General features: G+C 38.3%; 1 protein-coding gene across 1 annotated transcript; it reads right to left on the bottom strand.

Annotated features, from left to right (window-relative positions):
* Positions 1–14,668: 14,668 nt before the first annotated feature.
* TLX1 (T cell leukemia homeobox 1) lies at positions 14,669–44,707 on the bottom strand. Its single transcript, XM_063434048.1, has 3 exons — positions 44,117–44,707; positions 36,243–36,480; positions 14,669–14,905 (listed from the first exon to the last, which is right to left on the bottom strand). Exons 1-3 carry the CDS (start codon positions 44,589–44,591, stop codon positions 14,683–14,685), a joined length of 936 nt encoding a protein of 311 aa, XP_063290118.1. The 5' UTR covers positions 44,592–44,707; the 3' UTR covers positions 14,669–14,682.
* Positions 44,708–72,089: the final 27,382 nt, after the last annotated feature.

The following is a 72,089-nucleotide window of genomic DNA, read 5'->3' as shown; positions in this document are numbered from 1 at the left end:
GGTCAAAATTCTCAGATTTTACTATTAACATGACGTAAAGTCATGATTTCATTAAAGACACGGAGGCGAGTATTATGCATATCTCTTTCTTTATTACTCTCAGCAGCAAAGATAGAGAAATATAAATATATCAAAATGAAAGAAAAAACTGCATAGGCACACAGGCAACCAATCACAAAACAGAGGAAGGGACTATAAAAGGCCTGTGTCACCCACAATCCCCCTCTTTATTGCGAACCGAAGACCAGGAAACATGAACCAACATTACACACCGGTAAGAACAGGAACGGCAACAAACCGAACTCCAAGCTACAAAAGAGAGAAAAATATGGTAAAATCTAAACTCCAAACTGAAACTCACCAAATAAATTCGTCAGGAGCAATCTAGGTAACCAAACCTATAATAAAGAAAATTACCATTAGAACCAAACCATGGAAAATTGAAACTTCTTCAGTAAATATACACAATAAACACATACAACAAACAGACTGGATTGCCACATACCTGTAAGTCCAACAGCATCTCATCCCAAACACAACACCGGGAGGGTGGGAGGGAATAATACTCGCCTCCGTGTCTTTAATAAAATCATGACTTTACATCATGTTAATAGTAAAATCTGAGAATTTTATTAAAGACACAGAGGCTCCTATTATGCAAGTTCAAAGCTGAGCCACCATATGAGATGCAATGTGATCAATCGGTCTGGAATATAGAGTCACGAAACTCAACACTCGCCACTGGACAACAGCCTGTAGAGTATCCTCCAAACGACAACCGCCCTCCAAGGCCCTGGATGTCATACTCCCGTGTACCAAGTGGGATGCAACAAACGACATGTCGATACCAGCCAACATAGTAGTCAGGAAACCCATCTCGTCAATGTAAGAGTGGACACCAGTAGGTGGGGAACGTTGAAAGGAAAGAACAAAGTGCATGATCCGGAAAACGTGGCTGTGTAACCTCCAGGTAAGTTCCCAGACACCCCACCGGCCATATCGTCAAAAACGTCCTGAACGTATGGTAAAAATTTAAGCTCCAGGTGACTTAGTAAGGTGAATCCTCTACATAGATGATCTACGAAGGTTGTTGACCGACTAGGAAAAATCCCAAATCCAGGGTTATATATGGAAAAAACAGTGGTAGTCCCACGCATCAACCGGACCACACTTGTCATGTCGACCTAAGGCCGGTCGATTACCCGGCATCCATGTTTTACAGAGGAGACGGGGAGTTGATCGCAGAACGGCCAAGATAATCCAAACGTCCCAAAGGGAGTCACGTCATCCGATGTAGAAGGTCTTGATCCACGAAGTGTAGTCCCATTCGGTCTAGAAGGGTTCTGAACGCTTGGAATCAAACCTGGCAAATCATCGCCATTCTCAGTAATCGAGGGAACCATGGATGTGACCTTCACAGAGCAGCAATCAATACCAATGCCACCTAGTGCTAGGCCAAGTGCAAGAGCCCGCGAGCAGCCAAATCGAATGGAGGGAATGCATACATCCAAATATCCGGTCAATCCAGAACGAACACGCCAATCGCTACAGTTGCTGGGTATCGCCTTCCAGTCGTAAAAAACATCGGTAACGAGGTGTAAAGGCAAGATGCCAATAGATCCACCTCGAACCGCTTCCACAACCGTTACAAACCGAGAAAAAACGCTGAAGCGTGTACGCGCCAGTCCCCATAAACTCTTGAATAAACGTGAAGTCCAAGCGGCCCTAGAAGTGTCCAGGTGGAACGTGTTCTGCTGTCACCGAGACTCTGAAGACAAAAATCACCAGAATCTGTATGCTACGATTAGCCACGTGTGCTCTATGTGCCCCTTAGCTGGTTGATGGAACCCATCGCCGACATATAGCCCACTCAGAGCATAATGTAGTCGTATGCGCGACCGGGGCAATACCACGAAAACAAAATGTTCCCGCCAAGATTTACAATAGTCAATGTGCAACATCTTCTCGATTTCGGACCACTTGTCTCTGGAAGAAAAGATTCACGGCTCACAGAGGGTCCCGCTGATCCAGGTCTACCTATGAGCCAAGCCTTGAATCAGATAGATCCTGGACCCGTCGTCCAACTCCTGCCTTGCCTCATAAGAGTGACCCGGACAGAGATAGGAATCCTACTGACTTGAAGGGGTAGAAAGTGAGGTGGTCCTGGAGACGTAACCTGAATGGAAGCCATTGGCAGGTCTGGCACCCTCACTAAATGCCTGATCACCAGGACCACTGTTCTAAAAGTCTACATGACAAACTTCATAATGGTTTAGATCTTGGAGCCAGGAAGGAACGGGAACAGTCTGATAGAGTTCCACCGTGAAACCTAAGAAAAAACTCCTTGAGGTAAGAGTGCCCCCGGGGGTCTCCTGGCACCATATCAACTTCATTTAGATGAAGTTGCTATGGTGCCTAAGCTATCTCTTTAAATTTGAAATTCACTTAGAATTCTCACTTAAGTAAATAACTCTGCAATTGTTTATTCTGTAAAGAAAAAAGTTAACATGAATCACAGGTGATTTTTAATGAAATGATGATTCTCCTTAAAGGTTAGGGTGTAGGGCTGAGCCTCTCAAATCTCTGAGTATAATCTAGAGATCACCCGGCCTGCACACATTATAATAACCAGCACTATTGTATTTAACATTGTCCTCCCATTCACTCCTCGCACTTAAATCTCTCATTGCAAGATGCATTTTTCGTACAGATAGAAGCTTTTCAAGTAGCAGATGACAGCTATGGTCTACGATGACAGGATTTTAACAGTAAATGGAAGACAGGTTATCTTAAGTCACAGCTTCATGCCTTGGGCAATAGACAGAGGTCTGGATCCATTAACCATTTAACCAATGAGAGTTACATATGTCAGAACGGGTGACTTCAACCATTTCTCTCCTCAAGCTTGTTAGAATGGAGCCAGGTGATGGGTAGAGCTTTATGTAACAAATCCTCTTAAGGAAAATAAAGAATAGAACTGATCATGGACTGTATGTTTTCTGGAAGTGTTTTGAAATCATTACATTTTAAATGTTAACTAATTATATATTTTTCATTGGAGTCTAGCCACGTAAATGCAACATTTCAATCATCTTTTGAAGGAGGGTTAGTTGACAAAAGCTAACTTTATGTTGATTTAAGCTGCCCTGTGATTGCACCATTCAGCAGTATTCCAGGAAGGCAAAGGATTTACCAGCAAACTCTGATTTACACCATTGGGGATCATTGCTCACAGACCTGTAGATTACTTTCTAGTTATCAATGAGTGTCATAGCATTGAGCTTTAATCCTTCTAAAATCAATCTAAAAAGAGATCTATGGCAATATACCTCAATACAGAAAACACCTGGAATAATGGCTTACTGTGTTTCCTACCTGTTGTGTGTTAAATTTATATATGTATATTGTATTTTTATTTTAATTCTAATATTATACAGTTCCCCAGTGCTGCTCTAGGCATGACGAAACTTGGGCAACCACCTAATCCAAATTTGCCCCACCCCTTCCTGTTTAGGACCAACACGCACTTTGACTGACAGACACAAATTGATGCAACCACTCAGTGACAGGCACACACTCTTAGAACTGCACACTGACATACATACACACTCACTGATTTGACACACATGTCCTCACTTATTTAACACACTGAAAAACACACACTAATCACTAATATACACACTAACAAACACACGCACTCTGCGACAGACACACGCACATTTACTGACTGACACAAATACACACTAACAGACACACTCACAGACATACACTGACAGACACACACATACACACACTAACAGACAAACTCACACACATATATAACACACATTTTATGGAAGACACACATACTCACAGATTTTCACTGACAGAAACACATATTCACTAACAGACATACACTGACAGACAAGCACACTCACTGACTGACACACACACATCACTGACAGACACACAAAGACACAGACATACACTGACAGACACATAAGCACTCACTGACAGACACACACAATCACTAACAGAGACACCAACGCATTCACAGACAGACACACACACTCACTAACACCCACACACTCACAATTGTTAATTATTATTAATTTTTTAATTCTAATTAAAATCCACCCACCCTCCCTACCTTTGGGAGAGCTGGAGCTGATTCTTTACCTGGGGATCCAGTGGGGCTGATGTCACTGGGGTCCAGTGTAAGTGCTGAGCTGGTTTGGCGGTTGTGCAGGCTCCTGTGCTCCTCAGTGGGTGGGCGGGCGGACGGTCAATATTGGTGGTGAGGGAGCTGTAATCTTCCTGCTCAGCTTCCTTGCGTGCCGCTTAGTGATGCTAGGAGCCGGAGTTAAGTCATATTCCGGCTCCAGCATCACCGCTGGAGCCGTAATATAGGGACCTTAGCAGGAAGAGCTCAGAGGACAACGTTTCTTCTCTGCCCGCCAGCAATATCAGTAGACACTTTCCTCTGGTGGAGGCCTGGGGTGGCCAGTCACCCAGCTTTAGGGCATCCATGAAAGAAGCTGACAAGGCATCTGCCAGGCGCTTGGGAGGCGGCATTTTTTTGCCGCCCCTTTGAAATTGCCACCCAAGGCAAATGCTTTGTCAGCCGCGCAGAAGATACAGCTCTGCAGTACCCTATTGTAACCAGGGCAATCTTTAATACTAATTGGACCCTGGGAAGACATTTGCTTGGATCTCCTGAACCTATCCCTCCCACTTCCTAGCATGCAATCACACACTTCACACATCCAGATATGCAGATGTACAGATACACTCACTGACAAACATACAGATAAACAGAAATCAACCACCCTGTGAGTTGGAGTAAGCCCTGGTCTATCAATCCATGTGAGCTCCCATCCAGATCCAGGAGTAGGTCCAGCCTCATTGTTACTAGTCGTGGGAAATCTAACGACATCTCCAGAAGTTGAGGGAACCAAGGTTGAGCTTGCTACAGTTGAACCACTATCACCAGTGAGCAGTCTTGCCTACACAGGTACAATAACGTCTGAGAAATCAGGTTGAACGGAGGAAAGGGATAGTGATGAGCAGGTGGCCATGTCTGTAGGAAGGCATCCACTCCCAGTGCCGCTGGGTCTGGTCACCAACTGAAGTATCGGGGCAGTTGGGAGTTCAGTCTGGACGTGAAAAGATCCAGATCCCCTGTTCCCCACAATTGATCCATCTGCTGGAAGGTCCACCTGAGCAGGCGCCAGTCCCCCGAATCCCGCAGGTATGTGGAATTTTAATCAGCCCACGTGTTGTCCAATAACGGGATGTGCTCAGCCGTCACCGACACCTCATTGTGGAGGCAGAATTGCCAGAAGTCTTTCGTCAGGATCGACAACTGTTTGGACTTCGCGCCTCCCAGGTGATTGATATACTGGACCGCAGACACATTGTCCATGCGGAGTAGTATACAACAATTTCCTATAGTCGGTGATAGACTGTGAATGGCAAAGGATCCCACCAGCAGTTCCAGGCAATTAATGTAAAGCCCAGATTCGTCCTTGGACCATCTGCCACCTGTGGAGACATTCCTGCAACATACACCCCAGCCAGGCAAGCTGGCATCTGATTTGATTATTATATCCGGAGCGGTGCCGAATATTGCTCAACCGTTCCACGCTTCCATGTGTTCCAGCCACCATTCCAGTTCCTCTCGTGATTCCACGTCCAGACTCAGCTCAGATTCCTACGAACGACCCGACCTGAGGTGAGAACCCTTCAGTCGTTGTAGAACACGGTAGTGCAAGGGTCCTGGGAAGATAGCCTCGATTGATGAGAGGGAAGAAACTCGGAGCATGAGTCTGATCTCCTTCTTGATGGCCTTCAACTTTGCCTCCGGGAGGAACAGAAACTGGGAGACTGAGTCGACCTTGAATCACAGAAATTCTATCTTCTGCATGGGGTTCCCCATGGATTTCTCCCAATTTATGAGGAACCTCAAATCCTTGAGCAAACGTACCGTCCACTGTAAATGACACAGGAGTTGATGGATGAAGAGGACATGATCAGGATGTCGTCCAGGTAGATTATTATCCGAACGCCTCAAGCCCTGAGGAACGCTACCACCGGCTTAATGATTTTTTTGAAGCACCAGGGGGCCGAGGACAGTACGAAGGGTAGACAGGTAAACCTCCATCGTCACATACGCCACGTTTAATGCAACAAGTCCCAGTGTTCCTCTATCATGGGCACAGTCAGGTAAGCGTCCTTGAGGTCCAATTTGACCATCCAATATCCTGGACGTAGAAGGTCCCTGAGGCAGTGAATCCCTTCAATTTTGAAATGCTGACAGTGGAGGTTTATAACTAGCCAAACCCCTCTGCCTTTTTGGCCACTAGGAACAAATTGCTTGTGAATCCCAGGGTGTCATAAGGGCCTTCCTGGATAGCCTGTTTTGAGCAAAGTTCCAAAATCTCTGCAGAGATAAGGTTGGCTTGGTCGTCTGGCAAGGCCAGTTCTCGGGGGCTTTGGGCTTGTAAAGGGGGAGATATCAGATCGAGGTGAAAACCCCTGACAGTACATAACACCCACGCATCTGTGGTGATCATGCCCCATGTAGTTACAAAGAAAGCTAGTCTGCCCCCCATGCTTAATAGGGAAAAACAGGGAATTAGAGTACTCACCGTAAGGACATCTGTGGGAGGGTTGTCCTTGACCTCCACAGCGTTCTGCAGGCATAGCCATGTTGGCGTTGCTTATGAGGCATATCATACGTTGTACCCAGCCTATGGCTTAATCAAAGTCAATGGGGGCCTCCCCCGCCTTAGTGGCTTCTAGCAGGTCATATAATTTTGCAGCAGCACCCAGTGTGTTTAGGACTTTATCCTGGCAATTATGCATGGAAAACTTCCTGGGTTTTTACCCTGTCTTGAGCAGGAATTGTGAGATCTGGGGATCCACCTCTGGCGTCTTACACGCCGCGTGGGGTATGGATGGGCCTGGGCATTAGGCCCTCAATTTGCTGCGACCCTCTTTGGAGAGCAGGATGCGCATGAGTAGGGCAAAGTACTGAGCAATATGCTCAAGTGGGTCCCACTCAGGGCCGAGCGAGGGTGCCGTAGGTCATCCAGGTCAAACAGGGGGTAACCCTGGGGGTCCCGGTTACCCTACCCCCCCCCCCCCGGTAGATATACAGTGGGTTCGGAACCCACCTCAGAATCAGAGTCCCCCTCATCATAGGAGGCATAATCGGTGTCGTCCAACCCTGTCTGCCCACTCTGGTCAGAATCTGACCCATCATTATTTCGGGTGCACACCTGTTTCCATTTTCCGTGTGATTTTGCCCGGCCAGGGGCTATTTTGCACGGTAACGCGCCATCTTAGACCGCCATAGGCGAGTCATTCAGGGCAGGTACAACCTGCGTCAGTGGAAGAGGGGGCGTATGTTTAGACTTTACACATGCCTTATAGGCCACAGGAGCCGTCAAATCAGCTTGGGCAGGTATCAAAGGCGGTGAGCCTTGGTGCTGCATAAACGCTTGCGCTAATGATTGGGAGAGGGAAGAGGACACAGTCCCCATCGCTAAGGTGGGTCCATCCTCTGAATGGACGCAGCCATAATAGAGTCAAGGAGGGCCTGGAACTCCTAAAAGGCATGAGGCCTGCATCCCCGGTAGCAGGAGGTAAGAGGGAGTGAAGGTTGGAGTAATTAGGGCTCTTAGCCCCCTCACCACGTGCCTGCATAATACTGGTAAGAAAAAACTCATGGAAGAGTGCAGTGAAACAACCAGGCCCCAAGTAAGTAGGCCTAAGCCTAAGATACACAGTCTAAAGGGGGGGTGGGTTGTGCACAACTCAAATACCAGATAAAATAGGGAAAAATGTGACAGGGAGAGCAACAACCTAACAGCACCTCACTACAGGGGTTGAGTAACCCCAGCAACACTACCTAAAATAAAAACAGACGGACACAGAAGGGGATTAGGAGCCGTGCCGACGGAGATCCTGTAGCCAAAGCGCGCCGAAGGAGAGCCGGCTCCACCCCCGCAATGGCCGGCGAGCACGGGTAGTGCATGTGGCCCAAACTCTCGTACCGCCGGATTGAGACAACCGGGAACACTGTGCGGTTACGAGGGGTAGGCACCTGCGGCTGTAAAATTAGACATGCCAAAGTGCCGGTACGGCTGGCACTACCGCGGCCGCCACACACGCTGTCGCAGAGGGAAGGGAGAAGGGGAAAAACAAAACTGCCTATAGCTGGTATTACCAGCCCATGCTACAAAATCCGTACTGGCTGGGAACACGGCCAACGCAGGACAGGGCAGAAGCCGAGACTTCTGCCCACGACAGTGCACACAACACAATCAGTTATAGCAAATACTGAAATCCATAAACATGAATATATATGGAGAATAGGAAAAATATACTTAGCTGGTCTGAGGATCAGCAAAGAAAGAGGAAGCTGGAGGCTAGTTCAAAGCACTTTATAGACTGTTCCTGTATCCTGATTGGCTGCCCTGTTACTAGGCAGAGTTGGTTTGTTTGATATTTTTATTCATATTCTCTATCAAGTTACTTTCTTTTTTTTGCTGCTGAGGAATATATTAAAGAAAGAGAAAGCATAATACTCGCCTCCGTGTCATTAATAAAATTAAATTTAAAAAAAAAAATCAATGTTCAATCTGCTATAATGTTGTGTTTAGTAAACAATGTATGGTAACTATAAATATTTTTTTAATTTTAAATCCTAGATGCCTATTAATAGCACGAGCAACTGGACAGTGTGCTCACTACACCATGCTGCAATTGGTGTACTCACTGTATACTTATAATGCTGCAATCAGTGTACTCACTGTATATCTATCATACTGCAATCAGTGTACTCACTGTATATCTATTATACTGCAATCAGTGTACTCACTGTATATCTATAATACTGCAATCAGTGTACTCAATGTGTATCTATAATCCTGCAATCAGTGTACTCACTGTATACTTATAATACTGCAATCAGTGTACTCACTGTATACCTATAATACTGAAATCAGTGTTCTCACTGTATATCTAAAATACTGTAATCAGTGTACTCACTGTATATCTGTAATACTACAATCCGTGTACTCACTGTATATCTATAATACTACAATCAGGGTACTCAATATGTATCTATAATCCTGCAATCAGTGTACTCACTGAATACCTATACTACTGCAATTAGTGTACTCACTGTATACCTGTAATACTGCAATTAGTGTACTCACTGTATACCTATAATACTGCGATCAGTATAGTCACTGTATACCTATTATACTTCAATCAGTGTACTCAATGTGTATCTATAATCCTGCAATCAGTGTACTCACTGTATATCTATAATACTGCAATCCTTGTACTCAATGTGTGGCTATAATACTGCAATCGGTGTACTCAATGTATCTATAATCCTGCAATCAGTGTACTCACTGTATACCTATTATACTGCAATCAGTGTACTCAATGTGTATCTATAATCCTGCAATCAGTGTACTCACTGTATATCTATAATACTGCAATCAGTGTACTCAATGTGTATCTATAATCCTACAATCAGTGTACTCACTGTATACCTATAATACTGCAATCAGTGTACTCACTGTATACCTAAAATACTGCAATCAGTGTACTCACTATATATCTATAATACTGCAATCAGTATACTCACTGTATACCTTTGATACTGCAATCAGTGTACTCAATGTGTATCTATAATCCTGCAATCAGTGTACTCACTGTATACCTATAATACTGCAATCAGTGTACTCAATGTGTATCTATAATCCTGCAATCAGTGTACTCACTGTATATCTATAATACTGCAATCAGTGTACTCAATGTGTATCTATAATCCTGCAATCAGTGTACTCACTGTATACCTATAATACTGCAATCAGTGTACTCAATGTGTATCTATAATCCTGCAATCAGTGTACTCACTGTATACCTATAATACTGCAATCAGTGTACTCACTGTATACCTATAATCCTGCAATCAGTATACTCACTGTATATCTAAAATACTGCAATCAGTGTACTCACTGTATACCTATAATACTGCAATCAGTGTACTCACTGTATACCTATAATCCTGCAATCAGTATACTCACTGTATATCTATAATCCTGCAATCAGTATACTCACTGTATATCTATAATACTGCAATCAGTGTACTCAATGTGTATCTATAATCCTGCAATCAGTGTACTCACTGTATACCTATAATACTGCAATCAGTGTACTCACTGTATACCTATAATCCTGCAATCAGTATACTCACTGTATATCTATAATACTGCAATCAGTGTACTCAATGTGTATCTATAATCCTGCAAATAGTGTTCTCACTGTATATCTATAATACTGCAATCCTTGTACTCAATGTGTGGCTATAATACTGCAATCGGTGTACTCAATGTGTATCTATAATCCTGCAATCAGTGTACTCACTGTATACCTATTATACTGCAATCAGTGTACTCAATGTGTATCTATAATCCTGCAATCAGTGTACTCACTGTATATCTATAATACTGCAATCAGTGTACTCAATGTGTATCTATAATCCTACAATCAGTGTACTCACTGTATACCTATAATACTGCAATCAGTGTACTCACTGTATACCTAAAATACTGCAATCAGTGTACTCACTATATATCTATAATACTGCAATCAGTATACTCACTGTATACCTTTGATACTGCAATCAGTGTACTCAATGTGTATCTATAATCCTGCAATCAGTGTACTCACTGTATACCTATAATACTGCAATCAGTGTACTCAATGTGTATCTATAATCCTGCAATCAGTGTACTCACTGTATATCTATAATACTGCAATCAGTGTACTCAATGTGTATCTATAATCCTGCAATCAGTGTACTCACTGTATACCTATAATACTGCAATCAGTGTACTCAATGTGTATCTATAATCCTGCAATCAGTGTACTCACTGTATACCTATAATACTGCAATCAGTGTACTCACTGTATACCTATAATCCTGCAATCAGTATACTCACTGTATATCTAAAATACTGCAATCAGTGTACTCACTGTATACCTATAATACTGCAATCAGTGTACTCACTGTATACCTATAATCCTGCAATCAGTATACTCACTGTATATCTATAATCCTGCAATCAGTATACTCACTGTATATCTATAATACTGCAATCAGTGTACTCAATGTGTATCTATAATCCTGCAATCAGTGTACTCACTGTATACCTATAATACTGCAATCAGTGTACTCACTGTATACCTATAATCCTGCAATCAGTATACTCACTGTATATCTATAATACTGCAATCAGTGTACTCAATGTGTATCTATAATCCTGCAAATAGTGTTCTCACTGTATATCTATAATACTGCAATCAGTGTACTCAATGTGTATCTATAATCCTGCAATCAGTGTACTCACTGTATACCTATAATACTGCAATCAGTGTACTCACTGTATACCTATAATCCTGCAATCAGTATACTCACTGTATATCTATAATACTGCAATCAGTGTACTCAATGTGTATCTATAATCCTGCAAATAGTGTTCTCACTGTATATCTATAATACTGCAATCCTTGTACTCAATGTGTGGCTATAATACTGCAATCGGTGTACTCAATGTGTATCTATAATCCTGCAAATAGTGTTCTCACTGTATATCTATAATACTGCAATCCTTGTACTCAATGTGTGGCTATAATACTGCAATCGGTGTACTCAATGTGTATCTATAATCCTGCAAATAGTGTTCTCACTGTATATCTATAATACTGCAATCCTTGTACTCAATGTGTGGCTATAATACTGCAATCAGTGTACTCAATGTGTATCTATAATCCTGCAAATAGTGTTCTCACTGTATATCTATAATCCTGCAATCAGTGTACTCACTGTATACCTATAATACTGCAATCAGTGTACTCACTGTATACCTATAATCCTGCAATCAGTATACTCACTGTATATCTATAATACTGCAATCAGTATACTCACTGTATACCTATTATACTGCAATCAGTGTACTCACTGTATACCTATAATACTGCAATCAGTGTACTCAATGTGTATATATAATCCTGCAATCAGTGTACTCACTGGATATCTGTTATGCAGCAATCAGTGTACTCAATGTGTATCTGTATATTATCAGCCTTTTTTCTTTAAAGCGATAATGTAGATTATGGACCTTTAAAATGATGATGCTAATTGCTGATAACTTTCTAGTTTTTATTTATATAAATCTGCTTATGTTTACTATTATTTAATGCTACATCAGTTCTTGCTATTATTATTTCTTGAGATTTGGCTTTTCTTTGTTAGTTTGTGTTTTCCATTTAACCCTTTAAGATCATGATTGCCAAGATAGCAAGGGTTTTCAGTAAATCTAATCCCGAAGGGGTTAAAAATCACAAGCTCACCAGTTATAGTCAATACACAATGAAAGAAAACTGACATTCCTTTACATTCAGACAAAACGTTGCATGTTACTTTGTTACTGTGCTTTGTGTTTTAGCTGTGAATCACAGCCCAATCAGACACTTTTCATTCTGGAAGATTAACAGTTAGAGAAAGCAGATTGCTGATTGAAATAAATTGTGCTCTGTTATGCTGCCTGCTTCAGGAATCTGATAAATAATGGCAGGCATATTAAAAGTCACAATGAATCAATCTACTTGGAATCACAACTAATGTGTGGAAGTGTCTGTGTGGACAGACAGCTTATAAAAATGAAATTGATAAATGATATGGGCCTGAAATTGGGACAGAGAGGATTTCCCTAATAGAAAAGATTGCAAAAGGAAGAGGGGAGAAGGGGAGGGGAAAAGAGAGGTTAGGAAGGGAAAGAGGAGGAGATAATGATCGTAAAAGACAGGAAGAAGAAGAGGAGAGGGAAACAAAAAAGGGGGTAGAAGAGAGGTGCAAAGGGAGACTGAGAGGTAGCAGGAGAACTATTGACATTATTAAATAAAATATCTCTAATATTTTACTGGGCATTCTGTAGTAACAACAGGAATCCCAAACAGTATTCTATAGCACGACATTGGTAAATACTAAGTGAAATATTTTAAATGGGAAATAAATATTTAATACAATTTGATTTGTATCTCAGCAATGAATCCACAGAGGGGGCGGGGGGGGGGGGGGGGGGGGTAACAAAGACAAATAAATAAAAATGTAAAATTGCAAAAGAAATCGTTAATTTTATTTACAGGGTTTTGAACAACAAATCCTTCCAATTATTTCTACTGGTTTGTATAGTGAGAAGAAATGAACATTATGCAGTGGCCTGATCTGGTCAAATAAAGTTAGAAATAAATAAAAGATGCGATATTTAGCTGGGTTTAACCCCCACATGTATTCTCACTGTAGTCTTTTCGGGAACCTTGAAATATTCACCTGTTTGCTGCCACTTAAAAAAAAAAAAAATACCAATCTAAATATGAAGAGAAACTTTGATCCGGGATCTAAAGGGATAATGTGTCGTCTATCGCTTTGCAGAGAAAGTTCTGTGTGTTTTCCTACACTTTGTGAATTAATACACGAGCACCGACTAAGTGCATCATTTAAAGTATAAATAAAATAGTCAGTAAAACGATAAAGTATGAATTTCTCTAATTAATTACAATGAATTGATATAGTAAGGGAACAAAAAATAAATTTATAAGGAAATGAAAGTATAGAGTTGAGAAGTGCTAAAGAAATGTCTCCAGATATTGTGAGCGGCTTTACACGCTGACACATTGTATAAGAAAATAGACTTTGTTACACATTGTAACCGCTGTCACAAATTGGAACCAACTCAAAGGATTGTTGAAACATTGAACAGTCTTAGAAATGTTTGCATTTTTTTTCTGACATTAACAAAAAGTCAATATTTTTCCCCAATTGCTGGAGTCCAGAATAATATTATTGTGTTTTAAAGAATTAAAAACAAAAACATTTTCTATCTGAATAAAAAGCTGTTCGTTTTATGACACGCAGCAATGTAATTAAATATATTTCGTTGTGTTGCTTTTTAAATCACATTTAAATAACATTTTACTTTGTCGCAGATGGTCATATCATAACGTGTTTTAAGAAATAACCACCAGTTTTGTTTGTTTATTATTATTAATATTATTATTATTTGTTTTTCCTTTTTAGATACTGAGCGTTCTCTTTCATTGCGTCATGTTTTAACCCCATCAGGTGCGCTGTGTAATAAAACATATGTAGAGAGAAATAATACAGCAAAAGATGTCATTAACCTGTGTATCAGTTCAGGCTGTTAACCCCTTCGTTGCCGATTGACGTAAGCTCTTGGTAAATATAGAAAAACAAAGATTTCTTGATTTCCATGAATGTGCTTTTTGTTAAAGTTCTGCCACAATTCTTGTTCTGCCTTTTCCATCCAGGTCCATTGTGTGCTCTGTAGTATCACCCCAGAGAGGGAGGGGAAGGGTTTATAGGTCCAGATTGAAACTTGTGACGTTTAGGATTTGGATGAAGCTCTGACAAGCCTGATCTTGTGATTTTATTTTTCCATTTCTACCTCTGAAAAGTCATTTTATTTATTTTATTTATTTTTTTTACAAAAATGGAAATTGCACGTCGAGCAGTCTTTGAGTTATTTTGTTGTTTGCTTTTTTGTTGTTTTTTTTTTGTATAATTTTCCTTTTGACCCCATTTTGTAATAATTGTGGTTATTCACATGCAGAGGCTACAGATGTGACGCTGGTGATTTTGGAAGTGTCATCTGACCAAGGCTGGAGGTTCTGCAGGGCAAACAGAGAGGAGTTGTGGATACAGATGGGGTCTGGCTGCAGGGGCTGGTTTATAGATTTCTGGAAGGCTTCCTGCTGAAGTTGCATTAGGATTCTGTTTGCTTGCTGTCTCTCTGCCTCTCTCTCCTCCGCTGTCTGTCTTCTGGCAATACAATCAGGAGAAACAAGAGAGAGAAAAAACATATAATTCACACTGTAACTGTACCATGAATATAAACATTAACACACTGTGCCAACTACAAGAAAGCATTCTGCTCCACCAATTCCAATAGAACTGCATAAATCTAGGTCTAAGGCTGGACCTATCGTAGAACAAATAAGGACAGGTAGCCCCCAGCCAGGGCAGGACTACAACTCCCATAATGCTTGGCTCAAGGCTGGAAAAGCATGATGGGGATTGTAGTTTCACAACAGCAGGTGAGGATACATTTGGAAACAGATTCGTGGCTTATTATAAGAGGACTGTTGATCACAGCCTTTTCCCCATAAAGTTAGCGAAAATGATTATTTCTGGTGTAGTTTATTTATTTTTACTTAAACAATTATATTCCTGTATAAACCGAAAGTTCCCAGACATGTTTAATAATGCCCCTTTTACAAGGTTTATTTTGCTAAAGTGAATCTTAAATTGAAGGTCAAAGTAGGGGAAGCATAGCTAAGTGTGAGAATTGTTCTAGTTCGGATACTTTGGCCTTAAATTTGAAATTCGCTTTGAGTTCATGCTGAATTACCAGCAATTCTCACCTTAGTAAATACCCCTGTTAGTCTGTAGGAGTTTCTAGCTAATTAATGAGCTGTGATCGAATTAATAGGGTTATTTACTAAAGTCACAATTCAAATTTACTAAAGTGATTTTTTTTTTCAAATGTAAGTCGAGAGTAGCCGAAGTGAGAGCATCGCTGACCCAGAGAATGTTTTCGTTTGAGCTTTTGTGACTTTAAATGTGAAATTCTCCGATTCGAAAATAACCTTTAAAAGTAAAAAAATAATAATAATAATTAAAAAAAAATAATAATAAAATAAAATAAATAAATAAAATAAAGCCGAACTGGGAAAAATTTGGAATTTGGTAGAAAATCAGATTTTGGGGTCTGTTTTCCAAACACCAAATTCTGATGATTTGAAGTCTGAATGGTAACATTTAATCTGACACAGCCCACGTGTGACTATTGGAAAATCATTTTAAATCAGGTTCGGTAGAATTCGCTCAATATATATCACTAATCCCAGTATCGACGTTTATGTTTTTTCTCCCAAATGAATCATTTCTGCAGTTCTATCACACTGAACTTCTGGATTTCAAATTAACCCTAAATCGCATATAAAATAATATATTCACTTTGTATATGTTACTGTTTGCTTTATTTTTAAAATATTATTATTTATTTATTTTTGTCTTTGCCAAATGGTATACATGCAATAATAAAACATTAATAAATAAATAAAATGTTATATAAACTTTGTTACATGAAGAGAGTACAAGTGGCAGATGTTGGTTTTACCTGTTTGTTTACACACACAAACTCTGCTTTGATACATTAACTAATAATCGGAATAAGAAGGGGACAGATTTAAAGCTACAATGCACCCTTTGTGTCATTAGTTAATTACACACTTTCTGGTATTTATTTTGTGTGGTTTAAGTTCTTTAGATAAAATAGTACATGAATTGATTGCTCATCTTGGCCATTGAAACGATTGTGAACTCCCATGATCCTCCGCTGTAGCTAAAGGCTGCCTGAGCCTCATAGATATTATAGTCTTGGAGATCAGTCACTGATTTGGGGATTTATAGAGATTGGCTGAGTTTAGGTGTATGGCAATTTTGGCAACCATTGCTGCTTGATTTTCACATCTAATAAGCTGACTGAGAGTGACAGAGTTGGAGTCTGCATCATTCCCCTAGCTAAGATGTAAATAGTCTTATTGATAGCAAGGGCCTGTGGATAATGAGCAATGCAGTACCATACCCAATCTGCGCAGCAGGTGTGAGATGGGATTGTTATCTCCTGAACTGTTATTACCATTTAGATAGCGCCAACATTGATCGCCAGAGCTTAACAATATTATAAAATAACAAGCAATACAGCAAATCTATATTGAGCAATAAATACACTAACTATAAACACCAGGCAGGCACGGTCTTAGAGAGGGTACTGAACTCACCTCATAATACATAGGAGAGGCTAGGATACAGACAGGCTATTACTCATATATGAACTGTGTGACTCACATGTAGTAGAGCAGTCTGTGTGACACACATGTAGTAGAGCAGTCTGTGTGATTCACATGTAGTAGAGCAGTCTGTGTGACACACATGCTGTGGAGCAGTCTGTGTGACTCACATATAGCAGTCTGTGTGACAGCATGCCTTATCCAAGGAGGTTTCCTGACATTTGTACATACAGAGGGCTCCGAACAATGAGAGGCAGTGAGGGGAGCAGCTCCTGCAGAGGCTATTGAGTCTGCTTTTATCAACATTTTCTGACTGAGGCAGATTTAGTTTTTTTTTCACTAAAGGTGGAATTGTGGGTTATTGAGAAGGGAATTACAACATGTAAGTCAAAATAATAAAACCTCTGAGCTCTGTATGTTGGTCCTGTATGTTGGTCTAAAAGGCAATGTGATTTTTTTTTTCTAAATAGTACCCAAATTGGAAATAAACACTGTAAGGAGTAATCTCAGCTTCCAAACATGTTGCACTGTAAGGTATAAGTTGATGAATAATTTAGTCTTTTAATGATCCCTGATCTATTTAATATCTGTCAATTTATCTCCAACCCCTGTCCTAGAATTATGGGATGTGTATTACAGATTAAAAATTATCTATGTTTTTTTTTATGACTGACCAATTAGAAATATATTCCTGTATATTAATAAACACTGACATTGTCTGTTTGTAAAATCCATAAGGGATGTGTAGAAGGGACAAATACTGGATCAACCCTCTAGAAGCTCACTCAGTAGTTACATCCAACTGGTGACATTGGTTTCCACGGAAACTGCCCCACATTTAGAACATTGCCCTAGAAACTGTTATTGAAAAATAATCTTTAACTGTAGTAAGACTGGAGATTATCTTAGATGTGGGTATAACTGCCTCAATACATATTCCAATTATAAGAAGTAAGATGAAACCTGATAAATTATTCTTCATTTATTGCTATATTTCTGTTCTCCAGATAATTGTAATATATCATCATACCCCAGTTTGTGTTGTTTTTCTTTTCTGTATGTTTCATTTTTTTATATGTTCCATTTTTTAATTGAACATTGTATTAGTAAATATGTTATAATAAAAAATATTTGAAGAAGATATAACCTGTCTCTACAAATAGGTACAAAATATTAGAGAAACACTAATTACTGTGCTTATGCATTGTCACTGTAGCCACAGGGTTTCCAGGAGGAATCTATCCACTAAACAATGGGATTTAGATTCTAAGGTTCATTGATGATGTTTAGTTAAAGATGGCCACATGTGGGTTGCTCATATTTGTTGTTTTTTACAGTAATACCAGTTTATAGGAACTTTTATGGCAAAAAAAATCAATAAAGCCATTGTGAACAGACACCAGAAAACTTTGAATGCGGAATGGCTGTTTAGCAATGTAACGCTGGGGTGGTTCTATAAAAAGTCAGCTGTTAAGAGTCAGCCAATTAGAAGGCAGATATTTGCTGCATCCCCAACCCACTCCAGGAAAGGATGGAGGGATATCCAAATAGCACTCAATAACCAGGAGACCCTTCTGGTTTCCTCACCCAATGAGTAGTGATATGTGGGTTATTTATAATAATTAAAGTCCAGGTTTAAGATAACATGTATTAATCCTCTCTAAACAGTCTATCGGCAAGAATGGAGCGTTAAGGTCCTCTCACTAGTGTGTGTAGTAGTATATACTGTTTCCTCGCCCCTGCTGCCACAGTGGCAGATTGATGTCAATCGATATGGAAGAAATAAAGAAATAACTCCGAATCCCCTGCTCCCATATATGTGAGTGCATTGACAGCTGGGCATTCTGCCACTTTTCTCAGAAATCTTAATATATTATTATTTCACCCAGGGTTTCATTCATACAGATATGTGAATATAGGCAACATTTAAATATAAAAATAAAATAAAAATAAACCACTATAGAACATGTAGCTCTAACCAGACAGAGCTCTGTGCTACAATGGATTATTTGTGAAATTATTGTCATGCTGATTATAATCCATTGCCATCATTGAAGGGTTAATGCTATTGGACTGGCTTTCTCCATTCATTTTACATTGAATTAAACAATCCCAGTGAAAACCGAAAAAAATGACAAATTTCCCTTCTAAAACAGACAGAGACAGAAAGATGTGCATGAATATAAAATTGGTGATGATGAACATCTTCACTGTATATAAATGAAAATAAACAGTAATTCCTATCTTATCCATCTGACATGTCTACTACATCCCCAAGTTGAGTTGTATCTACCAAAACATATTAGTACTGTGGCAGTTGGCTCAATCATGAATGCACATTGTATAAGGAGCTGTCTCAGAATGAAGAAGTCAATGTAGCTGAAGTCTGACACTTACAGTCACCATTCTACTTCCTGTCCTGGGATTTGGGGATTTCATTTTTCTCGTTTTGAAAAGTAGTGAATTGAAAACTGAATCGCAAAGCTTAGGCTAAACAGTCAAACTGAAACGTCTTCCATACTGCTTTAATCACTGTTGTGCTTTTGTAGCTGACATTTTACAAATCACTGTCCAGGTCAGAGCAAGTCAGTGTTTAGTATGTAAGCCCCTAAAGCATGCCATGTGGTTTCTCTCCCAGCTCTATGGACATTATAGAGTAAATGATGTGTATCTGTGATTGCTGATATTAACTGAGTTAATGAATTTGTATTTTTCAATAAGCTAACAAGAGCTTCGTGCTGTAAGACACACAGAGAGGCAGAACTTGTTTAATGGTGACTGTATGATGAATATCACTGAAGGCCATAAGTTGTGTTTAACAATGGAAAAGTTTTTATATACTGTCCTGAATGAAGTAATGAGGTTTATTCTTCAAACGCTGAATTGTGGGGAATTGCTAAATTATGTATACAATTAAGACAAAAAAATTGATTTGGGAAAATTCTCCAATTTAGCATTTTAGCTTTTTAAATCTGTTTTGAATTCCCTACAATTTGTTGTTTAGTGAGTTAGCCCATTGTGTCATTTAATTATAAAAAAAAATACACTTTTAAAATGGACAGAATTTAAATGTACTTTTTGCCAAAACAAATAAATTGGGAACATTGTTCAAGCCATTGTTCAGTTTGGTTAATACCCCTTAAATTCTAAAATTAACATTGAACTCAGGTTGTATTCAGACCATTCATACTTGGGTGAGTAAACATTTTACGGTCATTCTCTAACATGAAAATTCAAAGTGAATTCACATTGAACAATGCTCTCAAACAGCCATGCTCTAAGTTTGGCTACCCTGAATTCTCTCAATCAGCCATGCTCTCAGTTTGGCCACCCTGAATTCTCTCAATCAGCCATGCTCTAAGTTTGGCCCTAAATTCTCTCAATCAGCCATGCTCTCAGTTTGGCCACCCTGAATTCTCTCAATCAGCCATGCTCTCAGTTTGGCCACCCTGAATTCTCTCAATCAGCCATGCTCTCAGTTTGGCCGCCCTGAATTCTCTCAATCAGCCATGCTCTAAGTTTGGCCACCCTGAATTCTCTCAATCAGCCATGCTCTAAGTTTGGCCCTAAATTCTCTCAATCAGCCATGCTCTCAGTTTGGCCCTGAATTCTCTAATCAGCCATGCTCTCAGTTTGGCCCTGAATTCTCTCAATCAGCCATGCTCTAAGTTTGGCCCTAAATTCTCTCAATCAGCCATGCTCTCAGTTTGGCCACCCTGAATTCTCTCAATCAGCCATGCTCTCAGTTTGGCCACCCTGAATTCTCTCAATCAGCCATGCTCTCAGTTTGGCCGCCCTGAATTCTCTCAATCAGCCATGCTCTAAGTTTGGCCACCCTGAATTCTCTCAATCAGCCATGCTCTAAGTTTGGCCCTAAATTCTCTCAATCAGCCATGCTCTCAGTTTGGCCCTGAATTCTCTAATCAGCCATGCTCTCAGTTTGGCCCTGAATTCTCTCAATCAGCCATGCTCTAAGTTTGGCCACCCTGAATTCTCTCAATCAGCCATGCTCTCAGTTTGGCCACCCTGAATTCTCTCAATCAGCCATGCTCTCAGTTTGGCCACCCTGAATTCTCTCAGTCAGCCATGCTCTCAGTTTGGCCACCCTGAATTCTCTCAATCAGCCATGCTCTCAGTTTGGCTGCCCTGAATTCTCTCAATCAGCCATGCTCTTAGTTTGGCCCTGAATTCTCTCAATCAGCCATGCTCTCAGTTTGGCCACCCTGAATTCTCTCAATCAGCCATGCTCTCAGTTTGGCCACCCTGAATTCTCTCAATCAGCCATGCTCTCAGTTTGGCCACCCTGAATTCTCTCAATCAGCCATGCTCTAAGTTTGGCCCTAAATTCTCTCAATCAGCCATGCTCTAAGTTTGGCCCTAAATTCTCTCAATCAGCCGTGCTCTCAGTTTGGCCACCCCGAATTCTCTAATCAGCCATGCTCTCAGTTTGGCCACCCTGAATTCTCTCAATCAGCCATGCTCTCAGTTTGGCCCTGAATTCTCTCAATCAGCCATGCTCTAAGTTTGGCCCTGAATTCTCTAATCAGCCATGCTCTCAGTTTGGCCACCCTGAATTCTCTCAGTCAGCCATGCTCTCAGTTTGGCCACCCTGAATTCTCTCAATCAGCCATGCTCTCAGTTTGGCCACCCTGAATTCTCTCAATCAGCCATGCTCTCAGTTTGGCTGCCCTGAATTCTCTCAATCAGCCATGCTCTCAGTTTGGCTACCCTGTATTCTCTAATCAGCCATGCTCTCAGTTTGGCTGCCCTAAATTCTCTCAATCAGCCGTGCTCTCAGTTTGGCCACCCTGAATTCTCTAATCAGCCATGCTCTCAGTTTGGCCACCCTGAATTCTCTCAATCAGCCATGCTCTCAGTTTGGCCCTGAATTCTCTCAATCAGCCATGCTCTAAGTTTGGCCCTGAATTCTCTAATCAGCCATGCTCTCAGTTTGGCCACCCTGAATTCTCTCAGTCAGCCATGCTCTCAGTTTGGCCACCCTGAATTCTCTCAATCAGCCATGCTCTCAGTTTGGCCACCCTGAATTCTCTCAATCAGCCATGCTCTCAGTTTGGCTGCCCTGTATTCTCTCAATCAGCCATGCTCTCAGTTTGGCTGCCCTGAATTCTGTCAATCAGCCATGCTCTAAGTTTGGCTGCCCTGAATTCTCTCAATGAGCCATGCTCTCAGTTTGGCCACCCTGAATTCTCTCAATCAGCCATGCTGTCAGTTTGGCTGCCCTGAATTCTCTCAATCAGCCGTGCTCTCAGTTTGGCCGCCCTGAATTCTCTCAATCAGCCATGCTCTCAGTTTGGCCGCCCTGAATTCTCTCAATCAGCCATGCTCTAAGTTTGGCCACCCTGAATTCTCTCAATCAGCCATGCTCTTAGTTTGGCTACCCTGAATTCTCTCAATCAGCCATGCTCTAAGTTTGGCCCTGAATTCTCTAATCAGCCATGCTCTCAGTTTGGCCACCCTGAATTCTCTCAGTCAGCCATGCTCTCAGTTTGGCCACCCTGAATTCTCTCAATCAGCCATGCTCTCAGTTTGGCCACCCTGAATTCTCTCAATCAGCCATGCTCTCAGTTTGGCTGCCCTGTATTCTCTCAATCAGCCATGCTCTCAGTTTGGCTGCCCTGAATTCTCTCAATGAGCCATGCTCTCAGTTTGGCCACCCTGAATTCTCTCAATCAGCCATGCTGTCAGTTTGGCTGCCCTGAATTCTCTCAATCAGCCGTGCTCTCAGTTTGGCCGCCCTGAATTCTCTCAATCAGCCATGCTCTCAGTTTGGCCGCCCTGAATTCTCTCAATCAGCCATGCTCTCAGTTTGGCCACCCTGAATTCTCTCAATCAGCCATGCTCTCAGTTTGGCCACCCTGAATTCTCTCAGTCAGCCATGCTCTCAGTTTGGCCACCCTGAATTCTCTCAATCAGCCATGCTCTCAGTTTGGCCACCCTGTATTCTCTCAATCAGCCATGCTCTCAGTTTGGCTGCCCTGAATTCTGTCAATCAGCCATGCTCTAAGTTTGGCTGCCCTGAATTCTCTCAATGAGCCATGCTCTCAGTTTGGCCACCCTGAATTCTCTCAATCAGCCATGCTGTCAGTTTGGCTGCCCTGAATTCTCTCAATCAGCCGTGCTCTCAGTTTGGCCGCCCTGAATTCTCTCAATCAGCCATGCTCTCAGTTTGGCCGCCCTGAATTCTCTCAATCAGCCATGCTCTAAGTTTGGCCACCCTGAATTCTCTCAATCAGCCATGCTCTTAGTTTGGCTACCCTGAATTCTCTCAATCAGCCATGCTCTAAGTTTGGCCCTGAATTCTCTAATCAGCCATGCTCTAAGTTTGGCCCTGAATTCTCTAATCAGCCATGCTCTCAGTTTGGCCACCCTGAATTCTCTCAATCAGCCATGCTCTCAGTTTGGCCACCCTGAATTCTCTCAATCAGCCATGCTCTCAGTTTGGCTGCCCTGTATTCTCTCAATCAGCCATGCTCTCAGTTTGGCTGCCCTGAATTCTCTCAATGAGCCATGCTCTCAGTTTGGCCACCCTGAATTCTCTCAATCAGCCATGCTGTCAGTTTGGCTGCCCTGAATTCTCTCAATCAGCCGTGCTCTCAGTTTGGCCGCCCTGAATTCTCTCAATCAGCCATGCTCTCAGTTTGGCCGCCCTGAATTCTCTCAATCAGCCATGCTCTAAGTTTGGCCACCCTGAATTCTCTCAATCAGCCATGCTCTAAGTTTGGCCACCCTGAATTCTCTCAATCAGCCATGCTCTAAGTTTGGCCCTAAATTCTCTCAATCAGCCATGCTCTCAGTTTGGCCCTGAATTCTCTCAATCAGCCATGATCTAAGTTTGGCCACCCTGTATTCTCTAATCAGCCATGCTCTCAGTTTGGGTACCCTGAATTCTCTCAATCAGCCATGCTCTCAGTTTGGCCCTAAATTCTCTCAATCAGCCATGCTCTCAGTTTGGCCCTGAATTCTCTCAATCAGCCATGCTCTCAGTTTGGCCACCCTGAATTCTCTCAATCAGCCATGCTCTTAGTTTGGCTACCCTGAATTCTCTCAATCAGCCATGCTCTAAGTTTGGCCCTAAATTCTCTCAATCAGCCATGCTCTCAGTTTGGCCCTGAATTCTCTAATCAGCCATGCTCTCAGTTTGGCCCTGAATTCTCTCAATCAGCCATGCTCTAAGTTTGGCCACCCTGAATTCTCTCAATCAGCCATGCTCTCAGTTTGGCCACCCTGAATTCTCTCAATCAGCCATGCTCTCAGTTTGGCCACCCTGAATTCTCTCAATCAGCCATGCTCTTAGTTTGGCTACCCTGAATTCTCTCAATCAGCCATGCTCTAAGTTTGGCCCTAAATTCTCTCAATCAGCCATGCTCTAAGTTTGGCCCTAAATTCTCTCAATCAGCCATGCTCTAAGTTTGGCCCTAAATTCTCTCAATCAGCCGTGCTCTCAGTTTGGCCACCCTGAATTCTCTAATCAGCCATGCTCTCAGTTTGGCCACCCTGAATTCTCTCAATCAGCCATGCTCTCAGTTTGGCTACCCTGAATTCTCTCAATCAGCCATGCTCTCAGTTTGGCCACCCTGAATTCTCTCAATCAGCCATGCTCTCAGTTTGGCTGCCCTGAATTCTCTCAATCAGCCATGCTCTCAGTTTGGCTACCCTGTATTCTCTAATCAGCCATGCTCTCAGTTTGGCTGCCCTGTATTCTCTCAATCAGCCATGCTCTCAGTTTGGCCACCCTGGATTCTCTCAATCAGCCATGCTCTCAGTTTGGCCACCCTGAATTCTCTCAATCAGCCACGCTCTCAGTTTGGCCACCCTGAATTCTCTCAATCAGCCATGCTCTCAGTTTGGCCACCCTGAATTCTCTCAGTCAGCCATGCTCTCAGTTTGGCCACCCTGAATTCTCTCAATCAGCCATGCTCTCAGTTTGGCCCTGAATTCTCTCAATCAGCCATGCTCTTAGTTTGGCCCTGAATTCTCTAATCAGCCATGCTCTCAGTTTGGCCACCCTGAATTCTCTCAATCAGCCATGCTCTCAGTTTGGCCACCCTGAATTCTCTCAATCAGCCATGCTCTCAGTTTGGCTGCCCTGTATTCTCTCAATCAGCCATGCTCTAAGTTTGGCCCTGAATTCTCTAATCAGCCATGCTCTCAGTTTGGCCACCCTGAATTCTCTCAGTCAGCCATGCTCTCAGTTTGGCCACCCTGAATTCTCTCAATCAGCCATGCTCTCAGTTTGGCCACCCTGAATTCTCTCAATCAGCCATGCTCTCAGTTTGGCTGCCCTGAATTCTCTCAATCAGCCATGCTCTCAGTTTGGCTACCCTGTATTCTCTAATCAGCCATGCTCTCAGTTTGGCTGCCCTGTATTCTCTCAATCAGCCATGCTCTCAGTTTGGCCACCCTGAATTCTCTCAATCAGCCATGCTCTCAGTTTGGCCACCCTGAATTCTCTCAATCAGCCACGCTCTCAGTTTGGCCACCCTGAATTCTCTCAATCAGCCATGCTCTCAGTTTGGCCACCCTGAATTCTCTCAGTCAGCCATGCTCTCAGTTTGGCTGCCCTGAATTCTCTCAATCAGCCACGCTCTCAGTTTGGCCCTGAATTCTCTCAATCAGCCATGCTCTTAGTTTGGCCCTGAATTCTCTAATCAGCCATGCTCTCAGTTTGGCCACCCTGAATTCTCTCAATCAGCCATGCTCTCAGTTTGGCCGCCCTGAATTCTCTCAATCAGCCATGCTCTCAGTTTGGCCACCCTGAATTCTCTCAATCATCCATGCTCTTAGTTTGGCCCTGAATTCTCTCAATCAGCCATGCTGTCAGTTTGGCTGCGCTGAATTCTCTCAATCAGCCGTGCTCTCAGTTTGGCCACCCTGAATTCTCTCAATCAGCCATGCTCTCAGTTTGGCCACCCTGAATTCTCTCAATCAGCCATGCTCTCAGTTTGGCCACCCTGAATTCTCTCAATCAGCCATGCTCTCAGTTTGGCCACCCTGAATTCTCTCAATCAGCCATGCTCTCAGTTTGGCTGCCCTGAATTCTCTCAATCAGCCATGCTCTCAGTTTGGCCACCCTGAATTCTCTCAATCAGCCATGCTCTCAGTTTGGCTTCCCAATCTTTAAATGTGAAATTAACTTTGAATTCCCTTGAAATTCTCACTTAGTAAACCAGTCTTTCAGTCAACCTGTTGCAATATTCATTTTCTAAACAGGAAGGCAAACAGCCACCAGTAGTTTGTAAAAAATAAATAAAAAAAAGTCCCCAGTTTGTATCCCTTACAGGTGGCTGCTGGTACATTATGTTCTCTGTATTACACCCCTTAACACACCAAACATTGCAGCACATAATAGATGCAGAATATCACTGTAACATGTATTAACCTATGAAGTCAGTATACTAAAATGCAATGATAAAAGCACAGTTGAGATAAGCTCAGCTAAGAGCATTGGAAGAGAAAGGGGATAGTATGGACCAGTAGGTTTCCTGGTGGGCAGGGATAATGTTTCAGGATTATAGATTGGAAGTCCCAAAAAGGGCTGGTGGGATCAATTAGGCTATGGAAGGGGAGACCTTGCAATGCCTGTCCACATAAAGATTATTGGGACATCTAATTCATGGCAGATGTCCCCACACACTCTGTGCCTGAATTACAGACCCTGCACACCCAGGACCTGTTTGGGATAAAGATTCCCCTCTGGGGATATTATATAAAAAGCAAGACCCCCATCAGTCTTCACAGGGACTGAAGTATGTTTCCCATTTTGTCAGGACACATCTAGAAAATGAACTCCTCATTAGGGAAGTAAAACATGTTATGAAAGTCTAAAATAAACAGCTGTGCTCTCCTGAACATAGGATTGTATTAATATTGCGAACAGTGAGTTTATTATAAATAATATTGACTTCATGCAAACTGGCTGCTGGAATACAAGTGTGCAAACTACATCTCCTATAATGCCCAGGCAGCCATGCCTGCCCTACTGCAAGCCACAGGATATTGATTTCCCTGGAGGAATGGGAGCTGCACGGGTTATTAAGTAGTTGGACAAACCCATGTAGAGCATCTTGCAAATGTCATTTAGTTCAGAAAATGGAGTTATTAAGATCTGTCATAAGTGACAAGGCCAATATTGTTACATCTGATTCTGTAATAATATCTCTGACAGGGCTGGCTTCGGTTACAGGGCTGACAAATAAACTCCAATAGTGTAGGGTTCTGGAATATGTGCCTCTCCTGCATCTAATTAAATAGCAGTTGTATTTTCAAAGCTGAAAATGGCATTTCATAAGGAATAATGCTTTTATTTACTTTCTTTTTATTGATTTGTTGTCTCTTGCTGTTTAGTTTTGAATAAACATGTTAGATCAGCCCTAGAATGGATGCGAGTGATTACAGTGGCAGTCCATAACAGTCAGGTTATATGTTTCCACCCCCTGAAATATAGATCAAGATTTCTGATAAGGGCAGGAAAACTATGGCTCAGCTGTCTGTGTGTTGTTGGTCTAAATTTAAAGACAGGGAAGTTTATTGACTAAACAAGTATTTGTTCAGTAGAATGTTCTATGTTAGTGTAAATATTGCTATTTTTCAGTAGAATGTTATATGTTGGTCTATATATTGGTATTTTCAGTAGAATGTTCTATGTTACTGTATATATTGGTATTTTCAGTAGAATGTTCTATGTTACTGTATATATTGGTATTGTCAGTAGAATGTTCTATGTTACTGTATATATTGGTATTTTCAGTAGAATGTTCTATGTTACTGTAAATATTGGTATTTTCAGTAGAATGTTCTATGTTACTGTATATATTGGTATTTTCAGTAGAATGTTCTATGTTACTGTATATATTGGTATTTTCAGTAGAATGTTCTATGTTACTGTATATATTGGTATTTTCAGTAGAATATTCTATGTTACTGTATATATTGGTATTTTCAGTAGAATGTTCTATGTTACTGTATATATTGGTATTTTCGGTAGAATGTTCTATGTTACTGTATATATTGGTATTTTCAGTAGAATGTTCTATGTTACTGTAAATATTGGTATTTTCAGTAGAATGTTCTATGTTACTGTATATATTGGTATTTTCAGTAGAATGTTCTATGTTACTGTATATATTGGTATTTTCAGTAGAATGTTCTATGTTACTGTATATATTGGTATTTTCAGTAGAATATTCTATGTTACTGTATATATTGGTATTTTCAGTAGAATGTTCTATGTTACTGTATATATTGGTATTTTCAGTAGAATGTTCTATGTTACTGTATATATTGGTATTGTCAGTAGAATGTTCTATGTTACTGTATATATTGGTATTGTCAGTAGAATGTTCTATGTTACTGTATATATTGGTATTTTCAGTAGAATGTTCTATGTTACTGTAAATATTGGTATTTTCAGTAGAATGTTCTATGTTACTGTATATATTGGTATTTTCAGTAGAATGTTCTATGTTACTGTATATATTGGTATTTTCAGTAGAATGTTCTATGTTACTGTATATATTGTTATTGTCAGTAGAATGTTCTATGTTAGTGTAAATATTGCTATTTTTCAGTAGAATGTTCTATATTAGTGTAAATATTGCTATTTTTCAATAGAATGTTCTATGTTACTGTATATATTGGTATTTTCAGTAGAATGTTCTATGTTACTGTATATATTGGTATTTTCAGTAGAATATTCTATGTTACTGTATATATTGGTATTTTCAGTAGAATGTTCTATGTTACTGTATATATTGGTATTTTCGGTAGAATGTTCTATGTTACTGTATATATTGGTATTTTCAGTAGAATGTTCTATGTTACTGTATATATTGGTATTTTCAGTAGAATATTCTATGTTACTGTATATATTGGTATTTTCAGTAGAATGTTCTATGTTACTGTATATATTGGTATTTTCGGTAGAATGTTCTATGTTACTGTATATATTGGTATTGTCAGTAGAATGTTCTATGTTACTGTATATATTGGTATTTTCAGTAGAATATTCTATGTTACTGTATATATTGGTATTTTCAGTAGAATGTTCTATGTTACTGTATATATTGGTATTTTCAGTAGAATGTTCTATGTTACTGTATATATTGGTATTGTCAGTAGAATGTTCTATGTTATTGTATATATTGTTATTGTCAGTAGAATGTTCTATGTTAGTGTAAATATTGCTATTTTTCAGTAGAATGTTCTATATTAGTGTAAATATTGCTATTTTTCAATAGAATGTTCTTGTTGAAATGTCACATATGTTTCACTCTGTGTTATTAAGCTTGTTGATGCTGTCGTGGCATTACATGCACGTATGTTAATTCTTGCACAATAAAATAGAATTTTATTTTTTTTTAAAGAATGTTCTTGTTGATTGTCAGCTCCAGGGGTTCAGTGGTTAATAGTGCATAGTAAGACAGAGTGCTCCAATACAGGCATTTTGTAAGCTAGAGACCTCATTTATGCATTTTTAATGGGGTATTGTACAGGCCAGGCGTCTCCCATAATTCCTGCCATATATTATTCACAGAAGATGAAGAGGCTTTTTATACATTTCTCCAAACCTGACTGAGCCCAAGCTATAAGGCACACTACCATGCATCAAGATCTATTACTAGACACCATAAGGACTGCAGAGTGAGAGAGAGACAGAGAGAGAGAGAGAGAGAGAGAGAGAGAGAGAGAGAGAGAGAGAGAGAGAGACAGAGAGAGAGAGACAGAGAGAGGCAGGTAGGCAGATAGAGAGGCAGAAAGAGAGATTAACCTTTTGCTGTCTGTGCACGAAACAGCTCGGCTAGCAGCTGGTATGAGAAATTTACCATAAAAAGTCCTTTATAAATTGAGTTTTAAGCCATGCTCCTACACCTGATGGGAGTTGCAGTGCAGAACTTATTTCTCTTAGATGCTAATACATTTAGTTGTAGATATATCATATCATAAAATAGTAATAAGAATTAAACTAATAATAATATCTGTTGTAGCCAGGAAAGCCCCTCTCTTTAACCCTTTGTATTATCTGTCACTCCAAAAGTCATTAGAAAACGAGATTATTGTTTTTTTACATTGAGTAGATTAATTGATTATACTAAGATTTCATTCCAAAATATCATTTCGAGCACATTTTTCAACACACGTTTATTCCTCTATTGCTTTGACCCCTTAATCGGGATAGTATTGCAAGGATTTGCAGGTCAAAATAAATAATAATGACCTGTGGTACATTTAGAAAACAAAATGAAAAACAATCTTAACCCCTTAAGGACACATGACATGTGTGACATGTCACGATTCCCTTTTATTCCAGAAGTTTGGTCCTTAAGTGGTTAAAAAGACAGGCTGAGCCAATGTAGCTAGGATAATATATACTATATAACATGTGTAGCTAGGATAATATATACTTTATAACATGTGTAGCTAGGATAATATATACTATATAACATGTGTAGCTAGGATAATATATACTTTATAACATGTGTAGCTAGGATAATATATACTATAACATGTGTAGCTAGGATAATATATACTATATAATATGTGTAGCTAGGATAATGTATACTATATAACATGTGTAGCTAGGATAATATATACTATATAATATGTGTAGCTAGGATAATATATACTATATAATATGTGTAGCTAGGATAATATATACTATATAATATGTGTAGCTAGGATAATATATACTATATAATATGTGTAGCTAGGATAATATATACTATATAATATGTGTAGCTAGGATAATATATACTATATAATATGTGTAGCTAGGATAATATATACTATATAATATGTGTAGCTAGGATAATGTATACTATATAACATGTGTAGCTAGGATAATATATATTATATAATATGTGTAGCTAGGATAATATATACTATATAATATGTGTAGCTAGGATAATATATACTATATAATATGTGTAGCTAGGATAATATATACTATATAATATGTGTAGCTAGGATAATATATACTATATAATGTGTGTAGCTAGGATAATATATACTATATAATATGTGTAGCTAGGATAATATATACTATATAATATGTGTAGCTAGGATAATGTATACTATATAACATGTGTAGCTAGGATAATATATACTATATAATATGTGTAGCTAGGATAATATATACTATATAATATGTGTAGCTAGGATAATATATACTATATAATATGTGTAGCTAGGATAATATATACTATATAATATGTGTAGCTAGGATAATATATACTATATAATATGTGTAGCTAGGATAATATATACTATATAATATGTGTAGCTAGGATAATATATACTATATAATATGTGTAGCTAGGATAATATATACTATATAATATGTGTAGCTAGGATAATATATACTATATAATATGTGTAGCTAGGATAATGTATACTATATAACATGTGTAGCTAGGATAATATATATTATATAATATGTGTAGCTAGGATAATATATACTATATAACATGTGTAGCTAGGATAATATATACTATATAATATGTGTAGCTAGGATAATATATACTATATAATGTGTGTAGCTAGGATAATATATACTATATAATATGTGTAGCTAGGATAATATATACTATATAACATGTGTAGCTAGGATAATATATACTATATAATATGTGTAGCTAGGATAATATATACTATATAATGTGTGTAGCTAGGATAATATATACTATATAATATGTGTAGCTAGGATAATATATACTATATAATATGTGTAGCTAGGATAATATATACTATATAATATGTGTAGCTAGGATAATATATACTATATAATATGTGTAGCTAGGATAATATATACTATATAACATGTGTAGCTAGGATAATATATACTATATAATATGTGTAGCTAGGATAATATATACTATATAATGTGTGTAGCTAGGATAATATATACTATATAATATGTGTAGCTAGGATAATATATACTATATAATATGTGTAGCTAGGATAATATATACTATATAATATGTGTAGCTAGGATAATATATACTATATAATATGTGTAGCTAGGATAATATATACTATATAACATGTGTAGCTAGGATAATATATACTATATAAAATGTGTAGCTAGGATAATATATACTATATAATATGTGTAGCTAGGATAATATATACTATATAATATGTGTAGCTAGGATAATATATACTATATAATATGTGTAGCTAGGATAATATATACTATATAATATGTGTAGCTAGGATAATATATACTATATAATATGTGTAGCTAGGATAATATATACTATATAAAATGTGTAGCTAGGATAATATATACTATATAATATGTGTAGCTAGGATAATATATACTATATAATATGTGTAGCTAGGATAATATATACTATATAACATGTGTAGCTAGGATAATATATACTATATAACATGTGTAGCTAGGATAATATATACTATATAATATGTGTAGCTAGGATAATATATACTATATAACATGTGTAGCTAGGATAATATATACTATATAATATGTGTAGCTAGGATAATATATACTATATAATATGTGTAGCTAGGATAATATATACTATATAATATGTGTAGCTAGGATAATATATACTATATAAAATGTGTAGCTAGGATAATATATACTATATAACATGTGTAGCTAGGATAATATATACTTTATAATATGTGTAGCTAGGATAATGTATACTATATAACATGTGTAGCTAGGATAATATATACTATATAATATGTGTAGCTAGGATAATATATACTATATAATATGTGTAGCTAGGATAATATATACTATATAATATGTGTAGCTAGGATAATATATACTATATAATATGTGTAGCTAGGATAATATATACTATATAATATGTGTAGCTAGGATAATATATACTATATAATATGTGTAGCTAGGATAATATATACTATATAATATGTGTAGCTAGGATAATATATACTATATAATATGTGTAGCTAGGATAATATATACTATATAACATGTGTAGCTAGGATAATATATACTATATAAAATGTGTAGCTAGGATAATATATACTATATAATATGTGTAGCTAGGATAATATATACTATATAATATGTGTAGCTAGGATAATATATACTATATAATATGTGTAGCTAGGATAATATATACTATATAATATGTGTAGCTAGGATAATATATACTATATAATATGTGTAGCTAGGATAATATATACTATATAAAATGTGTAGCTAGGATAATATATACTATATAATATGTGTAGCTAGGATAATATATACTATATAATATGTGTAGCTAGGATAATATATACTATATAACATGTGTAGCTAGGATAATATATACTATATAACATGTGTAGCTAGGATAATATATACTATATAATATGTGTAGCTAGGATAATATATACTATATAATATGTGTAGCTAGGATAATATATACTATATAATATGTGTAGCTAGGATAATATATACTATATAATATGTGTAGCTAGGATAATATATACTATATAATATGTGTAGCTAGGATAATATATACTATATAAAATGTGTAGCTAGGATAATATATACTATATAATATGTGTAGCTAGGATAATATATACTATATAACATGTGTAGCTAGGATAATATATACTACATAATATATGTAGCTAGGATAATATATACTATATAATATGTGTAGCTAGGATAATACATACTATATAACATGTGTAGCTAGGATAATATATACTATATAATATGTGTAGCTAGGATAATATATACTATATAACATGTGTAGCTAGGATAATATATACTATATAATATGTGTAGCTAGGATAATATATACTATATAATATGTGTAGCTAGGATAATATATACTATATAACATGTGTAGCTAGGATAATATATACTATATAATATATGTAGCTAGGATAATCTCAGATTTGCAATTCGTTTTTAATTCACTATTTAGAGATTACATTTTACAATTAAATGTCACCCTTTATACTCTGACGCACACAGACACACATAAGCAAACACACACAAACAAACACAGACACACTCACTGGCACACACAGACACACACAGACACGCACACACAGACACACCTACAGCAACATTAAAGCCAAGCCTTAATTCATTGATTTGACATTTTCACATGATTTTAATAAAGCTTGAATTGGATCAATATCATGTCTGAGGTCAACTGCTTCCAGTCCTCATAGAGTTTATTTTAAATCAATCAGCACACACATGGTTAATCCCATATTCTGAACCCCCATCCAAGTACTGAAGTCAATCTGGAACTCAACAAGAGACTCCAGTCTGCCGAGTTACCTGCTATTAACTAAACAGTCACGTTGTGCGAACATTTCATATAATCTCTTACTTATTATTGAACATTTTAGTAATAAAATAATAACACAATTACTGATAAATAAATAAAACCCGTAACTGTGGACTTAGCAAGATGTTGCCAAATGGTGGAACCGAATCCCCATATTTAATCGCTAAAATAGGTGATTTTAAATAGCTTTATAAAATGTGAAACTTTATGTTTTTTGTGTGTTCTGTTCCCTAATCTGTATTTTGTTCATATTTTTATTTTTACGGCAGCATCAGAAATATTTATAAACATACCACACGCCTTGTAAAAATGGGTCATAATTTATCTACAAACAGTAAACATTTCTTTTGTTAACTATGGCCAATTTTGTTGAGTTAAAAACCAGTTTCTAGCCATTAGAGGTTAATATCCCACCTGCAAGCTGTGTGTTAGCTCTCTCTGTGCTGTACTAGTCTCACTTAACCCCTTACTTTACATGTTAGAACGTTGGTTTGGAGAAATCTGGAACTCTGTAACCGAATTATTGTCTGGGGTTTGTTACATTGTATCAAAAAATGTTTTATTTCTAGAAAGAAACCGAATTCCTAAGAATTTATCCGATGGGGAACTACAGGCAGTTGGCTGCTTCTAATGTCATCAACAGCAGCACTATTTATTAAATGGAGAATTGAATCTATCTATCTATCTATCTATCTATCTATCTATTTATCTCGATCTATCTATCTATCTATGTCTGCCTGTCTCTCTGTCTGTCTGTCTCTCTGTCTGTCTCTCTCTCTCTCTGTCTCTCTGTCAAATTTAAGGCAAACTAAGAGCATAACTGACTTAGAGAATTATTCCAATTTGATTACTTTGACCTTAAATTTGAAATTCACTTTCAATTTTCACTTTAGTAAATACTGTCATAGTTACAGCAGAGATTTGAAACAGAATTGTAAAAGTTGGGTCCAAATAGCTGATTAAGCAACAAAATCTGAAACCCAGGTGTAATCTTAGTTTGGTAAATTGTGTCTAAATTTGGCAACAATTCCCCACAATTCGCCGTTTAGTGAATAGACGTTAGCACGTGGCTGTATGCTGGGGCATGTGCAGTAATAGACATTGTGTGATCCCAGAGCCAGTGTGATCAGCTCTTACACTCAGACACAGATTGGATAATCAGAATTATTATAGAATTACATTGTGTGATCCCAGAGCCAGTGTGATCAGCTCTTACACTCAGACACAGATTGGATAATCAGAATTATTATAGAATTACATTGTTGTGTTGAGAATATTCATTTTCTTTATCCCAAACTATGGCAGCAGGAAATTTTTCCACTCCATCTATAAAAATGGATTAATGAGGTTCTGTTAAATTAATTAATCATATTTAAAAGAAAACAGTTTGATGATGAACAGAATGAAAAAGATTCAATAAATAAATAAAATTGAATGCACTATACGTCCCCCAACACACACCCACCCACATATTATATATATTAAGTAAGTAAACTCACAGCAACATATGGATCTGGAAAAAGGAATCACAAAATACAAAATGTCATTGGTTTTTACCCACCCAGCTACTTGTGGCCTACATTTTGCCATTTGATTTTGCCCACACACACACACACACTCCCACATTCCCGTGTGAGGGCAGTTTTGAAGCCCCCACCCACCTCCCTCCCCCATGGCAGTGTGAGGGAAGCTTTGAAGTCCCCACCTCCCTCCCCCATGGCAGTGTGAGGGCAGTTTTAAAGCCCCCATCCCCATGGCAGTGTGAGGGCAGTTTTAAAGCCCCATCCCCATGGCAGTGTGAGGGCAGTTTTGAAGCCCCATCCTCCAATAGCAGTGTGAGGGAAGTTTTAAAGCCCCCATCCCCATGGCAGTGTGAGGGCAGTTTTAAAGCCCCCATCCCCATGGCAGTGTGAGGGCAGTTTTAAAGCCGGCAGTTTTGAAGCTGAGCAGATAGTTCCATTAATCCCTTGGTGCCCAGTGATAAAGAATTACCTCCATTTCGTCCTCCTGTTCTGGAACCAGGTTTTGACCTGGGCATCTGTCATTTTGAGAGCCTTAGCCAGGGCTGCCCTCTCGGCTGAGGCCAGGTATTTCTGTCGGTGAAATCTCTTCTCCAGCTCACAGATCTGCAGTCTGGTGAACGAGGTCCGGGGTTTCTTCTTTTTGGGGGGAGTCCTGTTCTGGTAGGGGTGACCTATACGGCGTGTTACAGTGAAGGGTGAGAGGGCCACTGTATGGGAGAGAGATGGAAGAAACAGGCAGTGTATCAGCAGGTTTAACAGTGCTTGGCAAACATCATCATGCTGACAGTGAGCCCTGTGCTCTGTATTACACACAGTCAGTGAGCCCTGTGCTCTGTATTACACACAGTCAGTGAGCCCTGTGCTCTGTATTACACACAGTCAGTGAGCCCTGTGCTCTGTATTACACACAGTCAGTGAGCCCTGTGCTCTGTATTACACACAGTCAGTGAGCCCTGTACTCTGTATTACACACAGTGAGCTCTGTACTCTGCATTACACACAGTGCGCTCTGTACTCTGTATTGCACACAGTTAGCCCTGTACTCTGTATTACACATAGTGAGCTCTGTACTCTGTATTACACACAGTCAGTGAGTCCTGTACTCTATATTACACGCAGTGAGCTCTGTACTCTGTATTACACACAGTCAGTGTACTCTGTATTGCACACAGTGAGCCCTGTACTCGTTATTAAAGACAGTCAGTGAACCCTGTACTCTGAATTACACACAGTGAGCCATGTACTCGTTATTACAGACAGTCAGCGAGCCCTGTACTCTGAATTACACACAGTGAGCCCTATACTCCGTATCACACACAGATACACTGTAACATGCTGACAGTGAGCCCTGTACTCTGTATTAAACACCGTGAGCTCTGTACTCTGCATTACACACAGTCAGTGAGCGTTGTACTCTTTATTACACACAGCCAGTGAGCCCTCCGCTCTATATTACACACAGTGAGCCCTGTGCTTTTTATTACACACAGTTACACAGCAACATGCAGTCAGTAAGCTATGTACTCTGTATTACACACAGCGAGCCCTGTACTCTGTACTAAACACAGTGAGCTCTGTACTCTGTATTTCACACAGTCAGTGAGCTCTGTACTCTGTATTGCACACAGTGAGCCCTGTACTCTGTATTAAACACAGTGAGCTCTGTACTCTGTATTACACACAGTCAGTGAGCCCTGTACTCTGTATTGCACACCGATATATAGTAACATGTAGTCAATGAGCTCTGTACTCTGTATTACACACCGTCACTGAGCCCTGTACTCTGTATTACAGATATATACTAACATGCAGTCAATGAGCTCTGTACTCTATATTACACACCGTCACTGAGCCCTGTACTCTGTATTACAGATATATACTAACATGCAGTCAATGAGCTCTGTACTCTGTATTACACACAGTGAGCTCTGTACTCTGTATTACACACCGTCACTGAGCCCTGTACTCTGTATTAAACACAGTGAGCTCTGTACTCTGTATTACACACAGTCAGTGAGCCCTGTACTCTGTATTACAGATATATACTAACATGCAGTCAATGAGGTCTGAACTCTATATTACACACAGTGAGCTCTGTGCTCTGTATTACACACAGTCAGTGAGCCCTGTACTCTGTATTACAGATATATACTAACATGCAGTCAATGAGCTCTGTACTCTATATTACACACAGTCAGTGAGCTCTGTACTCTGTATTACAGATATATACTAACATGCAGTCAATGAGGTCTGAACTCTATATTACACACAGTGAGCTCTGTGCTCTGTATTACACACAGTCAGTGAGCCCTGTACTCTGTATTACAGATATATACTAACATGCAGTCAATGAGCTCTGTACTCTATATTACACACAGTCAGTGAGCTCTGTACTCTGTATTACAAATATATACTAACATGCAGTCAATGAGCTCTGTACTCTGTATTACAAACAGTGAGCTCTGTACTCTGTATTACACACAGTCAGTGAGCCCTGTACTCTGTATTACAGATATATACTAACATGCAGTCAATGAGCTCTGTACTCTATATTACATACCGTCACGGAGCCCTGTACTCTGTATTACATATATATACTAACATGCAGTCAATGAGCTCTGTACTCTGTATTACAGATATATACTAACATGCAGTCAATGAGCTCTGTACTCTATATTACACACAGTCAGTGAGCTCTGTACTCTGTATTACAGATATATACTAACATGCAGTCAATGAGCTCTGTACTCTATATTACACACAGTCACTGAGCCCTGTACTCTGTATTACACACAGTCAGTGAGCTCTGTACTCTATATTACACTTAGTGAGCTCTGTACTCTATATTACACACAGTCAGTGAGCCCTGTACTCTGTATTACAGATATATACTTACATGCAGTCAATGAGCTCTGTACTCTATATTACACACAGTCAATGAGCCCTGTACTCTGTATTACACACAGTGAGCTCTGTACTCTGTATTACAGATATATACTAACATGCTGTCAATGAGCCCTGTACTCTGTATTACACACAGTGAGCTCTGTACTCTGTATTACACACAGTCAGTGAGCTGTGTACTCTGTATTACAGATATATACTAACATGCAGTCAATGAGATCTGTACTCTATATTACACACAGTCAGTGAGCTCTGTACTCTGTATTACACACAGTCAGTGAGCTGTGTACTCTGTATTACAGATATATACTAACATGCAGTCAATGAGCTCTGTACTCTGTATTACACACAGTCAGTGAGCTGTGTACTCTGTATTACAGATATATACTAACATGCAGTCAATGAGCTCTGTACTCTATATTACACACAGTCAGTGAGCTCTGTACTCTGTATTACAGATATATACTAACATGCAGTCAATGAGCTCTGTACTCTATATTACACACAGATACACATATATATCAATCTGCATGTTGTGAGTTCCATATAGTCCACACAGTATACTCTGTATTACTTTCAAATAGTTTTTATTGAAAAGTTTTAAATGATTTATAATACAAGTTCAATAAAAATGGAACATATTAAAAACAAAAACAAAAAAACTGGGGCATAATGATACAGGTATACTCTGTATTACACTCACACATGGAGGCAGCACTCTGTAAACTCTGTATTACACACATTCACATATGTTATAATATGGTGGCAGTGAGCTTCATATTGGGCACACAGGAAACTGTATAACACACAAGGACACACACAGTTAGTAATATGGAGGTAGTGCACACAGACCACTCTATATTACACACAGGACTCTCTATATTACACACAGTCACCCAAGCTGAGAGACCCATGCCAAGTGAAGGTATAGATCTAGAGGAATTTACCTGGCTAGTATATAGATTGTATGTAAACCAGTTACTTAGTAGCAGTTACCAGTTTACAGTTACAAAGAGACACTAAGTCTAAACTGGTAACTGGGACTAGTTCATATACAATCTATATACTTGGGAATAAATAATAACAATAATAATAATAATAATAATAATAATAATAATAATAATAATATTATATCAAGTGCTGATAGAATAAATAACTTCACTAGTAATTTGCTAACTCAGCAATTATCAATCAGATAAAATAATTCATTTATTTATTAAACATTTTGTAGTTTAATTTAGTGCAGGGTTAATAAATCCAAGCACAAATTGAAAATAAATCTCACTATATCGTCTCCTCGGCAGGCACCCAAGTCACTAATATGCATGTATTCCCTGATATTATTATATACATTTCCTAGTTAATAAATTGAAGCTCTGGATATTAATATATATTTCCTGGTTGTATATATAAAACCAGCCCTGGATATATAAATATAAATATATATATATTACTGGTTAATACTTTGAGGGTCTGGATATTAATATATATATTTCCTGGTTAATAAATTGAGACTCTGGATATTAATATATATTTACTGGTTAATAAATTGAGACTCTGGATATTAATATATTTTACTGGTTAATAAATTGAGACTCTGGATATTAATATATATTTTACAGGTTAATACTTTGAGGCTCTGGATATTATTATATATTTCCTGATTAATACATTGAAGCCCTGAATATTAATATATATTTACTGGTTAATAAATTAAGGCTCTGGATATTAATATATATTTCCTGGTTAATAAATTGAGGCTTTGGATATTAATATATATTAACTGGTTAATACATTGAAGCTCTGGATGTTAATATATTTTACTGGTTAATACATTGAGGCTCTGGATATTAATATATATTATACTGGTTAATATTTTGAGGCTCTGGATATTAATATACATTTTACTGGTTAATACTTTTAGGCTCTGGATATTAATATACATTTTACTGGTTAATACATTGAGGCTCTGGATATTAATATACATTTTACTGGTTAATACATTGAAGCTCTGGATATTAATATACATTTTACTGGTTAATACTTTTAGGCTCTGGATATTAATATACATTTTACTGGTTAATAAATTGAGGCTCTGGATATTAATATATATTATACTGGTTAATATTTTGAGGCTCTGGATATGAATATACATTTTACTGGTTAATACATTGAGGCTCTGGATATTAATATACATTTTACTGGTTAATACATTGAGGCTCTGGATATTAATATACATTTTACTGGTTAATACATTGAAGCTCTGGATATTAATATACATTTTACTGGTTAATACTTTTAGGCTCTGGATATTAATATACATTTTACTGGTTAATAAATTGAGGCTCTGGATATTAATATATTTTACTGATTTAATACATTGAGGCTCTGGATATTAATATATATTATACTGGTTAATATTTTGAGGCTCTGGATATGAATATACATTTTACTGGTTAATAAATTGAGGCTCTGGATATTAATATATTTTACTGATTAATACATTGAGGCTCTGGATATTAATATATATTATACTGGTTAATACATTGAGGCTCTGGATATGAATATACATTTTACTGGTTAATAAATTGAGACTCTGGATATTAATATATTTTACTGGTTAATACATTGAGGCTCTGGATATTAATATATATTATACTGGTTAATAAATTGAGGCTCTGGATATCAATATATTTTACTGGTTAATACATTGAGGCTCTGGATATTAATATATATTATACTGGTTAATAAATTGAGGATCTGGATATTAATATATTTTACTGGTTAATACATTGAGGCTCTGGATATTAATATATATTTTACTAGTTAATACTTTTAGGCTTTGGATATTAATATACATTTTACTGGTTAATACATTGAGGCTCTGGATATGAATATATATTATACTGGTTAATACATTGAGGATCTGGTTAGTAATATATATTTTACTGGTTAATAATTGGAGGCTATGGAGGTCAATTGAAGTATTTTTTTTTACATTTTTGTTTGTAAATATCAGTTTATTTCGACAAGATGACCTCCCGTCATTTTTATTCTTTTTTTAGTATCTGTGAAATAAAATATAGAACTGCATAGTACACACACTCAGGTCTGTATCAATTAAGTGTGATACCATGGAACTCGCAGGTTCCGAGAACATTTAGGTCTCAATTGTTATTGGGTTAGTTATAGGAAAGTTTATTACAAGTAATGGGAAAATTGCAATTACTATCTAACATCAGAAAAACAGCGTTTCAGTAACAATGCTTGTGCTGGGTCGCTACCTCGGTGTATATATTTTAATAAATAGTTCACTGTGGTTGTGACACCGACTTAAAAATAAGCAACAACAAAAAAACCTCAGTTTAAAACATTGTGGTAAATTGGGCTAAACTGCTAATAAGCGATAATGAATTCTATTATTATTCCTCCTCCACATGTAATACTGTGAAAAAATATCTATAATGTTAAATGTTAACATTACTGCTTCTATCGATAATCATCTTAAATAACTTAAATAGAAATATGTTTCAATTGTTTTAACATATTTATAAAAGTGTTCGAGATACCTACAAGGATTCTTTATGGGATTTATATTTAGAATACATTTGTTTCCTGTGTTGTATCTCTTTTGTGTTGTGTCTCTCTGTGACTCTGTGTCTGTCTGTCTGTGTATATATATAAATTAAACAGAGATATGTATTAACATAATATAAGCAAAATATGAGCACTAAAGAGTTGTGGTGAGACAGAACACAAAATATATTTTAAAAAATAATAATAAAAAAGAATAAACAAGATAAAACAAAGCATATTAAAAATAATAATATGCATCTCTTTCTCTCTCTCTCTCTCTCTCTCTCTCTCTCTTTATATATATTTTAATTCTATAACAGATATAAAATGCTAATTGTGTATATATGTGAGATCACTGAGTCTAGTTAATTAGTAAAAAAAAAAAGAAAGAAAGAAAAAAAAGAGAGAGAGAATACATGGGATATAAAGAATTCTGTCCTGTTAGGATTAGACGGTTTTTTAAGGAATTGTCAAGCTTCTAACTCATTAGACAAATATTATGAGAATTTTGGGAGAATTGTCAAGCCTCTAACTCATGAGAACATTGCCGGTTATAATATGTGGCTAATAGTATGACATTATGACATTATGACTATGAATTGAATTCTACTATCAAGCCGTTGAGTTATGTAGTTAGATTTGCATGTTATGTTTAAATAATTTGCATTAAATAGAGGCTTATTATATTTATCTGATTCTAAAATCAGAATGGACTCACTATTAACAGTCACAAAACTATAATCACTAGTAGCAGATTGATAGATAGCCGAGATGCAGCATTCTATCACCCCAGTTGTCGATTATTACTTGATATTATCTATTATTATTATTAATTATAATAATAATAATAATAATTATTATTATTATTATTATTATTATTAATTTTATAGGGGTATTTATTCTGAGTATCAGAGAGTTCTATAGGCTCAGACTGGGATTCCAAATATTCTAGGAATTGAAATGCAAAACCAGACAGATTTGAAGTATCTGAGCAAAACAGTTTCGTACTTGTTACTTTGTTATTTTTTAATGTTATTGCAAGATATTTCCAAGTTAAAGTGACAGCTTCCTGCTCCCAATTCATGCACAGGCCAAAGTGAGAGAATAAATTCCGGGTCAGTACCACAGCTAATATTGCTGATAAAATCAATGAATTACTCATTACTAATTATATAGCACGAGAGCTTATTAAAACAGGGACGGAACTACTGCCGGCAACCTTGTAGGTGTTCTGCCCACAGTGTGTAGATAAAAATAAAGTATCTATTTAATATATAATCGGTTTTATTCCTAATCACATGCAGCATGTGCCGCAAATTATTATGGGACATTGCATTTCCAAGCAGTATTAAAAATAATCATTATTAATCATATTAAAATATAATAATCTGGAATTCTTGTCTGATTGTTGCATTATAGACTCAATGTCCATGAATTAGATCTTGTGAATTATTCTGGAACTTTGAGTAATTCATTAACATTCATGATCGATGGTAGCTTTATTTTGCCAATTTAGCATGCGGTAGAACTGATTTTATTTGGCTAATATTACAATGATTGGATCATCTTTGTCATTAGAACAAATCCTTCAAATACTATAAGACAAGTCTGGAGTGTCCTTGAGAAGGGTGTAGGTATCCAGGCCACAAATCATGTACCTAATCCCCAGCAGCACTGCTAATACATATTCTACAGATTAGGAATCATTCATTCATTCATTGTATCAGAGTTCTAGAATGTAATTATCCTTATTATACTTTGTTTAACCATGCAGGGTGTTAATACACAGTTACTGTGCTGGTGTCAAATGCCAAGGTGGGCACAGGAAGATGACTGTCACAGGCTGGGTTTAGAGGTACCTACCTGTGAATCTGTCCTTGGTGTACCTCCTATTACTCTCCATCCAGGGGAAGGTTAATCCTGTGAGATTGTTCATGTTGCCCATATTCCCTACACTGGGTACAGTGGGTATGCCAGTGGACATGGGTTGGTGGACACTTGTAGCCAAAGGTCTATGAGCTGGTACCCTAATCACACCAGCTGAATTCAGGTTATTCCCATTCATGTTCATGCCCACATTCATATTGTAGGAGCCAGTCAAAGATGCCATGCTGCAGGCATTGTTACTGTATCCCCCCGTGCTGTTGTTGTTATAGTTGCCAGCGGTCATGGTGTTGTAGGCACTGCTTACAATGCATCCCAATCCATAGTCTGAGTCCTGGAGTCTGGAGATCATACAGCTGCCCTGGTCTGTATTGTTCAAGATCTGGTCAATGCCAAAGCTGATGGGTTCTGCATGGGTCTGATGGATGTGGTGGTGAGATCCTATGTGATCCATGCTTTCCTGAGCTCCTTCCCACACTCACAGAGCTCCAGCTCCAGCCCAAAGCTCTTACCTCTTTTAACAGATTAAAAAATAAAATCCTGATACTTGTTCACTTCAATTTTTTCCAATTCCTGGGGAAGGATAAGAGATCAGAGCAGGAGAGCTGGAGGAGAAGGGATTTTTTTTTCTTTGCATTTGCTTGGGGCTGGCTGTGCAAACTGGGACATCAATCACCATGCCAGGAGGCCTGGTAGAGTGGAAACAGGGGCTCTTCCGCCCCGGGAGCTCATTGGCTGCAGTCTGACAACACAGGTTTGAGTGACAGCTGGAGGAGGGAGGTTCTCCTATAGCCAAACCCATAAACATTACTATGTCTGAGCCAAGGGGAGTCTGGAATGGAGCAGGGAGTGATGATCACAGCAGATACATATAATACCTGTCTGATCCACCTCTGAGCCATGTATAGATACTATAAACTGCATGGATTGTGTGTGTGTCAATGTATCAATATAAAGATACTATAAACTGCATGGATTGTGTGTGTGTGTCAATGTATCAATATAAAGATACTATAAACTGCATGGATTGTGTGTGTCAATGTATCAATATAAAGATAATATAAACTGCATGGATTGTGTGTGTGTGTGTGTGTGTGTGTGTGTCAATGTATCAATATAAAGATACTATAAACTGCATGGATTGTGTGTGTGTGTCAATGTATCAATATAAAGATACTATAAACTGCATGGATTGTGTGTGTGTGTGTGTCAATGTATCAATATATCTGACCCATGTATAGATACTATAATTTACATGGATTGTGTGTGTGTGTCAATATATCAATATGAAGATACTATAAACTGCATGAATTGTGTGTGTGTGTGTGTGTGTGTCAAATTATCAATATAAATATACTTTAAACTGCATGGATTGTGTGTGTGTCAATGTATCAATATAAAGATACTATAAACTGCATGGATTGTGTGTGTGTGTCAATGTATCAATATAAATATACTATCAACTGCATGGATTGTGTGTGTGTCAATGTATCATTATAAAGATACTATAAACTGCATGGATTGTGTGTGTGTGTATCAATGTATCAATATAAAGATATTATAAACTGCATGGATTGTGTGTGTGTGTGTGTCAATGTATCAATCTATCTGACCCATGTATAGATATTATAATTTACATGGATTGTGTGTAAATGCATAAATAATACTGAACCATAGATAGATACTATTGATTGTTTGTGTGTAATTATATAAATATATCTGAACATGGTGACGATACTATAAATTATAATGATTGGGTGTGAGTGTATGTGAGTGTATATGTGTCTGTCTGTATATATGTATATATTTATACAGCTGAGCCTTGGTACTAGTACAAATGATAATTTTGTGTTTGTATCGGGGCAGTGCAAAGTGTAAGGTACACGGAATTGGTGGCAATGTGTGTGTGTGTGTGTGTGTGTGTTTATATATGTGTATATTCAGAACCTGCAAAGTTAGTATAAATAATATGGTATCTATCTATCTATCTGTCTGTCTATCTATCTTAAAGGAAGCTATGTAGACTGTAACATCTAATGAGAAGCCTTAATATATTTTAAAGACATAGTTGCAGATCTTTTAATTATACATTTTTAGATTTCCATATATTACCAACTATGTACACAATTCCATTGCATTCAGCTGGGCATGGCAATGTGATAGAGTAAGAAAGTAATATAAAGTTATTTTTATAAAGATTGGCTTGAAAAAAAATATATATATTTTGTAATTAAATTGAGAGAATGAGAGAAAAGTGAAAATGTCAGATTTGGGAAATGTACTGATTTAATATGTGTCCCATCTCGCCTTGTGCTTGTGTGATTTGTGTGAGCATGTTTGTTTATAGTGTGTACCTATGTATATGAGTGTGTGTGATTGTGTGTGTATCTCTGTGTGTGTATCTTTAGGTATATATCTGTGTATGTGCCTGTGCATTAACCCTTAATATTGTTGTTTTTTATTTTTTTATTATTCTAACTACAATCCTATTACAATCACAATTGTTAGCAGCAAACATGTTTCAAGAATAGACACAAGTCAAAAGCAAACAGCCCTTGGAAATAAGTCAAAGCATTTTAATTTAGACAAAAGACATGAGAAATATGATCTGGGTAAAATAATTGGGGACATGGTATCATGTTGACACTACTAAATTGTATAAATTGATAAGCTATTATCAGCATAATCTGCTTTCCACAAGGCAATGCATCTTCCATACACAATTTATGTCAATTACCTTTCAATTGTGTAATTAAGGCTTGAGTAATGACCTGTGTGTGTATCTTGTTAGAGTGTATCCTCACTCACTTGTTGTGACCCTGTTTGCAATTATCTTGCTCAAATAAGATGTATATTGCAACATATAATAAGCAGTGCATGCATCTCTAGAATAGGTCGATCTGTTATTTAATTGCCAAAAATATAGATCCCAGCATCACATTCTCAATAACCTGCTAATACAGTTTAGTTTGTCTTAATTACACCATTTAGTTTGTTTACAAACGAACTCCTTTAAGTTGTAATGTCTAGTTAGATATCACAATGCTTGTAAGCTGAGCCTGCACTGATTAAAGGTCAGATACAATTACATTGTACCAGAAGCTACTACTCAAGCCTTGGGCAATAATTAGGGATTCTTGCCTCTCTCCAGAGCCATTATCTTCCCCTGTCTGCTACTGTCTTAATGTCTTCCACTTCAAGCCAACAAAATGGGTCCCATCATTTAATTGCATGGAAAGTAAACATTGCTCTTGGTAAATATTAAGCAGAGTATTTAAAAGCCTTGCAGGATTTAACAAACCATAATAAAACAAGGATTTTTTGACATCCAAAATTCTGCAATTGATATCATTAAAATATAGCCAGTTGTATCGCTTAGTAATAATGTCATTTATTGAGAGGTCAGCTGATTGAAGGCTGTGCACAGACCTTGTTTCAATTAAGGGGTTAAACAGTGTAATGCATTTTATTTTCCTGTGAAACCTGTCTTTACATCTAATTACTTTGCTTTGAAATGATCTGATTTGTAGAGTTGGATAACAATGTTTCTTGCAGAAAATAAATAATATTTTAATTATTTGTTATAAGGAGGCATGGGAATACACTGGGCAAGAATTATACACAATTAAATGGGCTTCTGGAACAATTCGTCCAGATATATCGCCGATGTGCAGATCCCAGCCTTTAGAAAGCACTATAATATATATATATATATTTACAAATATTACAAGAAGGAAATGTATCAATATGTAGATACTATAAACTGCATGGATTGTGTGTGTGTATCAATGTATCAATATAAAGATACTATAAACTGCATGGATTGTGTGTGTGTGTCAATGTATCAATATAAAGATACTATAAACTGCATGGATTGTGTGTGTCAATGTATCAATATAAAGATACTATAAACTGCATGGATTGTGTGTGTGTCAATGTATAAATATAAAGATACTATAAACTGCATGGATTGTGTGTGTGTGTCAATGTATCAATATAAAGATACTATAAACTGCATGGATTGTGTGTGTCAATGTATCAATATAAAGATACTATAAACTGCATGGATTGTGTGTGTGTCAATGTATAAATATAAAGATACTATAAACTGCATGGATTGTGTGTGTGTCAATGTATAAATATAAAGATACTATAAACTGCATGGATTGTGTGTGTGTGTCAATGTATCAATATAAAGATACTATAAACTGCATGGATTGTGTGTGTGTGTATCAATGTATCAATATAAAGATACTATAAACTGCATGGATTGTGTGTGTCAATGTATCAATATAAAGATAATATAAACTGCATGGATTGTGTGTGTGTGTCAATGTATCAATATAAAGATAATATAAACTGCATGGATTGTGTGTGTGTGTCAATGTATCAATATAAAGATAATATAAACTGCATGGATTGTGTGTGTGTGTCAATGTATCAATATAAAGATAATATAAACTGCATGGATTGTGTGTGTGTGTCAATGTATCAATATAAAGATACTATAAGCTGCATGGATTGTGTGTGTCAATGTATCAATATAAAGATACTATAAACTGCATGGATTGTGTGTGTCAATGTATAAATATAAAGATACTATAAACTGCATGGATTGTGTGTGTCAATGTATCAATATAAAGATACTATAAGCTGCATGGATTGTGTGTGTCAATGTATAAATATAAAGATACTATAAACTGCATGGATTGTGTGTGTGTCAATGTATAAATATAAAGATACGATAAACTGCATGGATTGTGTGTGTGTGTGTCAATGTATCAATATAAAGATACTATAAACTGCATGGATTGTGTGTGTCAATACACTGGGCAAGAATTATACACAATTAAATGGGCTTCTGGAACAATTCGTCCAGATATATCGCCGATGTGCAGATCCCAGCCTTTAGAAAGCACTATAATATATATATATATATATATTTACAAATATTACAAGAAGGAAATGTATCAATATGTAGATACTATAAACTGCATGGATTGTGTGTGTCAATGTATCAATATAAAGATACTATAAACTGCATGTAGTACACAGGGAATATTCACTAAATACACTCAGATGGAAGTGCAGGTCTGTGTGTCAGTGTGTTGTCATTACATTAATCAGATGTAAATATATATCAGGTTCCTGGAAAGTATACTGTAAGTAGATAGGGGACAGTATTCACTGAACTCCGAATTGTGGATTTCAAATGTTACAATCAAGGCTTAAACAGACAATGTGTAACACAGGGTGGAGAATTGATCAAACAGTTACTGTTTCCCACATTCTACATGTCTGTGTTCTGTGTACCTGCAGGTGTTTGGTGAATAAACCCCTATAAGTTCTCACAGGACAGAATGAAACATTGGATCACCGATATTAACCCCTTATGTTAGCGTTGGACACTGGGGCCAATAGTTTAGTTAATGTTACTAAAAGTTAAACACACACACACACACACACACTTTGTTTTCCTTATTATTTGGGGCCATTGAAGTATATCTGGTGCATTTCAACGTCAAGCTTATTATTCCTTGGAGGGGGCTGGGGGTTATGTCATTGAACTCGAGTGGGGACATCCTGCTTCCAAACAGCTTTACTTCAAAGTCAGCTAAGTGACAAAGTGTCCTGTCCATTGTCTCCATACAGAGTGAGGCTCTCACAGAGAGGGAGTCAAACCCCCCTCTCACAACACACACAGAGAAAAACAATATCTCCATCCGCTCTCTTTCTCTCTCTCTTTCTGTCTATCCATGTATCTATCTATCTATACAATATTTATCTATCTATCAATCAATCTATCTATCTATACAATATTTATCTATCTATCAATCAATCTATCTATCTATACAATATTTATCTATCTATCAATCAATCTATCCATCTATACAATATCTATCTATCTATCTATCTATCTATCTATCTATCTGTATGTCTGTCTATCTATCTATCTATCTATCTATCTATCTATACAATATCTATCTATCTATCTATCATCTATCTATCTATCTATCTATCTATCTATCTATCTATCTAATCTATCTCTGTCTGTCTGTCTGTCTGTCTATCTATGTTTGTATGCATGTCTCTATCTCTCTATCTCTCTATCTCTCTATCTATCTATCAATCTATATCTGTCTGTCTACGTTTGTATGCATGTATCTCTCTCTCTCTCTCTCTCTCTCTCTCTCTCTCTCTCTCCCCTCTGACTTCCCAGATCTAATAGAATGTATCGGTGTTATTTACTAATATGAGACTTTAAAGTGAGTTTAAAGTGAATTTGAAATGAGCTAAAGTTGCTGAATTGGCAGCAGAGCTGACTTCGAAAATGTTTTCAATGAGGTTATATTGACCTTAAATGTAAACTTCCCTTCCGATTGTCCCCTTAGTAAGTACCGTGTCAGTTATTGTGGGCCCATAGCCTGGAGGCTGGAGCTGGTCACTTTGTTGCAGTGTGAGATATCGCTTGCTGGGATTTTGGAAGTGAATCTCCCCCTAGCTGGGACAGGGCACAGAGTGCATTATACAGCATTGATTGCAGGCGCTACCAGACAGTATTCGTCTCGCATTAATATATGAATATTTCATATGAGATCCTTTTTTTTGCCCAGCAATTGACCGACATTAACATTTCATGGGATGGTCCGCCTCTCAGATTTAGCATGTCAACCCATTAGCAAAAACTGGAACATTTTAATACCCAGGTAAATAATTTAGAGGGAAGGCTGTATTTTGCCAAAAGTAACGGCTCTTCTTTCTAAACACAAATAAAACTCTTTTTATGCAGTAATCCCCCTTCATTAGACAGACAGACATACTGACAGACTGAGACATACAAATTATATAACTTCCCGTGTGATACATTAAATTCGGATCTGTCTGTCCATCTACACATTCATTCATTCATCCATCCATCCATCCATCCGTCTGTCTGTCTGTCTGTCTGCCTATCTGTCTGTCTGTCTGTGTGTGTGTTTCTCTCTCTCTTTCTCTCTCTCTATCCACACATACACACAGACACACGTGTATATATATTTACTTACACAAACACACACGCACATATTTATTTACTTACACAAACACACACACACACACGTGTATATATATATTTATTTACAGAAACATACAGAGACACACAGATATGTATTTGCTTACACACACACACACACACACACAAATGTATTTACTAACACTAACGCATACTAGACTGCTAACTAGATAATTGAGATAACCAGACAAGTTTCAGGATTCATCATACAAAATTTGGAGTAAAAGTATCCAAAGGTTTCTCTGTATCTATAACATTGGCCATATGTCAGGAGAGATCCAGCTCCTCTCTCCCATCTGTTTAAACATACAGAGTTTCTCCATTCACCCAATAGAATTTATTGAACGTTTTGGAGAGAGCTGGGCTATTACTAAAGCTGCCAATCGCCTCCCTTTACTGCTAATTGCTAAATAAATATTATCCATTCACGGTTTGTTAGGTGTCAATAACAATAGAGGGACCGACTTTCACTGCCTGTATTTACTGTTAATTGGCAACACCAGTGTAACATAAAGCACAAGGGTCACACACTGTGTTTGTAAACATGCACAGCAAACAATAACAAGGAGACAAACCTGATACAATGTGTCTCATTGTCTGAGCTGCAATATAAATAAACACACAGATTATTTATTATCAGTATCAATTAGTTGTAACAATTATACAGTTTGTAAAGTTGATTACATCCTAAATTTAAATAGGAACCCTAATATCTTTACTTCCTTCTAGGCTGGTTTAAATGTTTATTAATGATAAAACTTTTTTTTTTTTTTAAGTGATAATAATATTAGATAGCTAGATAAGTAGATAGATAGATAGATAGATAGAGAGAGAGAGAGAGAGAGAGAGAGAGAGAGAGAGAGATACATAGATGATAGATCGATAGAGAGAGATAGATAGATAAATAGATCATAGATAGAGAGATAGATAGATAGATATAGAGATAGATAGATAGATAGACAGACAGACAGACAGACAGACAGACAGACAGACAGACAGACAGACAGACAGTTAGATAGATAGATAGATAGATAGATAGATAGATAGAGAGATAGATAGATAGATAGTTAGAGAGAGAGAGATAGATAGATAGATAGTTAGAGAGAGAGAGATAGATAGACAGATAGACAGATAGACAGATAGATAGATAGATAGACAGACAGATAGACAGACAGATAGATAGACAGATAGATAGACAGATAGATAGACAGACAGACAGACAGACAGACAGATAGTTAGACAGATAGTTAGATAGATAGATAGATAGATAGATAGATAGATGGTTAGAGAGAGAGAGAGAGATAGATAGATAGATAGATAGATAGATAGAAAGACATAATACAATAAAATAATAATAGATGCAGCGTAATCTTAGAAATAAGACCCAAACCATGTGTTTTTTTGCAGTCAGAGACTGGGACAATCTACAATTACTGCATAGTTTGGAGTTTTTTGTTAATGGAAATAGCAGGTTTCCTTGTCTCTTTGAGGTGTACAATAAGTAGAAAGGAGGCACCTTAGCTGAAAGGCCACTTTACTCGGTGATAGACACAGTATAAGTGTATAAGGGGGTCTGATCTGATCCTCCCTCTGTCTGCCTGGATCTCCCTTCCTGAATCCCCTGTCTATAAGGATCACGTTCCAGTTCTACCTGGCTAGTGAACTCTGCTGGGAACCCTCTGGCGCCAGCTCCATCAACCAAACTTCTTGTGGTTAGGAAGAAAAAGAGCACTCACAGAGAGAGGAGCTGACGAAGGACTCAAGGACCTCCAACCCCCGATGGGTTAACCCTTTAGCTGACAGAGCACTCGGCAACAATGTTGCAATTAAAGAGCTTCTGAAGGTTCTCAAGTCGTGTTTACTCCTTATCACCAAGGAGACAGCCAGGTCCATACTTGTTGGATGCAAATAATTGACTAATTTTCATTTATTTGTGAATTCCGTAAGGCTTTTTACAAACAGTTAATGTTCTGTATCGCATTTACTGCAATCTGATGAGGGAATAATAGGCTTGGACTTGGCACTTACATATAGAATGGTTAGCTAGGATATTATTTGAATTTATTAATCAGATACTAGTTTAATGAGTTACCAGTTTATTGAGATATTTCTAGGCTTGTAGCTGGTACTAATGTACAGATTTCAGTCAATCTATGATATTGTATCTGATTATCCGTTTTTAGTTTATTAAGTTATGTTTTTTTACCTAAACCCCAAGGTTGCCGGAGAGATTTTGATAGAAGAAATGACCTTCTGATTTTGTTACGCACATCTCTCCTTTAGTCCAGTTTGTACTCTGAAGCTTGGATTTAATAATTTAATTGTAAAATAGATAAACTAAGAGTGGGTTTTATTCATCACACAGAGATTGTGAAGTCTGAGGTTTATTTACAGAGAGTTACTCTTATTTACAGAGCGTTATTCATATTCCAAAATAGGGGAAAAATCTTAAATTCAGAGAAAATGGAGATATTTTGCCAATATAACTATTTTAGCCGAGAGTTTGCATTTTTAAAAATCTATCTATAAATGTAACTGTGAGTTATCGGGTGGTTCAAATGATCTATCTATCTATCTATCTATCTATCTATCTATCTATTTATCTATCTATCTATTTATCTGTATGTATGTCTGTCTGTCTACCTATCTATTTATACATTATCTATCTATCTATCTATCTATACACTTTCTATTTAATATCTATCTATCTATCTATCTATCTATCTATCTATACACTTTCTATTTAATATCTATCTATCTATCTATCTATCTATCTATCTATCTATCTATCTATGTCTGTCTATCTATCTAACAATTCTCTCAATTAATGTTATATGTCTGTTTAACTACTTAAATTACTTGCTTAAATCACCTTAAAAAATATTTTACAATAATGTCTATAATTCCCATACAGGCCTTTCTTAAAATATACAGAGTTTATCAATGCAGCAATTTAACCTCCTTAGACATTCCTCTACCATAAGACACATGCAAGAAGTCTAAGTTGGTCCTGAAATAATACCACAATTATCCATTCTTATCAGCACGTAATCCCTCTAGAAAGTGGCTAATTTAGAAAAGGAGTATAATTAAAGCCCAAATAATGTCACAGCTAATTGCAATACAACGCACAAATAAAAGGTCTGTGACACTGTGTGGCGAGCTTGGCTTTTACCCCTCTCATTTGTCTAAATATTGCTTTATCAGTTTATTATTAATATACTAAACTAATTGTGTATATATGAAATAATGAAGAAAAAATATCTAACAAAATATAAACTAATTCAATTAGATTTTTAAAATAGCAGAAATAAAATGACAATGTACTCCATACTAATTAAGATAAGTTTCCATATTTATTACTAAGTGTCTCTTCAGTGAACGAGTAGCAGTGAGCTGAGTCCCAACATTCCCAGGATTATTTTCTAAATAGATAATTCTAAGTGAACTCAAAGTGAATTTCAAATTTAGGCTCAAAATAGCAAAAAAAAAAAAAAAAAAAAAAAAAAAAAAAAGGAAAACAAATCTCAGTCAGTTGTGCTTTTATTTCGGCTTCTCCTGCCTTACATTTTAAATTCACTCCGAATTCTCACTTTAGTAACTAACTCTGCAAAACAACAAAAAAAAAAAAAACTTTAAAGAAAATATTTGAACTTTCTCCAATTCTGCTTATATTCGCCCCATAACAGCAGACAACTCAACACAACGCACAGCTTAGTAAATACCACTTGAATCCACATTGTAATATCGCAATATGTGTGTTTGTGTGTTTATAATTATATATTATTTATTTTATATATAATTATATGAATAATATTCACTAGTTAAGGATAGTTAGTTAAGTAAATCTTCCTTTTTCACAGAAGATGTTTTTTTTGGTAACAAACCCCTTTTAATTATCCTGTTCAGATGTGATTCAATTGTCCTGTTGAAAGGGCCATATATTTAATTTGTGATTCGGGATTAATTATTGTGTTTAGATCGATGTCACAAACCATGTGTGTTCAAAGCATTAAAATGATCTAGTGGAACTTAGTGCACATTCGAGACAGTCATCGATTGTTCCAGATATAAAGAAGATACAAGTGGGACATGTATCAGTTATATTCTGAAATGCTGAGCTGCAGATATGGGAATTTTCAATAAATTAGACATATTTTCCCTCTCTGTCCTTTTCCACATTAATCACAATCCGATCCAAACGTTTCACACTGTGTTTTTCAATGTGCAGTTTATCGCAGTGATTTGCTTTCCCACCCCAACTCGCTTTATTTAGTGAACCTAATCTCCTACCCATTGATTAACTCCCATAGACTGCAATTGACATTTAGCCCACATTTACTGGGAGTCAATAAAATCACTCAGTCTCAATTTTATAAATTGGCCATTTTTCTTTTCGAAACATTGCTAAACAGTATTATTTTAACATGAATACATATATATATATATATATATATATATATATTTTAAATTATATGATAAAAAAAAATCAATTACAATCTAGTTCATATTTATTTGGCTTAATATATATTTTTTAAAAACAAACAAAAAAGCAATTGTTTGGACTAGGTCAATATTAGTACTTTTCATTTATCTCATTTTATAATTCTGTATAATACTAAATCTCTCTCCACTCCCAAATAATGAACTAATACTGATCATGACAGCAATACATATACAGTACTAATCTATCTTTTTTAATATATATATATATTAAATATATAATATATATATATCCAGTTAGCGTCAGGAATATTTTTTAATCTTTTAAACAGACTCAGTTGCATAGAAGAGGTCAACATTCCATTTAGAGTGGACTATGTCATTGTGTTTTGAATTGTAACATTTTTTTGAAACTTTCGATAAGGACTTAGAAACATTCCATTTAGAGTTCAGAAACCATAACACAATAACAACTGAATAACAATTACATCAACATTCTATTACAGTATATACAAGCACAAACGCTGTGAACACATGGCAATGGAAGTAATGTAGTCATTTGCCCATTTCTCTATGTCATTGTTGGCTATAAGAAGTGTCAGGTCCCTGTGGCAGGGAAGAGGTTAATAGCATTGCTGTTCAGAGTTCACACTGGGATGGTGACACGTTAAATGGCAGTCACCTGTCAGCCACTGGGTGTCAGAACATTGGATAGAAAAAGCCACAATAAAACCGTGTTTCCATCCAGGAGCAGTGCAGTATTATTAGTTTTGTATACCATGGCAGTACATTAACTGATAAGATCCTTTTGCTCCTGAGGGGGTGTTTACATTCATTCATTCAGTCCGGATTAATAAAGTCACAGGAGAGGGATATGTCAGTTTGATTAAGACATTCACTGAAAGAGCATTCAATGAATTCCCCTCTCTCTTCATGATCCTCAGGAAATCAGGAAAGCCACTGCTTTATAAATCAAATGTATTGTCATCAGAGACCAATTTATTCAGAGCAGATAATGCTGAAGCTGAGGAGAAACAGGGGCCTTTGTAGGACATCACTGAGCCTCATATGGATCTGCCATGGGTCTGGCTGGATGTCAGAGGGGCAGGGAGTTAGGGATGGCTACTGCAACTCCCAGCACCCACAGCCTTTCCTTAATATTGGGACTTTTATTCCACCTCAGGTTTGGAGATTCTCCTGATCTGAAAGGCAAGAGGCTGTTTATTAAGATTATTCACTAAAAATATGAATTGTGAATTAAAATCTAAATGGTTAATTCGAAGTATAAAAAGTATAAAATGGCGATCTGGAAAAACTCTTCAGCTCAGCTATGGTAACAGGCCGAATATGTTAGTTTAAATTCTCTACAATTCGGAAACTAGAGAGTATGCTGTTATATCTCATGCTTGCATGGGTAACCTTTTAACCCCTTAAGGACCAAACTTCTGGAATAAAAGGGAATCATCACATGTCACACATGTCATGTGTCCTTAAGGGGTTAAACTCCAGTTGTTGTAGACTACGGTTCCCATAATGCTCAGCTCATTTATGGACTCCCTAATAATTGCAGTTTTGAGTTTCTGCAGTTCGGAGTTTCAGTGATTCCCAGAACCGCCTTCATGGACCATCCCTGGTTCAGGATTTTGGGATTATCCAATTATTTGGGAATATTGAGAAAACTCAGGCCATTGGAGACCCTAGCCTAGAGAGTAGCCGAACAAGTAATTCTACAGTCCACAACAGCTGCAGGATCAATGCCATTCATGTGGCATGTTTTACTGAACCACAAAAATTCCCTCCCCCCATCAAAGTTCAGTTATAAAAATACTTGGCGCATTACACAATGTTTTTTGATCTGTTTTGGCTTTTTCTTCAAATGCCTCTAATTGACATTGTAAAAAAAAAAAAAAATCTACATTGCATTGGGCATCAGTGTTGTTTAGCTATGTGGCATTGATGTTTTGACTATCAGTAGCCCAAAGGCTTACCATCAACATACAGGCCTGGGGTCCAATCAGCATCTGAAATGGATTAGGTTATTTATTACTATTAGTGTTATTACAGGCAATTATGAAGAGCCAACGCATTCCTCAGCGCTGTACAGTAAAAACACAGTCTTTTTTTTTTAAATTCTTTATTTTTCGTTGTGCAAGTGATAACAATGCATCTTACACTGCCACAACGGCATATGCAAGTACAGTTTTGACACAATTGTACATATATACGACAGTTTGGTCTCGGCACAATTTTTATATTATAAAGATAGTCAAACTATTATAACACGTTTGATGCGGGTTTCAACAATTTTAGCATTCAGAGTTACACGAGTAAGAGAGGCAAAAGACGTGACCCGCTTAAAATAATGATTTGCACGCTATGTAGCACGTTTAAGTTTCATGGGATTAAGTCCCCGGCCATGGGTCTCCATGCGTTCTGCCAGTACGTTAACATGATACATATGGAATAGGGATCCAGCTTGTATCACTAAAACATAAATAAAAAATACAACATAGCGTAATACTGTTGTGGTCTTATTAATTGCCCAATGGTTCAAGGTTACACTCACAGATTTGTTGTATATAGTAAGCCTTCAGGTTGCCACCCCTATAGGTAGGGGGGTAAGTCCTGTTCGTTTGTAGTAACGCCAATCTGGAGACCAAGAAGTTCACACTCTCCCAATGGTTGAAAGTAGAAAACAATGGATTTATTGGCATTACGTTAACATATTAGCTGGAGCAAAATGGGCTTGGGTGGAACATGTATTGCGCAATTGTGGGTGCTTTAGTTGTGATTTAAGAGTTATGCTCACATTCACTAAAGATACAACATATTTATAACGTAGGAGAAAACGATAAGTGATGAGAAACAGGTTAGCGTTCGTTTTTATGTGAGCATATGCCGTAGCCCTTAGTTATGGTGGGTGGCCATATATTCTTACAGTATACCCTTTACCCGATGCCTGCCTGTGGGTGTACAGTGTCCTGAAGCCACATTACTTGCCGCAGGGTCTCCCGGCTCTCAGTGGGTCGGCAGGTGGGAGCCAGCGCTTGAGGGGTTTCATCTGGTACCTTCTTGGTGATGTGCCTCCTGTTTCCCCACCGAAATCGCGGCAGAAAATTCATAGAGAGGTTCCCAACCCCAGCTCTGTAAGTGCGTTCAGGGTTGCGAGCAGGCTGGAGGCGTCGTCATCTCCGGCGCCATTTTCTAACACTCCTCTGCTTAGGGGCTGTTTGTCGATGGCGGGAGCTGAGTGATGGTGTGTTGGGCAGGGAGACCGCTGGATTGCAGGGCTGTACCTGTTCCAGCTTGTTGGCTAGTTTTTTAAAAAACACAGTCTTTTATACAAAACACTTATCTAGACAGCCCAAGAGCTTACAATATGAAGGTTAAATGGGAAGTTTAGACAAGAGGGAATATGGCGGTGATGGACAGAGAGAACTAAAGGATAATTTATTTAAAAGGGAACCATTGCTTCCCAGAATCTTGAATATTATGTTTACATTTCCCAATATTTTACAAACATGCATTTGTTTGAAAATAAAATGAAATCTTCAAAGTGTAGCACTGTATTTAGCTTCACCCTGAAATTGTGAACCTCCGTCGTGCCTCCCTGTCTATCATTGTTCTGCACTTTTCTATCACTCGACATAATAAATGAAGGGGGAGAAACCGATGCTATGTATGTTTCTCCTCCTCAAAAGCGCTGTGTGCCTTGGCTGTGCCTTGACTGGACTGGATTGTGACTTCAGATAAATTTAAAATGCTAAATCTCTAATTACATTTAGAAAACAAAGCATCACATGAAAAAGTTCTTTTCATTTTTGCACGTCAATGTAATAGAATGGGACATGTCTATAGGCCACACTAGCCTTTTGAAACACAGATTGGTGGGATTTAGCCTGGAATCTGTATTTACAATATATTATATTATGTTAATCCACCATTCTAATATTCACATTCAGCTGGTATTTTAAAAATCAGTGTTTCCAAACATACGGGAAGATCTCGAACGTCTTCGAGGTAGAGGATTTAAAAAAAAAAAAATATTTCTATTCTGTTACTTGTGTATTTGTATTACTGTTATCATACCTACCCTGTCTTCTAAAATGTATTTGTGTTGCTCTATTTTAAATCTGTCGGAGGATAGTAAAGGATTGCAAACTAAGGGATACTGTGTAATCTCTGTTAATCTACTCCTGCATCACAGCAACTACAGTGCTCTGTGTGGTTATGATTATTGGATTAACCTTTTTAATAAACCAGACATTAACCCCTTTAGGATAAAGGATTAGGCAGGTTTGGTAAACTCACGTTTGTAAATCTACCCATTGTATGGCACAGCAGAATATGTTGCTAATAATATTATTAATAACAACAATACCAATAGCACATTGTACACAGCTGAAATATGCCAGTGATTTATAAAGGGATACCTTTGAGAAATGGAAGAATTTTCCCCTTAGGTGATAGAACTATTACATATTAGTTGTCATCAGTCTAGTCATTTTGAAGACCTCAAACTCGATGGGAGATAATAACAAGTGGAAATTTTAAAATAGTCTATTTCTGGAATTGCCCTCATTACTTGTCTAATTCATCATAATAAAATCTTTATAAGTAACTTCTTTTTCAATCCTTGTAAGTGGGAATGTGCAACCATGCTCTGAATGTCCCTGGTGTCACGGAAAAATATATATTTACAGAGCTCGGAATTTCCAATTGTCACTAGCCATTGGCAAGTGAAAATAAAGCCCATGTGATTAGAAATTCACCTGTGGTTAGTAAGCTATGGCTTGCAGTTGTAACTTTTAAAGGCTAGCTAGTAGCATTTACCATTGAATTGTAACGGATTAAAAACTAAATTGCTAAATTTAAGGTAAAAGTGATCTTGCCATCTAATCCTCATAAAGATACGTTGGATGCACACGGCACGGGTATTACATAGAATGTGACGGCAGATAAGAACCATTCGGCCCATCTAGTCTGCCCAATTTTCAAAATACTTTCATTAGTCCCTGGCCTTATCTTATAGTTAGGATAGCCTTATCCCTATCTCACACATGCTTAAACTCCCTTACTGTGTTAACCTCTACCACTTCAGCTGGAAGGCTATTCCATGCATCCACTACCCTCTCAGTAAAATAATACTTCCTGATATTATTTTTAAACCTTTGCCCTCTAATTTAAGACTATGTCCCCTTGTTGTGGTAGTTTTTCTTCTTTTAAATATAGTCCCCTTCTTTACTGTGTTGATTCCCTTTATGTATTTAAATGTTTCTATCATATCCCCCCTGTCTCGTCTTTCCTCCAAGCTATACATGTTAAGATCCTTTAACCTTTCCTGGTAAGTTATATCCTGCAATCCATGAACCAGTTTAGTAGCCATTCTCTGAACTCTCTCTAAGGTATCAATATCCTTCTGAAGATACGGTCTCCAGTACTGTGTACAATACTGTGTACAATACTCCAAGTGAGGTCTCACCAGTGTTCTGTACAATGGCATGAGCAGTTCCCTCTTTCTACTGCTAATACCTCTCCTGATACAACCAAGCATTCCGCTAGCATTTCCTGCTGCTCTATTACATTGTCTGCCTACCTTTAAGTAATCTAAATAATTACCCCTAAATCCCCTAATTCTCTGTGTACTGCCAATAGTATGTATATATAGTGATGTCGCAAACATAAAATGTTCGGTTCGCAAACGGCGAACGCGAACTTCCGCAAATGTTCGCGAACGGGCGAACCGGGCGAACCACCATAGACTTCAATAAGCAGGCGAATTTTAAAACCCACAGGGACTCTTTCTGGCCACAATAGTGATGGAAAAGTTGTTTCAAGGGGACTAACACCTGGACTGAGGCATGCCGGAGGGGGATCCATGGCAAAACTCCCATGGAAAATTACATAGTTGATGCAGAGTCTGGTTTTAATCCATAAAGGGCATAAATCACCTAACATTCCTAAATTGTTTGGAATAACCTGCTTTAAAACATCAGGTATGTTGTATCGATCAGGTAGTGTAAGGGTTACGCCCGCTTCACAGTGACAGACCAAACTCCCCGTTTAACGCACCGCAAACAACCGCAAACAGTCCATTTGCACAACCGCAAACTCCCCATTTGCACAAGGTTGGATACCAAGCTAGCCATGTCCCGTTCCTTGTCCTCATTGATGTCATTGGAGGTCTCTTCCTCCACCCAGCCACGTACAACACCAAGGGTCCCCGAAAGGTGACAACAAGCCCCCTGGGACGCCTGCTGTGTTTGGTCTTCCACCTCCTCAAAGCCACCTTCCTCCTCTGACTCCTCTTCTTCAGACTCCTCTCTCTGCATTGCCACTCTCTGCGTTATTATAAGGTGTGTTAAGTAGTACTATTCCTATCAGTTTAATCCCTGTTACGTCCCCTATCAGGGGACGTGTATATAAGGCATCGATTTTAGGAAGCGGGAGATGGAAAAAGATGCTTGTTCGGTCCTCCTACTTCAAATTTGGGGCACTGCGCATGCAATCTAATGTACCACCAGATAGGAGTGGTGTGTTAAGTAGTACTATTCTTATCAGTTTAATCCCTGTTACGTCCCCTATCAGGGGACGTGTATATAAGGCATCGATTTTAGGAAGCGGGAGATGGAAAAACATGCTTGGTCGGTCCTCCTACTTCAAATTTGGGGCACTGCGCGTGCAATCTAATGTGCCACCAGATAGGAGTGGTGTGTTAAGTAGTCCCCCTCATCAGGCCTTTTTTAGTCGAATGTATCGCCCACTGTCAGTCCCTTCGGGATCCATCCCTCATTCATCTTAATAAAGGTGAGGTAATCTAGACTTTTTTGACCTAAGCGACTTCTCTTCTCAGTGACAATACCTCCTGCTGCACTGAAGGTCCTTTCTGACAGGACACTTGAAGCGGGGCAGGCCAGAAGTTCTATCGCAAATTGGGATAGCTCAGGCCACAGGTCAAGCCTTCACACCCAGTAGACAAGGGGTTCATCGCTCCTCAGAGTGTCGATATCTGCAGTTAAGGCGAGGTAGTCTGCTACCTGTCGGTCGAGTCGTTCTCTGAGGGTGGACCCCGAAGGGCTGTGGTGATGCGTAGGACTTAAAAAGCACCGCATGTCCTCCATCAACAACACGTCTGTAAAGCATCCTGTCCTTGCCAGCGTGGTCGTGGGAGGAGGAGAATTACTTTCACCTCTTCCCCTGTTAGATTCCCGTTGTGCTGTGACATCACCCTTATACGCTGTGTAAAGCATACTTTTTAATTGATTTTGGAACTGCTGCATCCTTTCCGACTTGCCGGTGGGTGTTGGACTTCCCACGACTCAGTTTCTTTTGGCACAGGTTGCAAATGGCATCGCTGTTGTCAGAGGCAGACACACAAAAAATGCCACACTGCTGAGCTCTGCAATGACGGCATTCTGGTGGTGGCAACAGCATGCGTTGATTGGCGTGCTGTCTGGCTGACCCCGGGTGCCGATGCATGCTGTATGACTGTGCCGCTAGCTCCTTGTGACGACCTCTCCCTGCTTCCAACTCGTCTCCTCCTCCTCCTCTCTGTCTCCCAATCTGAACTTTCCCTCAGTTCTTCTTCTCTTCTAGAGGGCACCCACGTGACATCCACGGACGCATCGTCATCATCAACCGCTTCACTTGTATCTGACAACTCAGCAAAGGAAGCAGCAGTGGGGACAACATCATCATCATCACACCGTACGTGTGTAATGCTGCCTGACTGAGACATATCCCTGTTATCTACATCCTCTGGCAATAATGGTTGCGCATCACTCATTTCTTCCAACTGATGTGTAAATAACTCCTCTGACATACCAAGTGAAGCGGCTGTGGTGCTAGTGTTGGTGGTGGCAGCAGGTGGGCGAGTGGTAACTTGAGAGGTGCCCGAAGCTAAGCTGGAGGAGGATGGTGCATCGAGGTTCCGAGCGGAAGCTGTAGAAGATTGGGTGTCCTGTGTTAGCCAGTCAACTATGTCTCAGAACTTTTCAAGTTCAGGGTACGTGGCCTCTGAACACTGGGCATTATTCTAGGGCCAAAGGGAATCACAGAACCACGACCACAACGGCCCCTGCAGGGTGGCCTGCCTCTGCCTGTCATTTTTTTTCCCGATTAGTGGTACTATGCGTGCAAACTACTGTGACAACAGATATGAGTGGCACTTGTGTGACACTGTGCCCTGGCAGGCCCTGAAACGCACACTCGTGAAGGAAACTGCCTGCTATTATATCACAGTCCAAAAAGTTTATTTTTTTAAATGCAAGCTATTGGGACACCAGATATGAGTGAGTGGTGGCACTGGGCAGGCCCTGAAACGCACACTCGTGAAGGAGACTGACTGCTATTATATTACAGTCCAAAAAGGTTTTTTTTTGTTAAATGCAAGCTATTGTGACACCAGTGAGTGAGTGGTGGCACTGGGCAAGTGGGCACAGTATACGCTGTGAGCCTGACACACACGCTGGCAGACAACTAACTGCTATTCAATCTGTTACAGTCAAAATTGTATTTTTTAAAAAAAATGTACACTACTGTTACACCAGATATGAGTTGCACTGGTGTGACACTGTGCCCTGGCAGGCCCTGAAACGCACACTAGTGAAGGAAACTGACTGCTATTATATTACAGTCCAAAAAGTTTTTTTTTGTTAAATGCAAGCTATTGTGACACCAGTGAGTGAGTGGTGGCACTGGGCAAGTGGGCACAGTATACGCTGTGAGCCTGACACACACGCTGGCAGACAACTAACTGCTATTCAATCTATTACAGTCAAAATTTTATTTTTTTAAAAAAATTTACACTACTGTTACACCAGATATGAGTTGCACTGGTGTGACACTGTGCCCTGGCAGGCCCTGAAACGCACACTAGTGAAGGAAACTGACTGCTATTATACTACATTAAAAAAATATTTTTTTTTGTTTAAATGCAAGCTATTGTGACACCAGTGAGTGAGTGGTGGCACTGGTAAGTGGGCACAGTATATGCTGTGAGCCTGACACACAGGCTGGCTGGCAGGCAGGCAACTGCAATTACATTACACAGAAAAAAAAGGCAGACTGATGTTCTAGCCCTAAAAAGGGCTTTTTGGGGTGTTGTCCTTACAGCAGAGATCAGATGAGTCCTTCAGGACTGTAGTGGACACTGAATACACTAGCCTAGCTATCAATTTCCCTATCAAATCAGCAGCAGCTACACTGTCCCTCCTCTCACTAAGAATGCAGCTTCACAATGAATGTAAAATGGATGCCGTCCAGGAGGTGGGAGGGTCTGGGAGGGAGGGTCTGCTGCTGAATGGCTGGAATGTGTCTGCTGACTGTGAGGTACAGGCCAGGGTCAAAGTTTACTCAATGAGGACGAATAGGGGGCGGACCGAACAGCGCATGTGTTCGCCATCCGTGGCGAACGCGAACAAGCGATGTTCGCCAGGAACTATTCGCCAGCGAACAGTTCGGGACATCACTATGTATATATGATGTGCTCTGCATTCATACCCTCTGCACATCACTCAACCCCCTGAACACATCAATTAAACCCTGCAATCAGCAATCATACCCTGCATACAGCATTCATACCCTACACACAGCAATGAAACCCTGCATACAGTATTCATACTCTGCACACAACATTTATTCTCTGCACACAGCAATTAAAACCCTGTACACAGCATTCATACTATGCACACAACATTCATATCCTGCACACTGCATTCATACACTGCACACATCAAGGAAACCCTGCACACTGCATTCATACCCTGCAAACATCAATTAAACCCCGCACACTGCATTCATACCTTGCACACAGCATTCACACGCTGCACACTGAAATTATTTAATGCGCAGAACATTCAAACCCTGTATACATCAATTAAACCCTGTACACAGCATTCATACCCTCACATAAATACATATCCTACACACACCATTCTCTGCACCCATCATTCATACTCTACACGCTGCATTCCTATGCTATGCTCTGCATTCATCCCCTGCACACTGCATTCATACCCTTCATATTAATTCATACCCTGTACACAACATTTATATCTTTCACATACATTCATACGCTACACAAATCATCCATACTCTGCCCACAGCATTCATACTCTGCACACTGAATTAATACCCTACACATGCATTCATTCTTTGCACACAGCATTCAATGCTTCAAACATAATTCAGATCCTGCACACTGGATTCATACTCTGTGCTATTCATTCCTGTCCTTTGGACAGAATTTTAAAACTGGGCAAAGCAGTTAAAACCTGCACACTACATTTAGATCCTACCCACAGCCAGGGCCGCCATCAGGGGGTGACAACCATGACGGTTGTCACGGGCCCGGCGACCCTGGGGGGCCCGGACTGCTCTGGCAGTCCTGGGCCCCACTTTCCTTCCCTGCACACATAGATCGCGAATATCGCGATCTATGTGTGCAGCCGCGGGCCCCCAGCTCCCTGTTACCGCAGAGGGGGCCCAGGCAGCACACAGCCTCTTCTCTTCTCGTCTCTGCTAATAACTCTCGCGAGACCCGGTTGCCATGGCAACGCTATGCGGGTCTCGCGAGAGTTATTAGAGGAGAGAAGAGAAGAGGCTGTGTGCTGCCTGGGCCCCCTCTGCGGTAACCGGGAGCCGGGGGGCCCCACCATGCCACCGGACCACCAGGGATGGAATCTCCCCCCTCCCTAGACACAGGTAAGCAGGGAGGGGGGAGAAACAATTTAATTAAATTTACATTTTTTTTAAATTATGTTAAAATGCTCCCCCCTCACCCCAGATTGCACATTTACACACATACACTGACACAACACACACACACACACACTATATACACTAACACAACACACACACACACTACATAGACTGACACAACACACACACTGCACACACTGACACAACACACACACACTATATACACTAACAAAACACACACACACACACTACATAGACTGACACAACACACACACTGCACACACTGACACAACACACACACACACTACATAGACTGACACAACACACACACTGCACACACTGACACAACACACACACACACACTACATATACTGACACAACACACACACTACATACACTGACACAACACACACAAACACTACATAGACTGACACAACACACACACTGCACACACTGACACAACAAACACACACACTACATAGACTGACACAACACACACACACACACACACACACTACATAGACTGACACAACACACACACACTACATACACTAACACAACACACACACTACATACACTAACACAACACACACTACATACACTGACACAACACACACACTGCATACACTGACACAACACACACACTGCATACACTAACACAACACACACTCTGCATACACTGACACAACACACACTGCATACACTAACACAGCACACACACACTGCATACACTAACACAACACACACTCTGCATATACTGACACAACACACACACTCTGCATACACTGACACAACACACACTGCATACACTGACACAACACACACTGCATACACTGACACAACACACACTGCATACACTAACACAACACACACTGCATACACTAACACAACACACACTGCATACACTAACACAACACACACTGCATACACTGACACAACACACACTGCATACACTAATACAACACACACTGCATACACTAACACAACATACATACTACATACACTAACACAACACACACTGCATACACTAATACAACACACACACACTGCATACACTAACACACACAGTGCATACACTAATACAATACACACACTGCATTCACTAATACAACATGCACTCTGCATACACTACACACTAACCCACTCACTGCATCCACTATACTGACACACACTCTGCATTCGCTACACTAACACACACTCTGCATCCGCTACACACTAACACACTCTCTGCATTCACTACACATTAACACTCTGCATTCACTACACTAACACACACTCTGCATCCGCTACACACTAACACACACTCTGCATCCGCTACACACTAACACACTCTCTGCATTCACTACACATTAACACTCTGCATTCACTACACTAACACACACTCTGCATTCACTACACATTAACACACTCTCTGCATTCACTACACATTACACACTCTCTGCATTCACTACACTAACACACTTTCTGCATTCACTACACTAACACGCTCTCTGCATTCACTACACTAACACACTCTCTGCATTCACTACACTAACACACTCTCTGCATTCACTACACATTAACACACTCTCTGCATTCACTACAAATTTACACACACACTACATTCATTACACTGACACACTCTGCATTCACTACACCCTAACACACACTCTGCATTTATTACACACTAACACACACTCTGCATTCACTAAACTATGCACACACTCTGCATTCACTACACTAACATACACTCTGGATCAACTGTACACACAGCATCCACTACACAAACATCCTGTATTCACAGTACACACACTACATCCACCACAAATTGAAACACTCTGCATTCACTATACACAGACACTGCGTCTAATACACACACTGCATCCACTACAGACACTGCATCCACTAAACACATTTCATCTAGTACATACAAACACTACATCCACTACACAAACACACACTACATCACTGTACACACACTACATCCACTACTCAAACACTCTCTGCATTCACTACACATTAACACTCTGCATTCACTATACACAGACACTGTGTCTAATACACACACTACATCCACTACAGACACTTCATCCACTAAACACATTTCATCTAGTACATACAAACACTACATCCACTACACAAACACACACTACAATACTGTACACACACTACATCCACTACTCAAACACACTCTGCGTTCACTATACACACTGCATCCGCTACACAAACACACACTCTGCATTCACTGCACAAACAGTATCTAATACACACAAACACTACATCCATTACACACATTCTAATTCACTTCCACTATACACACCACATTCAGTCCCGCATCATTGTCGGACTAGGTAGGGCATGGGCGGACTAGGTAGGGCATGGGCGGGCCCGGGAGGGAGGGGGCGGGGGGGGGGGGCAGACCTTGTGCTTTGTCAAAATTTCTGATGGCAGCCCTGCCCACAGCATTCACACACAACCTCACTCAGCATTTACATTATGTCTACAACTTATCACTTTTGGGGGGGTAGAGGGAACGTTAAATGTTATGTCTACAGGCACCTGAGATGTGAATCCATACTGAATGGGCATCACTTGTAACTCACGCCTGATAGAATTGATATGTTTCATAAACATAAAACAGAAATGCTGGATAGACATTTTTAATTATACTGTCTATACGTCACTATGATGAAGATATTGAACCATTAGTTATTTTTTTTAGCCGTGTGCTTTGTAAATATTATCAAATATAAATATTATCAAGAAAATGTAAATATTATCAAATATAAATATTATCAAGAAAATGTAAATATTATCAAATATCAATATTATCAAGAAAATGTAAATATTATCAAATATCAATATTATCAAGAAAGTCACATCTCCAAGAACTCCACAAATGAGGTATTTAGACTGATGCACAGATTATATGATAATATCCTAAAGTGGGATTATACCACCCACAGAGATGCTCTGTAATGAGCTCTAAGAAGCTCCATCTAAGTAAACTTTCTGAATTACTAACACTTTTTATCATGATTTGTGATCGATGTGTGATATTTCGAGTTAATGTCATGTCATTTATATTTTTTTTTGTACATTTCTGTCTAATGAAGGAGATTTTAAAGAATATGTAAAGGACATACTGGGACTCACAAGTCCCATAAATGAGACTGGTCTCAAAAATAGCAAAATACGGGAAATAAAAACTATTTCTGTAAATTGTCAGCAGCATGGTCTAACATCAGACATCGAGTATTCAGATACTGGTCAGAAGACCTGATTACATTACTTTCCCAGCTGCAAAGTGATCACAAAGGCAGTGTAGAAAAAAAAGAGAAAGTAAAAACACAAAAAAAAAGAAGGAAAGACTCTCTAACAAAGGTCCATCAAGAAAAGTCAACAGTTTCTCTGGTGGTTATTCATTGTGCCCATATGGCCGTGTACATCAGAACACGGCCCGAGGAGCTGAATATAAGCTCCTCCATTGACCTAAGTTCCTACCTCAAAGAAACCCAAAGCCGTAAAGATGGTGTGTTGACCACATCAGGGCTATTACATGTCTAGCAACATTCTCTATTTAAATTGTGTGTCACCTATAATTGTAGAATTTGTACTATTTCTATAGCTGGATGCACATATTGAGGTTGGGTTCCATGCATCTTCCCCTAACACGATGGACAGACATTCGTTATAAAGAGATTGGATTAAATGCTATACTTTAGATACAACTTTGGCCTAAAAGGACAGCAGTGTGTTTTTCATTAATTCGTATTTAATTTAGTAAAGATAACTATTTATATTAATTTTAATTAACATAATTTATTTATAACCTTTTCATGAGAATCAGCTTTTAAAACCTCCCCAAAATGACTGTCTGCCTAAACACCCAAAAATCTGCTTTCTCCACCCTATTTATTATGGTGTCTGTACTTTCCTCCTCCCATTTCCGAAATTAATCTATAGATCTCTATCGGCTGGAATTTAAACTGACTTGTCTCTACAATTTTACTTTGGGTGTCTCCCTTTTTAGAAGTTGTCCCACCCCTTCAAGGGCCTCACATTTATAGAGTAAGTCTCCCGGTCTGAAATAAACAAGAAAATATTTTATATTCTACTGGAACGGGCTGGTGCACAATACACCCTTGTTGGGAAAATTTTGAGAAATTGCTGACCAAGTCAGATGCTATATAATTAATGTGCAAAATATGGTTTTAAAGAGAATAAAATTCCAACCCAGTAAACAGATACAAAAAAAATCAATTAATCTTTCTACATTTTGTGAATTACGAATTCTCTTTAATTCATGACATTTAGTCATCTCCATAGGCATATGAATAAATTTACCCCAAAAAACCCTAATCCCATAAAACGCAGACACAAATAATTTTGGTTAAGAATTACCACAGCGTTTATTAAAGTGTTTGTTAAATTAACTTAAATCAGGGTCATTGTCAAACAAACACTTAATGACATCGAAGCCCAGCAACATTTCAAAATGTTTATCCACAGACAATGACCCCACATTAAATAACAGCAATACATTGAAACAACCCTTTAACATTAATACAATATAACACAAAGCGCATCTTTTTCCACTTGTAGGGGTACACCGAGATACCCCTTCACCCCCAGGTTCTGAGCTTCTGACGAGCTTCTGACGAGCTCCAACCTACCAAAAACAAATTCAAACATAACTAGTGATCCTGAACTTGAACTATCCCACCAACCAAGCCAACTTACCCCCAATTTTCCTATCAATCCCCCACCACCGTGACCAAACAAAAGAAAGCAAACACTACTACCACCAGCCTCAAAGAAATTAGGGAGGAAGGATGAGACAGCAACAAGTAGGTGAGAATTTTAACTTAAGATGGCTTATCACCTAAAATGTCCGCTATATATATGAACGTTAAGCCCCACTCCCTTTTATAAAAACTCCAGTTAAGACTTGCCCTTATCCATACGCCTGCCTCCTAGCTATGTCAAGGCCCATTCCACCTAGTTTTGCTGTTCCATGGGCATCATTACATTTTACACAGTACAAATCTGTCCAAGTTTGGGTTTCCATTTTATTGTTGATAGCATATTAACGTAAAAATAAAAATAAATTAATATAAAAACACAGAAGGTCTAATACAAATACTTGTTTGGCTTCATCTCCTTGAAGTGGTTATAGTGCCTGGAGTCCCATGGCATTGTTCCTCCATTCAGTGTTTAACTATTTCCAAGCAATTTAACACTAATCGAGAATTCCTGGCTTCCCTCAGCCCAGCTTGTACAGGAGATATGACAAAGGCAGAGATTACATGCTTTCTTCTAGACATACCAATTCATACCAGCTATGGGCAGGAGTGATAGGCTTAAAGCGGTCAGCTGACACTCTCAGTCATCACAACTGCTCATTGCTCCTCAGGCTAATGCATCCTCACAGAGGTTATTGGAAACTGGGGCCCTTATTTATCGTTTTACAACGGTTAAAACATTAAAGGCAGTTTAAAGCTGAATGGAAGGATGGTGCTAGGGGACTCCAGACACTATAACCACTTCAATGAGATGAAGAAGTTACAGTGCCTACAGTGTCCTTTGCTGTGTCCATTCTGTTGCACCTTGCTGTGTCCGTAAAGCACAGGGATTTGCAAAGGGATTTGAATTAGGTTGCAAGTGCTATAGAAAGTTAAAACATCATGGCATCGCCAATAGTCAGGCAGTGCAACAGGGAGGTTCATCGGGGCCCAGAATAAATATTTGTAGGGCAGGGTGCAGTCTGCAAGCTCC

The sequence above is a fragment of the Pelobates fuscus genome, chromosome 10, assembly GCF_036172605.1.
Source record: "Pelobates fuscus isolate aPelFus1 chromosome 10, aPelFus1.pri, whole genome shotgun sequence".
Lineage (NCBI taxonomy): Eukaryota > Metazoa > Chordata > Amphibia > Anura > Pelobatidae > Pelobates > Pelobates fuscus.
This window is presented reverse-complemented; position numbering and strand designations above follow the sequence as displayed.

Bases quoted from the DNA above. Each gene is read 5' to 3' on its own strand.
- TLX1 (XM_063434048.1), bottom strand. From the start codon at position 44,591: ATGGATCACATAGGATCTCACCACCACATCCATCAGACCCATGCAGAA. The intron at 36,481-44,116 runs GTAGGTACCTCT...TCTCCCATACAG, and splicing joins CACCAAGGACAGATTCACAG to TGGCCCTCTCACCCTTCACT. The intron at 14,906-36,242 runs GTAATTCTTTAT...TTGTATTGCCAG, and splicing joins AACAGGAGGACGAAATGGAG to AAGACAGACAGCGGAGGAGA.